Source organism: Euphorbia lathyris, chromosome 10 (genome assembly GCF_963576675.1).
Source record: "Euphorbia lathyris chromosome 10, ddEupLath1.1, whole genome shotgun sequence".
Lineage (NCBI taxonomy): Eukaryota > Viridiplantae > Streptophyta > Magnoliopsida > Malpighiales > Euphorbiaceae > Euphorbia > Euphorbia lathyris.
In genome coordinates, this window is record NC_088919.1 from 9,519,726 (window position 1) to 9,591,814 (window position 72,089).

Below are 72,089 nucleotides of genomic sequence, written 5' to 3' on the forward strand. Positions count from 1 at the left end.
CTACATGTTGCTTTGCACACTGGCGATTCTGAATCAGGTTCAAAATTGGACGGATCGGAGAATTCATCGAACAAAAGTGCCGATGGAAATCGCAACAAGCAGACAAATGAGGACAACTCTGGAAATGACGGAATCAATCTAGGAGGAGATAATCGCAGAGATCGACATGATAATCCAGGTTTGTTGCTTGTTAGTAATCCTTTAAACGGGAAAAACTATATTTCATGGAAGCGATCTATGATGATTGCCCTAAGGGGGCGTTTGGTATAAGCTTCGGAATCGGAAACGGAATGTGGCGGAATCAGAATCGGAATGACTATTTATTTAATATGTTTGGTTTAATCCGGAATCGGAATCTGGTTCATTTTCAAATTGTTTGGTTCTTTAATGAACGGAATCAGAATGAATATAAAATTTATTAAAAATAGTTAAAATAATAATTATTATAATTTCAATCAAAATAAATATAAAAAATATAAATTATCGAGAAAATAAATTTATGGATTGTTAGTGAAATTTTTTTCTTTTATCAAGATAAAATTGTATTATAACCTGATATAATAAACTCATTTGTATATAAAAAAAAACATTTGTCTATATTATATATAAAACTTGTAACATAAGTATAATTTTAATTGTATTAAAACGTTTTATCCACAAAAAAAAATGGTATTGAAACGTGGGTAGTGGTAGGTTATGTTGGCAAAATAAAAATTAATAGGAATGGGAATGAAATTTGATTGAGGTGTGGGGGAGAGGGAATCAATGGTGCTCATAGTTGGAGGAATGGGAATTGCATTCCCAAGCTATATTTGTTTAACCAAACACTAGCAAAGGGAATACTCCATTCCTATTCCCATTCCATAGTCTAATTTTACTTAACCAAACACCCCCTAAGTGCAAAGAGAAAAACAGTTTTTGTGCTAAAAGATACTGAACCTGAGGATAATACCTCAGATGGGTTTCTAAAATGGGAAGAGGATGATAACATGGTTTTTTCATGGATAATCAACTCTTTATCTAAAGATTTAGCAGATGTGTTTTTGTCTGCACCTACTGCACGAGCTTTATGGCTTGAAATTGAGACTCGCTACGGAGAGAGCAACGGTCCTCTCCTCTTTCATCTTAGGAAAGAAATTAGCCAGATCTCACAGGGCAACATGTCCATTATTGAATTTTTCAACAAACTGAAACGTCTGTGGGCTGAACTAACTGCCTTGCGTCCTTTTCCACCCTGCAAGTGTGGTGAGAGTAGAATTTCAGCAAAAACTCTATTCAATGAAGAGCAACTTATGCAGTTTCTTTCTGGATTGAATCCAGAATATGATCATATTTGTGATCAGATCCTCATTATGGATCCTCTACCTACAGCTCTTATACCATAATGGAAACAATTATGTTTCTATTTTCCATTGAACAAAATATCTGTATTACCCAAGTATTTATACATGAATTGATAAACTGGAATCTAATATACTGATCTGCCACATCAGCATATCAGTTAGTAATACAAAAATGCTTAAATTGAACTTTCCAGATTATTTCTTTTTGATCTGCTGTGGCTGCACATTGCTCCTCTTACCATGGTCTTCATCTTGAATTCCAACACATTCTTCTTTATAATTGATGATATTTTTGTTAATTATCCAGATTTCTAAGATGGAAAAGAGTGCAGAAAAGCATGGTGGCTTAGTGAGAAAGTTCAAAAATATTTGGCCACAGCTACAGTCAAAATCGTATCTAAGGTCTCTTGAACTTGAGTTATTTCTGTTTATCTGTACCATGTACCCTGAAGATTGTAGAATACCAATTGAAGATTTAGTTGCATATGGAATGGGCATAAAGTTGTTTCAAGATGTGCATGACATAACAGGAGCAAGAGATAGAGTTCATCACCTCGTTGACATCATTAATTTCCAAACGAAGTTTAAGCTTCAACTCGAGAAAGATGATTACGACAACCAGTACGTAAAAGTGGCTGTTCATTCATATCCATCCAAATTTAAATTTGAGTCTATAAATGAGGATTTTGCAAAGGAAAATAGATATAAAAATTGCTATGGACTTTCAGTTGCCCTTAAAACAATCAGTGAGCACACTGCTGATTGGAATTATCCGAAGCTTACATTGTTACTACTTAAATATAGGGCAAATTCACAAAGTCTTCCAGTTGATTTTTTTAAAGGAATGAAAAACCTTCGAGTTCTATCTTTGGATGTGTCATCATTGCCACAGTCACTTGATATGCTAAGGAATCTTCGAACCTTGCGGCTTAAAGTACTTAAGTTGAAAGATATGTCTTCGATTGGAGGTCTAGTAAATCTAGAATTTCTTACAATTTCTTCCTCATGTTTAATAGATATTCCTAAGGAGATGGGACAACTTGGTAATCTCAGGTCGCTCGATTTAAGAAAAACCAATCTTGCGTACATTTCGCCAGGCGTGTTGTCAAAATTGTTGAAACTAGAAGAGTTGTATTTCCCATTGAGCTTCGGAAGGTGGGGGTGTAGTGTGAGAGAAGAAGCCGATGATTACGATGAATGGGAGACAAGTAAAGACGATGATTCTGGCGATGAAAAGCGAATCAATGCAAGCCTTAACGAGATATCAACTCTTTCACTGAATGCATTACAGATCTGTGTACCGAAAGCTTCAATGATGTGCAATAAGTCACCGATCATCAAAAGCATCCAGCGATTTAAATTTTTTGTACTGAATGAGCTTAAATGTCAACTGTTTGGTGAAAGTTCAAGGAATGAGTTGCAACTCACAGGTGATATATGTGATATTAAAGAGAGTGGCATACACGATTTGATTAGTAAAACTGACAACTTGATTTTGATACGAGTGAGAAATTTGAAGAATATAATGTACCAACTAGAAGATTGTGAGTTTCTACAATTGAAGAAGATGATTATTACAGAATGTGATGAAGTGGAATATTTAGTTGATACATCAGAAAATCGGATTCCAGATAGTCCATTCTTGGAGTTGCGGAGTCTTCACTTGTCCATGTTGTCTAATCTGATAGAAATTTGGAATGGAACAAGTAGAAGCCTACTTTTTCGATGGTTTTTGAACTTGAGAGAGATAAAAATAAGATTTTGTCATAAATTGAAATATGTATTTCCACTGTCAATTGGTAGAGGATTGATACGACTCAGAAGCATAGAGATACTTGATTGCAGTGAAATGGAGGGAATTTTTTATAGAAATGAAGTAGATGATAACACCAATGGGATTTACTTAGTTGAAGAACTATACTTGTTTTCACTACCGAAGTTCGTTGGTTTTCTGGTACAAAGGGGCAGTACATGTGATGAGGATCGTGTTGAAGCCAACCAGTCGTCCACAACTATTCAGGTAAAAACACTGCTTCTGTATTCATAGTATTTATTTTTTTAAAGTAAGATGACAAAAGAAAGAAAAAAAAGTGCATTGTTTCCTATTATTATAATAGTATCTCCTTGGATAGATTGTGTCAAATGGGAAGGAGGGATCAATAAATGAAAGCATATCAAGATTGAATGGAGGTTGCAATAATGAATTCATGTGTCCCGCACGGAAGCTGGAACAAAGTGTTATCCAACAATTTGTTCCCAACAAACAGGTAAATATAACCACTTAAATGATGGATTATTTGTGATTATATAAATTACAAGGATAACACTTTGTTGAATTGCTGATTAGTTCATTTCCATAGCTCGAATTAGCAGATTAATAGATGAGTTTCAGTAGAAAAAATCAGAGCAAATTGATAGATTATTTCTGGAATTTTTAGAATTTATATTTCAATCCGTTATAACCAGATTTCCGAGTTGAATTTCTGATTAGTTGATTTCCTTAGCGTAACCAACCACTCTTTGTATTCCTTTATTAAACTCTCCCGTTAGAGTGGGTTTAATATATTGAGCACTTATCAACCACTCAATTTAGCTTTTGACTATTTATATATATATATATATATGTATGTATGTATTTTTAATTTTTAAATAATATGATAAAGGTTTAATTAATTGGTGGATCACTTATGATTGAGTGCTTATAGAGTTTAACCGTTGGAGTTGATATTAAATGGATCTTACAATAATGATGTAACATGTATATTAAGTGGTTGTGAGTATGAACCATTGGAAATGCTCTTAGCTCGAATTAGCAGATTAATAGTTGAGTTTCAGTAGAAAAAATCAGAGCAAATTGATAGATTTTTTGTGGAATTTTTAGAATTTACTTTTCACACTGTGTTTTCCACGACACTGTATTATAAACGTTTCTATGTTCTCAATCCGTTCTAACCGGATTTCTGAGGGGAATAAAATATACAAGATACTTTCTCTACGTATTTCCCTATTTGAGATAAATCACATCTCCCAGTCCGGTGACTTAGAATAATAAGAATCCCGATTCAAAGTATCTTAAAGAAATTTTGAAGAACTTATGGTATTCTCTTATCATTTTTCTTTTCTTTTTATTTGCTCTAATATTATGTTTCGATAGTACTAGTACTTATTGCAGGCAACACACGACTAATATATATATATATATACCCTTCTTTTGATTTTGGAAGGTTTCAGGTATCAAGGAGAAGGACAAACTTAGCCGTTTGGAGATGCATTCTGCATTTGCACCAGAATTGATGAATGAAAGATTAATAAAGTTGAAAAAACTGAAAATAGCATATTGTGATGCATTAAGAGTTATATTTTACTTTGAGGAAAACCATTCTACTCCTATTGGGGTCCTTAATTCTTTAGAAGAGTTAGAGTTATATGGTCTACGAAATCTGAAGTATATATGGTTTAATATTCCACAAAATATCATAGCCTTTCGGAGATTATGGCATCTAGTTTTATCAGAATGTCACAATTCATATCTTCTCACAATTTCAATGGCCAAACTTTTGGTTCAGCTACAAAAGATACAGATTAGTCGTTGTGTGAAGATGGAAGAAATTATTGCAGCGGAAGATGAACAAGATGTAGATAACACTGTGTTTCCTAGACTAAAAGCTTTGGAACTTCATCATATGCCTAACCTTAAGATATTCTCTAGTGTGATTCATGCTATGGAATTTCCATCTTTAGATTTTTTGAAGGTGAATCAATGCAATATGATGGAAGTTTTCTCTTATGGGTCTTTAGATACACCAATGCTCAACAAAGTACAAATAGATGGAAGCTCATATTCACTTATGGGAGATCTTAATGCAACTTTGACAAGGTGAAATCTCTTTTCTTGTATATATATATTTGCTTAATACACCCCTAATGTCCGTTCAGAAAATTCAATTGTCCTCTTATACTTGGAAAACGTTATATTTATCCATGAATTACTTAAAGTGGCTTATTAGCTCTCTAATATCTACGTGGCAGAGCAAAGAGAGATTTTGGTGAAAGTTCAGGGACTAATAGACCATTGTAAGCAAGTACAGGGGCAAAATGTTACTTTAAGAAAGTTCAGAGAGCTACAAGTCACTTTTAAGGAAGTTAGGGAGTAAATAAGAAGTTAGGATACACCAATGCTCTTATTTGATGCTGAATCAATGCAATATGATGGAAGTTTTCTCTTATGGGTCTTTAGATACACCAATACTCAAGAAAGTACAAATAGATGGAAACTCATATTCACTTATGAGAGATCTTAAAGCAACTTTGACGAGGTGAAATCTCTTTTCTTAATTATACTATTTTTTTTTTTTTGTACTTATTCAGAAAATTCAACTGTCTCCCTATACTTTAAAAACGTCATATTTACTTCCTGAACTTACTTAAAGTGACATAGTGACCACTAAGATCTCTGTGGTAGAGTAAATAGAAATTTTGTTGAAGTTAAAATGCTTATATTTTAAGCAAGTTTCGGAGGCCAAAAGGTTGCTTTAAGAAAATTCGGAGAGGTAACATGTCACTTTAAGCAAGTTGAGATGGTAAATAAGACTTTTTAAATGTTGTATTTTTTTTTTTTTTTTTTGCTCTAGCTATTTTACTTGTTCAGAAAATTCAAGTGTCTCTCTATGCTTTGAAAACGTCATATTTACTTCATGAACTTGCTTTTAAAGTCATGACTTAGTGACCAATAAGATCTACGCGGCAGAGTAAATAGAAATTTTGGTGAAGTTGAAATGCGTACACTTTAAGCAAGTTCCAGAGGCCGAAAGGCTGCCTTGAGAGGTAACATGTCACTTTAAGCAAGTTGACAGGGTAAATAAGACGTTTTAAAAGTATAAGGGATCAATTGATTTTTTTAGATAAATACAAGGGGTTGCAAATGTGTTAGGTCATTTTTTTTATTTTTACATTGATGATGTAGTTTTCATCCGGTCAGTAAGTGAATTTGGCCGGTCACCGTTAAATGTAAACTTATTAGAATTTGAAGGTGGAGATTAAAATCATTCTAAGGCTTTGATTTAATAAAACTAGATCTAATGGTGACTGATCAAATTCAATAATCATTGATGACGATATAGTGTTATTTCAATTGCTTTTGAAATCCATATATTTTAATGATACACATGGATAGCTTGATGTATATGCTGGATTAATTGCCCCGGTACTCAGTAAAGTTTAGAGTTAATTTTAAAAAGGTAACTCAACTTCAGCCATGAAATTTTTCTTTTTATTTTAATAAAGTTATTTCAGTCATTTCAGACAGAAAAAGGTGCTTGAAAAGTGGCATAATAGTCACGTTAGACATGATTAACTTTTGGCAGCCACATGAGGAGAAAAAAAAATTATATTTGCTATTTACTTAATTGAATTGGTTGAAATTGTCACGTTAAATCTAAAAAATACAGTTTTTAATTTTTTTAATTGTCACGTGGTATACACATAGTTGGAATGTGAGTGTTATTACATAAGAAGTTTTTTCAACACTGTTGTCATGTCACTATTCCAATGATTTTTTTTGTCTGAATTAATTGGAATGACTTAATTGAAATAAAAATCAAAGTTCAATGAATTTATTGAACTTATTAAAACAAAATGAAGTTTAATGATATTTTTTAAAGGGTTAATATATTCCCAGTCCCTCCAAGCTGTCTCCATACTGCAACTGACCTTTCGAACTTAGACTTGTGACAACTAACCCTCTCAACTTACTTATTTAGAACAAATAATCCCTCAAATAGGTTAATATTTGTGATTTCGGGAGTTTCTTTTTGCCTTTTAGTTAATGTATCAGTAGATTAGTTAGATTTAGCAACTGATATTTTGGAAATCTTTTATTTCTGATGTAATATTATGTAGAATGTTTTTTGGGTGTAGGAGTTATTTGTTCTAATTGAGCAAGGGGTTATTTGTTTCAAATAAGCAAGTTGAAGGGGTTAGTTATCACAAGTCTAAGTCCGGTGGGTCAATTGCAGTATTGGGACAATTTGGGAGGCTGGGAAGTTATTAAGCCTTTTTAAACTTATCGCAAACTTCACTGATTAATACAATTTACCTTATTTATGCTATACTAATTTCTTTATTTTTATTTTCTAAATCTGTTATATTTGCATAAGCTAATTCATCATTGTAAAACTTGAAATTTGAATTCGTCATACTTGCAATGTTTTTTCCAGGTTGAATGCTGAGGCACTCCAGAAGTAAATTATCAAGATTGCTTGTGCTACGACGGTATAAAACTAATCGGAAAATAAATAAATAATGTTGAGTTGTCATGTATATAAAAGTTGAATGGTTGACCTTTTATATGTCTATTATAGATAAACTAAACTTAATTTAATTGGTAAGTTTCTTGCATTTATTTTAAGGGAAAAGTTAAAGGTTCCAATACCCGTATAAACTCCATTTTATGCACTTCCGATTTATGCTGCATGGAAACTCTTCTTCGTTAGTGTTTTTGTATTTTGTTTCCGTTTCTTTTCTGATTCTATTACCATTTTCTAGCTTATTTTTCTTAAAAATAATGTTTTTTTCGTTCTTCAAGTAGCTAGAGAAATATGTTATTAGAGGGAGGAGTTTGAGCTTGAGTGATTGTTACACACTAATAACGAGACGAGTCCATGTGTTTTTACTGCGTCGGTTTAAAGTTTTGTTAGCCGTAGAGGACTCGAATCTCTTTAAAGAGAGCGAGATATTCGCGTCTATCTCAACTTTATAGCTTCGCATAAACGCCATTGTGCCTCATACATATATATATATATATATACATTTAATTATATTTTATTAGTTAGTTCACCAACAATTTTTAAGAGATTTTGAACAAATAGAGTTTGCACAAGATAAGCCCGCTAGTCAAATTAGTAATATTAATAAACCTTTCAAGTTTCATGGTTTTAATGTCAGGAGATGGAAGGGAAAATAGGTATCTATCTCAATCTACTCAATCTTCTGAATAGTGCTGCGGGTATATATTTTCACACGGTTATTTATGAACAGAAGTGGTAGGCCCAAAGGCCTTCATTTTGGAGCTACATTCGTGTTACCCACGAAGTGCGGGTGCGTTCCTAGTCTGGTGGTACTTCGGTTGCACCACTACACGTGCAGGTTCTCAGATATTCTGCTTGATGGCGTAAGTTCTCGTTCTGAAGCTAAATGAAAAGAAAATTAATTGGAGAGAAGTTCCAGAAATCTTACTGTGAACTGTTTGATTAGATGAGGGTTATTTTTCTAGTTATTTGTTTTAGTTGGGACCTGGGAGTGGTTACTCAAAGAATGTATAATTTTTCTAATTTGATTATGGATAGATAAAGAAAATGTCTTGCTTTCAGAATGTTTGAAGATACGGTTATCCTTTGAGTAAAAAAATGTGTTGCTTTCAGTATGTTTGAATAAAGTTGAAATTGATGCACACAATGTGTCCTAGACTTATTTGAATCAAGGGTCAATATGATTCTAAAGCTTATAAAATTTCAGATATCAACTTAGCCCTGAAATTGATAATGTTTGATATTCTAGCCTCCGATATTACAAATTTTAGGTATTAAAACCGATTGTATTTGTGTAAAACTGATTGTATTTTAGGACTAATTTATCAAATATTTTTATTAAGACTGGGTTGATACTTAAAATTCAATTTGGGGTTCTATTAATTTTAGAGACCATTTTAACCCTGTCATCAAATTAAATTCACATGGAAACAAATCATATTCCATAAAAGGGAAGAAAATAGATACAATCAAACCTTCATAAATTAATACTCGATAAATTAATAACATCTTTAAAATAATAATTTCTTCTGGTCCCGACTTAGGCCAGATCACTAATTTTATACTCGATAAATTAATAACCTTTATAAATTAATAAAATTTCATGGTCCTAACATTATTAATTTATAGAGGTTTTACTGTATTGTCAACGAATTGTCAAAATGAAAATTCTTAAAATTACACTGAGTTTGAAAATATAAACCCTATTGATTGTTTCAAATTTTAAATAAAACCTCCAAAAGCTTTTATAAAGCTTTACTCTTTTGTCTTTTCCAATAACGGAGTCTCTTATGTGAACTGTAAATCATCACTAGCTGCCATCTTATTCACTTTACTTCATCTCTTATTCTTATTTTTAATATTTCTCTGACCTTTTCATTATTCTCTGCGTGATTCTTCTTCACTAATCAGCCATTGCTGAATGGAGATTCCGAGCTTGATTTTTCTGTGCAGTCTAGTGTTTTAGAAGTAGAAAAAAGAAACAAGGCAACGGTAATTTCTAGGTAAAATCCTGATCCCTAATTTGATTGATCAATTAGTAGTTAATTATTAGTATTTTATTCATTTATCTGTCCCTCTCTCTGAATTGAATGTACTTGGAGTTTATTGGTATATATTCTGGAGATATATCATATATCTGTCGAGTTCTTTTTGTAACTAGAATTTGGAAAAGCTAAAAAGAAACAAGGGCCAGGTGAAATCTAAGGATTAGTGGTTAATTAATTATTTGATTAAGAACTGACCATGTGATTTTATATTGTTTGGATGTGGATTTTGATGATTGAGAAGCTTACTATATATATACATATGTTTTGATTATTCTATTTGGGTATAGTTAGTTGGATAGAAATTAACTACCAATCTACCACTAGAACTGGAAAGTATTTCATTATTATGGATAGATTTTGGGTTTATGTACAGGAATATTTCATTGTTCGATAGTTGATTTCTGGGAAATTAGAAATCTTAGATACTAAAATAAAATTTCAAATACTACAAATTGAATATATTTATGGATAATTATTACCATCTTCTTCCCTAGATTCTTTCTCCTTTTCATTCTCTTAGCTATTGTTCTCCAGTTGGCTACTAGATAGAGAGAGGTCTCCAAGAAGCTTAATTCTACAGCATGTTGTGTATTACAAGCTGAAGCTGAAAACTTTAAAAGGTAAAATCTTAAACTATAAATTTGGTTGATTGATAATATATACGTGATTAATTTATTACAGGCAGTTCTGATCGACATTCCGAGCTTGGTTTTTCATAGTAGCCCAGTGTAGTGTAGTAGAAGCAGAAGCTGGAAAGAAACAAGGCAACGGCAATTTCTAGGTCAAATCCTAATCCCTAATTTGATTGATCATCTGGTAGTTAATTATTGGTATTAGATTCCTTCTCTCTCTCTCTCTCTCTCTCTCTAAGTTGAGTGTACTTGGGAGTTGATTGATGTAAATTCCTCATCTTTTAATGATTTTCTTTTTTCAATTTAAACTAAAATTTGGAAGCAGAAACTAAAAAGAAACAAGTGCCACGAAGATTTCTGGGTAAAACCTAACAATTGGTGGTTAATTAATCATTTAATTGAGAACTGACCTTGTGATTTTATATTGTTTGGATGTGGATTTATCTCTATTATACAGAAGTTTCTCTCATTTTTATTGATATATAGAGAAATTGTGGGAATAATTTATTGTTCCAATATTGTTGATTCAGTATAAACTAGAAATCATAGATATTAAGGTAGTATGTAAACTACTGCAGATTGAGTATATGTCAAACAGATGGATTTTCGAGTTCAATCCAAATTCTTTCTCATTTTCATTTTCGAGTTCTCCATTTAGCCACGGGAGGTTTTGAGGAAGCTTAATTCTACTGTGTTTTGTGCATTAGAAGTGGAAGCTGAAAACTAGAAGTTCAACTTCTAGGTAAAATCTTTAACCATAATTTGATTGATTGGTAGGAATTATTAGTATATGTTTGGTTAGTTATGAAGTATAATTGATGACAGGCAGTTCTATTGGCCATCCTGATTTACATCAAATGGGATCATTTAGTGCCCTTGTTAAGGCTTCCAATGCGTTGAGAAAGAAGTTAAATATTATTTTTCCACAGCTGAAGTCAAAATCAAATGATTGGGCGTGTAGCTCAAATTGTATACCTCAGCCTACACCAATTGAAGCCGATGTATCTATACCAAATGAAGTGGACAGATCCATACCAACTGAAGTTGAGTTATGTCTTGTGTTTTGTAGTATGTTTCCTGAAGGCTTTAGATTACCCATTGAAGATTTGGTTATGTATGGGATGGCTCTAAACTTGTTTGAAGATGTGCATAATATGTCTCAAGCAAGATGTAGAGTTGACGGTCTAATTAAGTTCATTAATCATCGACTACCACCCTATTACCTAAATAAACTTTGTTTATGGGAGGGAGAGTACGGTGATCGATATGTCAAAATACTGGATACTGCTTTTGATTTAGCAAAGTCAATTGCCTCAAAATATCAATTAGAATTTTTCCCTGAGTCTGTGAAGAGAACATGGCCAAGCACAAATTGGGAAAAATATTGCTATGGACTTTCACTTGTTCTTAAAACAATCAACCAACGTCCTTTTTATTTTGAGTGTCCAAAGCTTTCTTTCCTACAACTTCAACATAGGGAAGATTCACAAAGCATTCCAGTTGACCTTTTTGAAGGTATAAAAGAGCTCTTAGTTCTGTCTTTGGACGTCCAATCACTGCCACAGTCACTTGATGTCCTAAGTAATCTTAGAATGTTGCGTCTTAAGGTACTTAGATTTGAAGATATGTCTTGCATTGGAGGTCTGATAGATTTGGAATTTCTTTCAATTTCGACCCCAAGTTTAACGGATATTCCTAAAGAGATGGGACAACTTGGTAATCTGAGGTTTCTCGACTTAAGAAAAATGAACATTGCATGGATTCCACCAGGTGTATTGTCGAGAATGTTGAAACTAGAAGAGTTGTACCTACCATTAAGCTTTAGAAGATGGGGATGTAGGGCACAAGAAGAACATGATGGTTATGATGAATGGGGATCATGGGAAGAGGATGATTGCGATGATAAACAGAGAATCAGTGCAAGGATTAATGAGATCAATGGTGGGGAGAGGATGAATGCAAGTATTAGTGAGATAGTATCTTGTTCGCTAAATGCATTAGAAATTGTGGTGCCAAAAGCTTCAATTTTGCCTAAAAGGGCGCCAATTTTCAAGAATATGCAACGGTTTAAAATTCTTGTGCCAAATAATCTGAAATATAGACCACTTGGAAAATATTATTCAATAAATGTGTTGCAACTCACTGGTGATGCATATGATATCAAAGAAAGTGGTATTTGTGATTTGATGAGTAGAACTGAAGAATTGAATTTGACAAGAGTGCGAAATTTGAAGAATGTCATGTTCGAGCTAGAAGACTATGACTTTCCACAGTTACAGAAGATGATTATTTCTGAATGTGATGAGCTAGAATACATAGTTGATACGATAGAAAAGCAAATTCTATCAGAAGATAATTATTTATTCTCGAAGTTGGAGAGTCTACATCTATCAATATTATCTAATCTAAAAGAAATATGGCATGGAAGATGGACAAAGTTACAATGGTTTGAGAATTTAAGTCAGATAAGCATCTGGTTCTGTCATAAATTGAAATATGTGCTTCCGCTATCAATTGTTAAAGGATGCTCACAACTCAAAAGCGTAGAGATACTTGATTGTAATGAAATGGAGGGAATTTTCTTCCAAGACAAGGAGGATGACAACCCCTTTGTGCATTACTTTATTGAAGAACTTGATTTGCATTCACTTCCAAAATTGGTTGGGTTTCTGGTACACAATGATACTTCAATTGATTGGTTTTACGGTGGCACCAATGCATTGACAACTAATGAGGTAAAAACATAGCAATAAATTTCAAGTTTCTTTAATTTTTCATAGGATGGTTATTCTGTTTTACAAATACAAAACATTGATTAATAGTTTAAATGATAAATTAAGATTGTGAGTTTCTCATTGATAGATTGTCTCAAATAGCATGGAAGGATCAAGATTGGACGGAATTTGCGTTGGTGATGAGGAAATCATTTATCCACCACCAACTTCAATAAGAAGAGGGAAACTGCCACAACTTTTTTCCAACATCAGAGGGAAACTGCGACAACTTGTTACCAACAAACAGGTATAAAATTTCTCTTGTATTAGTTGAAAATCATTTAATGATTAGAAGTTGAGTAAATATAAACTTTCAAGTAAATTAAAAAAGAAAAAACTATTACATTATTTCAGACTATTTAATGATTAAAAGATTGAAGATTTGATGGGAGAATTCTTTTTTTACTAAAAATTGCCTTATTTTGAGAATACATGTTGTTGTGGCATTCAACTTATATCTATATCTTTGCGCACTCGCCTGTAAAACAAAGTTTAATATTTACAAATACAAAACATCGATTAATAGTTTTAATGATAAATTAAGATTGTGAGTTTCTCATTGATAGATTGTATCAAATAGCATGGGAGGATCAAGATTGAACGAAATTTGCGTTGATGATGAGGAAATCATTTATCCACCACCAACTTCAATAAGCAGTGGGAAACTGTGACAACTTGTTTCCAACAAACAGGTATAAAATTTCTCTTATATTAGTTGAAAGTCATTTAATGATTAAAAGTTGAGTAAATATAAACTTTCAAATAAATTAAAAAAGAAAAAACTATTATATTATGTAAGAATATTTAATGATTAAAAGATTAAAGATTTGATGGGAGAATTCTTTTTACTAAAAATTGCCTCAGTTTTAGAATACATGTTGTGATGGCATTCAACTTATATCTATATCTTTGCACATTGGCCTGTAAAACAAAAATTCTTTTTTTTTTGTCAACTTATGATTTTTTTTTTTTTTTTATGTGGAAGGTTTCACCTATCAAGAACCATCACATACCTAGCCATATGGAGACGTACAATGCATTTTCATCCAAATTGACGGAAAAATGGTTGCAAAGTTTGAAAAGACTTAAAATAGCATTTTGCGATGAAGTAGAAGTTATATTTCTGTTTGAGGAAAACCATGTTACTACTAGAGCCTTTAATTCTTTGAAAGAGTTAGAGCTTTATGGTCTACGAAACTTAATGCATATATGGTTTTCAGTTCCACTAGAGATTATGGCCTTCCAGAACTTGCAACTTTTAGTTTTATCAGAATGTCAGAACTTATTATATCTTTTCTCGCCTCGAGTAGCCAAACTTTTGGTTCAGCTACAGAAAGTATATATTAATCGTTGTGAGAAGATGGAAATCATTTTAAAAGAGGATGAAAATGAGACAGCAAACAAAATCGTGTTCCCTCACTTAAAGCTTTTGGAACTTCAACATATGCCCAATCTTAGGACTTTCTCAAGTGGGATTTATCCAATTGAATTACGTTCATTGGAAACTTTGAAATTTAATCAATGCAATAAGATGGAATGTTTCTCTTATGGGTCATTGTGGACGCCAATGCTGAAAAGAATACAAATAAATGGAAGCTTATATTTAATATGGGGAGATCTTAATGCAACTATGGAGCGGTAAAATTTCTTTTCTTATACTTTTTATGACATTTATGATCTTGTATATTTTACATGAGCACTTGCTTTCTTTTTAAAGTTCTTATTAGATGATTCAAAATAAATTACTTATTAACGTACTTTGCTAACCTTTTTTTTAATGAAAACAGTTGCATGATGGGAAATTTCTTTGGCATTCCCTCAAATGATGCTAATCCTAGCTCCAGGATGAGCACAAACAGTTCTGGTTCTTCTGCAGCAAGTCCATTGCTTACTGTTGTAAGTGAGGCAAATCCAAATAGTCAAATTTTGAAGGATCCAAATTCTTTGAACTGGTAAAAGTTCTTTTCTTATACTTCTTATTGCATTTATGATATTCTACAAAATGGATAGCTCTAGTATTATATTTCTCTAATTTTTTTTTTTTTTTAGTTTATTATGTTTTCATATCCGAGCATCAATTAAATCTACATTTTGAACTTTTTTCCCTTTTATTATATTGATGATCACTTCAATCATGCTAGTTCCAGCTCTATAATTAGCTCCAGTTGCCCTCCTCCAGTAGGTATTTTTCTCTTTAGCTTGTCTTCGGTGTTTTGCTTTGAATTTTTCTGCTTTTGGAAGCTGATCTACTGTTTTTTTGCTTTTGTGTTAAAAGGATCATCAAATTATACTTACAGCGAACCTTTCATTATTGCAAGTCAAAGCTCTGCTGCTGCAAGTGGAGAGGAAAATCCAAATGGTCAAGTGAAGAGGCAAGTCTTTCTTTTTGTTATACTTTTTCTTTTGTTTTTTATAAATTACAGTTTATATATTGATTACCACTTTAATCATGCTAATCCCAGCTCCACAATCAGCCCCAACAGTCCTACACCAGGTCTTTTTCTCCTCAGCTGTTCTTTTTGTTGTACTATGAATTTCTCTACGACTTTTCGGAAGCTGATTTATTATTTTTGTGCTTGTGTTGAAAGGGTCATCAAATGATAATTACAGCGAACCTTCATCTATTATTTCTATTCCAACAAGTCAGTGCTCTTTTGCTACAAGTGAAGAAAATGAAGAGTCAAATCTATATGGTCATATATTGGAGGGACCAAATTACATGAAAGAATTCACCTTTGCTGATCTGAAGATTGCTACAAAGAATTTCAGTTCAGATAATTTGTTGGGTAAAGGTGGTTTTGGTGAAGTATATAAAGGATGGCTAAAAGAAAATACTTTTTCACCCTCCAAAACTGGCACCGGGATGGCAGTTGCTATCAAGAAATGGAACCAAAGAAGTAGCCAAGGGTTTCAGGAGTGGCAGGTATATGTTCATTTTTGTTTTGATAACATTATGATTTACTGCCATTATTCCTCATGTGAAAGATTATAATGTTTGAAGCATTTATTGATTATTCTATTTTCTTCAAATGTGAGGCCATTAAGAGAGAGGAAGGAAAACAACAAAAAATGTATAATGTCTATGTAAGCCTAGAGATGTAAATGAACTGAGCCGCTCATGAGCGGCTGGGCGTTCGGCTTGATTAAACGAGTCGAGTTTGAGCATGTCAAAGCTCGGCTCGAAAGCTCGCGACGTGGCTCTATTATACGTTGATGAACAAGCTCGATTATAATGTTCATGAACAGACTCGTGAGCAACTTTGGTTCGATTATTTTTTTAAAAAAAAGTATTTCTAAAAAAGCGGAAATGTTAAACTACGTAATTTTGTGTGAAACTACAGTTTTGTAGGTTTCAAAACTATGTAGTTTTGTGTTAAAGAAATTTCAAATGAACATAATTAAAGTACATAATTAACAAGCTACTAGCAAGCAAAAGTTCATGAACAAAATTAAAGAGCTGCTCATGAGCAAAGCTTGTGTACAAATAAACGAGCTGCTTGCGAGTAGCTCATGAGCAGGATGTTGAGCTCGAGCTTATTTTCTGACGAGCCGAGCATGAGCAGGCCAAAGCTTGGCTCAGGCCCATAATAGGCCTTCACATTTATGCTAACTTTATGTTCTATCATTTCTCTCAAAGTTGGTCCTGCCTGGCTTTTTTCTCATAGACTGAAATTTATTTTGATGTGATAATTGATGAAATTAACTATTCATTAACATAATTAGAGGGAGATCCTTAATTGTTTTGATTTATGAGTGTAGACCCTAAATTGGTCTCAAATTTATAGAGATCTCAATCGACCAAATTGACAAGTTGCAGATCCTAAATTGCACAATTATCCTTCTAAATTTATAATGTATGATGTCTATATAAGCCTTTGTATTTATACTAACTATATTTGTTTTTAATTGATAATGCAGACAGAGGTGAAAGCTCTTGAAAGGCAATCACATCCAAACTTGGTTAAAGTTATAGGATATTGTTGGGAGGATAGAGAATTACTCCTTGTGTATGAATTTATGCAGAGGGGAAGCTTGTTTGATCATCTTCACGGAAGTAAGGATTGATATGAACAGTCTAGAGTTGAAAAAGATGAAGGATTGGATGAGCATAGTCGTTACAACTTGTATTGACCATTAGATTGTTTTTTGGTTAGGAAATCCTGGGATTGAACCCTTGTCTTGGGACATGCGGATCAAGATAGCCGTTGGAGCAGCTCGGGGTCTTAATTTTCTTCATACTTCAGGAAAAAAAGTTATTCACAGAGATATCAAGTCTGCAAATATAATTCTTGATAGTGTGAGTTGTTTTAATAAATGGACCTCAATACTAAAATTTATTGATATCTATCTATGATATTTTTTAGTGATGTGAAGCATTCACTTCCTATTCTTTAAATTTCTGTTGTTTGCAGGATTACAATGCAAAAATAACAGATTTTGGCCTGGCCATATGGGACCCTTTGGATGGGGACCCACATATGACAACCATGGTTAAATATGACATTTCACTCTTTTTTTTTTTTTCGAATGTCAAACTTTAGCTTGGCAAGATTGGTGACTTGAGATCAGATCTGGACTTTAGTTTGTATTATTTTTCTGTTGTTTGCAGAGTGACAATGTTAACATATCAGGTCTTGATCCGTTGGAAAGATTGTGGCCTTCAGATGGGTTCTCACATTTGTCAACCAGGGTTATGGGAACATTTGGTTATCTTGATCCCGGCTATTTTAGAACAGGTAATAATATACTTAACATTTTGTTGAATTTCGTAATTAATTGAAGAAATGAAACCATTTCACAATTTAAGGCTTATTTGTCAGTTGAGCTCTTAAGAATTACAAGCTCTACTTTTTTTTAAGCTCAGGCAAACCATATATGAATGAGCTGATGTAATGGTTTTACAATCATATATTAATCAGGTCGTCTATCTGTGGAGAGTGATGTATATAGCTTCGGTGTGGTGCTTTTGGAATTAATGACAGGCTTAAAGGCGATTGACCATAATCGTCCAGAAGAACAACGCAGCCTGGTTGCTTGGTTGAAGCCAATCCTATCAAAGAAAAGTGAGTTGGAAAACTTAATGGACTCAACAATGGAAGGCCAGTACTCACCAATAGCAATGTTAATGACAGCAAAGCTTGCTTCAAGATGTACAAAAGATGATCATAGAAAACGTCCGTCCATCGGAGAAGTTTTGAAGGAATTACAGCAAATAGATGCATTCAAAGAAAAAGAAAACGAGTAGGGAGGGTGTTCATTTCACCCTTTTCCATTTCTTGTTTGCTGTTTCACTCCTAACAGCAATAGAAAACAGCTCCTGGTTGCTGTTTTAGAAGGAAACAGCTGATGTTTCAATCAGCAATAAAGTACTGCTTTTTCTATCCTACTTTACCGTTGGCTTTTTGTGTCCTTCAGTATCCTTTCAAAATTAATGTACCTATGGCTTTTACTGCGGAAAATCGCAGGTTGATGATACAGTGCAAAGTTTGGCAAAAACACCTCACAGAATTGCATGTTGATAATACAGTCTAAAGTTTGGAAAAAACGTACAAGCAACTTCTTCATCTTTTTCTCTAGTTCCTCGAAGACAGGTGTTGTTTTGCTTTTGCACTAATTGTAATCTATTGAAATTTGATTTTTTTGAATTGAATTGTTCGAAGCATCCATCGCTGAGTAGAATTAGGTTAATGAGCTTCTAGCTATTAGCTAAACTTGATATGAATTTGGAAATCACTTGTATCACATATATTCTGTTGATTGTGTGTGGATTTCGGTTAATTCAAAGTCCCATAGTTTATTTTGCAATGTTGTGTGGGCCAGAGGGAGTTACTGGAAGTGATAAAGGTTGAATCTTTGTTAGAATACGAACACTCGTGATTGAATTGGATGCGAGGAATTTAAGATGTGATTCCGAAACGGTCATGCTATGTTTCTCTGCTAAATTCAGTTCATTTCAATGCATGTTATACAATTACATTTCTGTTCTTTTCACCCATTTATATAATGTCATTCTGACTTTATTCAGTGTGAACTCATACTGTTCTGATCTTGGTGTATTTTTTTTTTATATATACATATGCTTTTACTTGAGGGCGAGCCTTGGTGCAACAGTAAACGTTGTTGGTTCGAGTCTTAGGAGCGGCCTCTTGCCCAAAAAAAATTGGCAGGGGAAGGCTTGCCCCCAGTACACCCTTGTGCTGGGACCCCTCCCCGGACCCTCGCTTAAGCGGGGACGCGTAGTGCACCGGGCTGCCCTTTATACATATGCTTTTACTTATATATAGGCCGGTCTTAAACTTTTTACTTTTTGGGGGACTCTGCTAAATTTTTATCAGACCCTTCATATTTAATAGATTTTTGTGTTAAGAAAATATAAAGAGAGATGGATGAATTTGGAAGGGTGTGGATTTTAAATGGTTGAATAACTAACTGACATATGCACTCAATGTAGTGAAAGGGTGGAAATGGATCTTATTACATTATATTAATTTTTTTTTTTCAATTAAGCTAATATATATATATATATATATATATTTAACTAAGCAAGTTTTAAATTTTGAATTTTGGGTTCTGTGCGGAAGGGTTCCTTGCACACCCCCATCTACGACCTGCATATATACTATATAGAGGATTTATATGGAAAATATTGATTTGTGCATTGAGCGAATTAGAAACTGGAGAATTGGATTTTGCTAATAGAATCACTCTCTTTCCATCAACTGATGAATATATGAAATTACATAGTTGAAGTGCCTGCTTAAAATGATGGTTTGATGCTTAAAATTGAATTGTTGATTGAAATGGTGATCAATTTGGGTTAAATCCCAAAAGGGGCCATTTAAGGAAATTATTCCCAACCTGGTAATGGTTGGAAAATAATTCCTTTAGAGGGGCTGTTTTTAACTATGTGCTTAAAAACACTTCCATTATTGTGCAGTGGTAAACGTTGTGGTCGTGTGACTGAGAGATCACGGGTTCGAGTCTTAGGAGCGAGTCTTAGGAGCGGCCTCTTGCCAAAAAATGACAGGGGAAGGCTAGCTCCCAGTACACCCTTGTGGTGGGATCCCTCCCAAGACCATCGCTTAAGTGGGGACGCGTAGTGCACCGGGCTGCCTTTTTTGCCCACAAGGTATAATTACGGCTGTGGACCCGCTGCGATAGAGTTGTTTTTCTACTACATAGTTAAAAACAACCTTTTCAAGAAAATTATTTCTCCAACTATTACCAGATTGAGAATACTTCCCTTCAAGTGACCTTTTTTTGGGATTTAACCCTTCTAATTTAGTATCAGTTTATTGTGTTCCTTTTTGCTACTATGTAGTTATTAGCTTTCAAATAGAATTATAACTTGAGTTATTTTGAATACATGTATTCGGAGTTCAATCCCTTGATTTTTTTAAAAATTATTTAGATTTTCTTTGAGGGCAAGTTGGTGCAACGGTAAACGTTGTTGTGGGACCCCTCCTCGGACCCTCGCTTAAGCGGGGACGCATAGTGCACCGGGCCACCCTTTTTATTTAGATTTTCTTTATTCATTTTGGAATTACATTACATTTTTATATGTATTTGTTAGATTGATTTGAAATACTCATATTATTAGTCCTTTTATATACTAACAAACACAATATATGATCATAATTTTATCGAATACTAATAATTAATCAACAAACAATTGAACCAAACGGGATAAGTGAAATCTTTAAGGTGCATAGCTTGAATCTTTGGATATATTTGTTAACAACATTAATTTGTGTCATTTTGTAGTTAAGGTCTGATAATTGTGTAAACTTCCTTGGCCGGAATCTCTTCCTTTTGAGGTGCCACTAGAATTGGCGGGGGACACTCCGATGCCAAAGTCAGTATATTGTTTAAGAAATATAAGAGTAATTGATAAGAGTTTTAGGAGAATTAGTGAGAAAACCTAGAATACTTGCTATTTATATAGATTTTTGTAACCTTTTGGTATTAATCATGTTATATTCGAACAATAATGTCATTACTTCACTTAATGGCTGTTAATTACCATTTAAGTATATTTATTCCCATTTATGGGTGGTTATAATGACGCCCCTTGGCGTTCTTGGAACTGTCAAGGCGTATGTCCTCTTCTCTTGAGAACAATGGCGGGTCTCTTTCACTCGCTCTCATCATGGCATATCTTTGTTATGGCGCGTCTCATCATGGTCCACGTGGCGTGGTATGATGCTGGAGACTTCTTCCTTTCTTTTATTATTATACATTTGTCTCAAGGATAATATTCGGATGCTATCAAGGTCAAACTATTAGTTTAGCGTTTCATACCTTTATATATACTTAAGTTTCAGTTTTTTACTATAACGTTTTCTACTCAGGCAGTGGGACTGCCAAATTGAGATCCAAATCAACGAAATAGGCAAATATATTTGCAAACTACATGCTGCCCAACATTCTTGCAAAAACATTTTTCAATTTTGCTGATTTGAATTCAATGTGACAGCTCTGGTTGCCAAACAGACTTTACTGAAACTTGAATAGAAATACATGGGTTTTTATTGCCATAGGTTAAAATATTGTGCGAACTCAGAAGTCTGATACTAAATGACGAGATAGTGGATGCCATGTTTAATTAACGTTTTCCATAGCATGATAAGACACGAATTGAAGATATAAGATGCTGTTGTATAGCTTAGAAAATATATATAGAGGCATATGAATCAACTGTCATTGTGTTTTGCCATCATAATTAGGTCATTTATATGTGAAAAGCGATGTATATAGCTTCGGCGTAGTGCTGCTGCAATTGATGACATGATTAAGGTTGTTAGATTGAAGGCGTCCAAGGGGGCAGCAAAACCTGGTTGATTGGTTGAAGCCAATTCTCTCACAGAAGAGAAAGTCGAGAAATATTATAGACGTAAAGATAGAAGTTCAATACTCATTGAAAGCTATCTTACTAGCAGCAGAACTTTAGCCGCCTGTTTATGAAAGAAGTTGTGGATGCACTAGAACAAATAGAAGTAATTGAGGAAAAACGAGTAGAACAAATATAAGCAGTTGAGGAAAAACTTAAAGGATGCTAGCAGGAGAATCGATAGAGAAGGTCTATGTTACCCGGACACGGGTACGGATATGGTATCCGACACGGACACGGACACGGGAAACGTCTTTTCTATAAAACATAGGACACGAAAACATGGGGGAAACGTGTAAATATTACAAATATTGGGGTACATTTATAAATATTAAAAATATATTTTTATATTTGATTTTTTGTAATATAACTAATAAATACATATAAAAGAAATTATAAAACTCTTATCTAACCATAATTATTAGATACATGAAATATAAATGAAATATAAATACATATAAGATTTATTGCTGCACATAAAGATCCACGTACTCCTTTGGATATTCCTGTTCGTTTTCCCTTCAAATAAGGATCGACCATAATTGCTCTGTTTACCTCTGTTTTTTCTGAAATGAAATGCAATCGTTTTTTGTCTGGGAAGACAGATACGGGTATCCAACTTTTGAATATTACGGATACGGTCCCAAAATATGAGTTTATTGGGGATTGAGGAAAATATGGTAGTGGATATGACATAGTGGAGGGAGAGAATTTGTGTCGCTGACACGACTTGATTTCACGGTTTTATATGAGGGTTTATGTTAGCCGACCCCGAATCATTTCGGGACTAAGGCTTTATTGTTGTTGTATTATAGATAGATAAAGAAAATGTCTTGCTTTCAACATGTTAGAAGATATGGTTATCCTTTGAGAAAGTCAAGAAAATAAAGGTAGTATTAGCTTAGTCCTAGTAAACTTCTATTTATTATGTTGGACCCTACAATTGAACCCTTGTCTCTCAAGATTGCCATTGGAGCAGCTCAAGGTCTTTATACTTTAATGGAGGCTTTGAGCTGTAGACGGACCTGATCGAGTTGGTTGAAATTGATGCACAATATGTTGTAGACTTATTCGAATTAAGGGTCAAAATTCTAAAGTTTACAAACATGATTAATTTAACCCGAATTGAATTTTACATACTAACTCAGTCTTGAAATTGAAATTGACGATATTTGTTATATTAGCCTCAGTTATAACAGATTTTAGGTATTAAAACCGATTGCATTGTTGAACTAATTTATAAGATATTGTTACTAAGACTATACTTAAAATTCAATTTTAAAATTCAATTTGGGTTCTATTAACTTTAGAGACGATTTTAACCTTAACTTAAATTAAATTCCACATGAAAACAAATCATATCCATAAAAGGCAGAACATAGATATTGTTACCGAATTGTCAAAAGAAAATTATTAAAATTACGCTGAGTTTGAAAATATAAGTCTTTGATTGTTTCAAATTTTAAATAAAATATCCATAGCTTTTATAAAGCAGGTATGTCCCTTTAATTGCTTTTATAAAGCTTTACCCTTTTGTCTTTCCAATAATGGAGACTAGCTCTGATGTGAACTGTAAATTGTTCCACTCTACTTTATCTATTATTCTTATTCTTTCTCTGGCCTTTTCATTATTCTCTGTGTGATTCTTCTTCACTAATTAGACATTCCTCGATGGAGATTCCGAACTTGATTTTTCTGCGTTTTAGAAGTAGAAGCTGAAAAGAAACAAGGCAACGGCAATTTCTAGGTAAAATCCTAATCCCTAATTTGATTGACTAATTTAGTAGTTAATTATTAGTATTTTATTCATTTACCTGTCCCTCTCTCTGAATTGAGCGTACTTAGAGTTGATTGATATATATTCTGGAGATATACCATATATCTGTTGAGTTTTTATTTTTTCTTCCCCAATTTAAACTAAAATTAGTAAGCAGCAGCTAAAAATAAACAAGGGCCATGGAGATTTCTAGGTAAAATCCAAGAATTAGTGGCTAATTAATTATTTGATTAAGAACTGACTATGAAATTTTATATTGTTTATATGTGGATTTTAATTATTGAGCTTACTATGTAATATATATTCATGTGTTTTGATAATTCTATTTGGGTATAATTAGTTGGATATAAATTAACTACCACTAGAACTGGAAAGTATTTCATTGTTATGGACTCTATTTTGATACTAAAATAAACTTTCAAATACTACAGATTGAATATATTTATGGATAATTATTCTTGCTACCATCTTCTTCCCTGTACTCTTTCTCCTTTTTGTTCGCTTAGTTATTGTTATTGTTCTCCATTTAGGTACTAGATAGAGGTCTCCAAGACGCTTAATTCAACAGCATGTTCTGTATTACAAGCTGAAGCTGAAAACTTTAAAGGTAAAATCTTTAACTATAATTTTGACTGATTGATTGATAATATATATGTAGTTAGTTTATAAGTTGGAAGTTCATTTTTAATACGTAGTTACTTAGTTTATAAGTATAATTTCTGACAGCCAGTTTTGCTAGCCATCCAAATTTGCATCAAATGGCAACACACATTACGGATCAACAAATTGCTTCTGCTGCCAACGAATTGAAAAACAAGTTAAAAGATAATTTGGTTAAGGCTAAAGTCAACATCAAATGATTTGGCAGATTGCATACCTCTACATAGGTACAAGTCTAAATTTATACCACCAGAAGCGGAGTTATGTCTTTTGATCTGTAGCATCTTTCCTGATTATAGAATACCAGTAGAAGATTTGGTCATATATGGGATGGGCTTAGAATTGTTTGAAGATGTGCATGATATGTTTGCAGCAAGATGCAGAGTCCATGACATCATTTCAATGATTAATGATAAAAAGTATCTCTGTAAGAAAAAACTCACGGTTTTATTAGACCGGAAGAAAAAATGGCGACCTAGGGTTTCTCTTGCGATGACCTAATCTCCACCTGCCAGCATCAGACCCTTGCACCGCCGGCCGACCGCGCGCCGCCGACCGCCGACCTAGCGCCGCCGGCGACCTAGCGCCGGCGACCTAGCTCTGCCGTCTTTTTTGTCGCCGTTCTCATCAGATTCACCATGGCTTCTTCTTCCACCGCTGCAACCGAATCAGATGTCGCAATCGCCCATTTATTTGATCGTAGGTCTTACAGCAAACTAAAAACTACAATCAGTAAGGATCCCTCAACTCCCGCACCTTCCTTTGCGTCAATTGTAAAGAAATCAGTCACCACAACGGCGATTCCAGCGCCGTCGCAGCCTTTAATTTCAGAGGAAGGGGGTTTCAAGGCCATTAAAGTCCCACAAGCCATTTATGAGGAACGAGTTAAAGCGTTTCAGCACTCAGTCATTGGGAGGATATCTCTGAATAAGGGAGATCGCCCTTGGAAACATGCCGAATTGAAGCAACGTCTGAATCAGCTTTGGAAGAGAAATATGGATTGGAAGCTTATATCATTGGGTAAGTGTCAGGACTAGAGATCCTGACTGTCAAGCACTAGGGCAGAAATAGAAGTAAAGGGGAGAAAAGAATAAAGTAGAAGACGGACCCAAAGAATTAGGGAAGAAGAGAGCAGGGAGCAGAGAAAATAGGAAGGAAGAAGATAAACTTCATTTGATAATATTTTGATAATAGCAACTTACAAAAGAAAGCCTCTAAATAGGCAAAGCTACTGCTGATGTGGCAGCAGTACAAATTCCTACAGCTGTGAATAGTACAACTGTTACAGTTGTAAAACATTCCTAAATAACAACTATTTAAAGAAATAACAAGTAAATAATAACTCAATTAACCACCTAATTTAATACCTAAATAATTCCTCTTAATTAAACTAATAATCGTGACAATACCCCCTCCTTTAGATCATTCTTGTCCCCAAGAATGTAGAAAAAACAGAGAACTGCCACCAGAATTGTTACCGTCCCTTGAAAATCGTCACCTGTTAACTTGTCCATAGTTGCAACAGCTCTAAAAAATACCATAGTAAGTAGGTAAAGCGCAGAAGTTATAATAGTTGCATCCATACAAACAAAAATCAGCTTGTTCTCTGTGGAAATGGTGCAGTACTCACTATTGACAGCTACAGAACTGACTGTGTGTAAATACCCAGACACATCTTGAAATTGCACTATGGTTCCAGAAATTGGAGAATGAAATCGATTATAATCCTGTGGTGCCAATGGAAATATGACTAAATATCCATCAACACAAATGGTAGAGCTTATTTCCTTTCCCTTCAGGGCTCTAGTAGAAAATTTCCAGCCTTCAATCTGTAATCTTGCACTTTCTTCGACATTTTCAAATTCCATCAGACAACATTGAGATGCACAAACAACAACTTTATCATGTACTATGAAAATAAGTTGTCTCGCACCAAGTGTTAAGTCCTGTATGAAGAACTCCTTGAAAGTCTCAAAATTTCCTAGTGGGAACTTGACTTCAGCCAAATTAATTTGATTCTTAAAAAGTTCAACTACTTGTGGTATTTCCTCTGCGTATTCAGCTGAATTCACGTGCCTTCCCTTCTTTTCTGAAATGCTTTGTAGCAATTGCTTAGCCCTTGTGCTCATAATTTCCATGTTGACATCACCTTTTGAAGACCCATCAATAATGGCTGTCGCAATCCTACTTACAGCGTTGTAATATAACTTACTATTAAACCTTCCTCTTTGGATTATACCCAAGAGGCGCTGCTCATCCACCACTGTTATACGTAAAGCAGATAATTCTACACTGTCATATATTAAACTGTGAGTTCCAATGACCATGGAGATATGTCCATTTTGGAGAGCCTTAATTCGCACTTGTTTCAACAATATTGACCTTGTTAAGAATACAATTGAAGGCTCTAACTGGTCATCATTCATAGTCGTTAGCAACTTAAGCAAGTGCTCATAACGTGGGGTTGCAAGCAATTCAATTGGACCCATGTAGGTTGCTTGATAATCAGAGAAAGCTAGCTCTAAGTTTCCATTTTCGTTGGTAGTAACCTCATGAACTGTAATCAGTTTGACTCCATCAGGAAATGTCCCTTCAACCTCATTTAGAGAAACTAACGAAGAAACCTTAACTATCAAAGGGTCCTTAAGCCCAACAACACCATAAACATTTACACATTGAGAGACTATTGGATTTGTAAACTCATTCTTTGGCAGCAATATATCCTTCGCGAATTCCCCGATTGAAATTAATAGCATATTGCCATAATTAGCATCCTGTCTCTTGTAAGGTGATCCATCTTCATAAATCTTCCTTCCCAGCACTGTTTTCTGGACTCCTCCGTGCTTTGCTTCTTCATTCCTTAGTTTCACCCTCTGTATTCCTCCAACAAACATTCCCAAAGAATGATGCACCATCCCAATTTCTGCAATTGTACTTGCAACCATTGCTTCAGTGTTTGTACCTATTTCATCTACAACTATCATTTGGGACATATGATTTTCAACTACTTCTATCAATACCTCTGTCATGGTGGAGCCTAAGTCTGTTAGGTGTGGGGCAGCATTACTAATTGCAGATTTTACTCCATAATCTACGTCGTCATCAAAAGTTTCTCGAATAAGACCAACCTTCAACCGCTTCTGTAATCTAGATTCGACAAGATGGGATGAAGCTAATTGAGATATGAAATGAAGAACCGCTCCCACATTGTTGGTGGCATCGCCTATATCATAATCAGATATTGCATGAAGAAGGATCCCAGTATCAGCAACTGATTTAACAAGGCATCCAATAACATCAACAGAAAACACATAAGCCAAGAGCCCAAATCTTGAGACGCGGCTATAGGTTGGCTTCAAACTAACAACACCACAAATTGGCACTAGTAGTCTTACGCTTCCACCAGTATAACTTCCAATTGAAACCGCACATTGCCTATCAGGAACAGCTGCAGCAAATTGCCCTGATGACCCTCCTGGAACTTGAGATAAACCCCAAGGTTTTGACGTAACCATAAATGTACCTCCAGTAGTACGCCCCATACCAAATTCATCCAGATTAGTCTTCCCAATCACAATAGCACCCTTCTCCTTTAATTTCTTCACCAATCTAGCATCGTACGACGCTCGAAAGTTCTCCAAAAAACGGGAACCACCAGTAGAAGGCATATCTGGCGTGCATATGTTATCCTTGATAGCAACAAAAAACCCATCAATAGGTCCCTTTATCTTCACCCTAAGAATAGACTCACGTCTTCCAAATGTCCATAGAAGAATATTTCCAACATAAGGATTTATAGTTTGCAGATCACCATCATCAATTGATCCCTTCCCATTTGGACCAAGGTCATATGGTAGTTTATCAAATCTGTCAGGTGGTTTCTCCATTTGAAGCTTCACTACATTAAGAGGCTTCCCTTTCTCTGTCCAATAAGCACCGACCCCCAACTTCAGCTTGTTGGGGCTAGTATCTTTGCATGCAAAAGTAACCCCAAGAATAGGGTCTTCAAGAGCACAAGGCATATGCAAATGCTTAGATTCAATCTTCTGTTTGCACAAAATTTGGTTCACAAGATTCTGACCTTGAATCCTAAACAGATCAAAATCATGTCTGTTTGGGGTGTTTTGGGTCCAAGATGTAGTGATTAATGGGGATCTAAAAGTTGGGTTAGGTTTAAGATTGTTTGGGGTGTAAGATGTAACAGCAGACTGGGGTTCAGGGTTTAAATCAATGACATAACATGGTAGAGAGTAAGACTCGGTAACAGAGGGGCTTACCTTCTCCATTTGATGCTTTAGAGCTTCACCCTGACATTGCGTGACATTTACAGTAGTGGTCTGCTTCGTTAGGCAAGCCTGCTCCAGCACATCTTCTATGTTTCCCAGCACATAGGGATTTGTTAGCTCCATCTTCCTTTTAGGCATTTCATCGAACAGCTGGAAGGTGGTTTGCAAGGTTTCCTCTTCTTTGTTCTCAGACATTACATCAAACAGCTGGGAGGCAACAAAACAAGGATTTGAAACTCCTTGTTTTTCTAGAATCAGTTGAGCCAAGGATATGAGAGATTTGTTGGTTCGTTCAAGAGAGTTTTGTCGCTGCTTACGAAACAGTTCTGCGAGGTTTTGTTGCTCCTTGCAAAGTAGTTCCCATCGTTGAATAGATTCTTCCATGACCGGAGGAAGGAAATCTCTGATACCAATGTCAGGACTAGAGATCCTGACTGTCAAGCACTAGGGCAGAAATAGAAGTAAAGGGGAGAAAAGAATAAAGTAGAAGACGGACCCAAAGAATTAGGGAAGAAAAGAGCAGGGAGCAGAGAAAATAGGAAGGAAGAAGATAAACTTCATTTGATAATATTTTGATAATAGCAACTTACAAAAGAAAGACTCTAAATAGGCAAAGCTACTGCTGATGTGGCAGCAGTACAAATTCCTACAGCTGTGAATAGTACAACTGTTACAGTTGTAAAACATTCCTAAATAACAACTATTTAAAGAAATAACAAGTAAATAATAACTCAATTAACCACCTAATTTAATACCTAAATAATTCCTCTTAATTAAACTAATAATCGTGACAGTAAGGGTTTCTACCAGATTATTATGCCAGACAGGGATGCACTACAGACTATTTGGGGCCTCGGTCCCATTTCACTCAAGCCTGGAATCATTCGGTTTTCACCTTGGACACCGGGATTCAATCCGGACTCACACAAATTCACCTCTGCGCAAGTTTGGGTACGTTTCTACAACTTGCCTTGGGAATTTTGGGACACTAGGATCATTGCGAGTATTGCACGTGTAGTAGGGGTGCCTATTCGTTTGGATCATAATACTGTTAATGGAGAGTTTGGCCACTACGCCAGGGTGTTGATAGATGTTGATTTGTCAAGGGATATTCAGTCGAAGCTCAGAGTGGATACGGATAATCAGAAGTTGTGGGTTTATTTAGAGTATGAAAAGCTCCCGGCTCTTTGTGGCACTTGTTCGTCCATTGGGCATACCACGGCTCAGTGTAGGCGCAACAACAGAGAAGTAAAACCACAAATGCAGAGGCATATGAAGTCAAGTAAGAGTGGAGCGGCACCTACTACACATGAAAATCTGGATGTTCATTCGGAACCAAATGAAGCTCACGCTACTTCTGCCGCGGATGATGCGGAAAAAAACAAAGTAGCAGAAGACACTTTACAAATAATTCTTCATCCCGCCGCCAATCTGGAAGCTCAGGGAAGTGAGGAGGGTTCCAAACGTTGGGGAGACTGCAGTGATGAGGAAGACCACCCAGCAGCAGAGACCGATACTCCTCGTACAGCTGAGCGAGTTGCTGAAGGTAACTTGACGGGTTCCTCAGAACGACCTCAGAATAAAGATATTTACATTCCAAATGTGGATACTGACTGGATAACAACTAGAAAGAAGGATAAGGCCAAGATGTCGGGTACTAATACATATTCTCGCTCTAAGGGGCGGAACAGGCCGATTATCAATTACACATGATTGTGTTGTATTGGAATTGCAGGGGAATTAATAACCCTGGGACTCAACGGGCATTGAAGCTCATTTGTCAAGTAAATCATCCGGATTTGGTTTGTATTTCTGAACCCATGGTTACTTTGGATAAAATTCCTACGTTTTTCTGGAATTCGATTGGCTTACAGTTTGTTGAAAGCAATCCTTGTAATTCTATTTGGCTTTTCTGCAAAATCGGTAATATCAATCTTTGCAACATCATTTTGAATCATGATCAGCACATTACGATTAGATATGGTACTGCAGTGGGTTTTTTCCAATTTACTTTTGTATATGGCAGCAATTATTTTGGTCGACGGCATCTGCTTTGGGATTCTGTCAGTGCTATTGATGATAGCAGAAAAAAAATGGTTATTGGAGATTTCAATGCGATTACAGGGGCTCACGAAAAAACCGGACGCATTCCGTCTGATATTAGCTGCAGGGAGTTCCGTGATTTTATTAACAACAATGAGCTTATCGAAGTGGCTAATGCAGGCTTGCAGTACACTTGGTCAAACGGTCGGTTTGGCACTGAGCATGTTGAAAGTAGACTTGATAGGGCTCTTGTGTCTGAGGATTTTGTTGATTCCTGGAGTACTATCAGTTGTACGGCTCTCTCCCGGTACCAATCAGATCATAGTCCTTTGTTATTAGTTTGCAAAAATGGTATAGTAAGGCATTCCCGGTTTCGGTTCTTTTCCATGTGGACTACCCATATCTCGCTGCGGGAGTTGGTTCTTACGCACTGGCAAGGTACTCATGTCTCTTTACCTCCAACACAACTTTTCTGCTACAAATTGAAATCTTTAAGGGCTAAGCTCCGGGTCTGGAACAGAGAAATCTTTGGCAGAGTTGAGAATAATATAGCAGCTGCAAATTTGCACCTCTCGAGTGTAAAAAAAAGGGCGGCCCGGTCGCATTACGCGTCCCCGCTGAGCGAGGGTCCGGGGAGGGGTCCCACCACAAGGGTGTATTGGGGGCAAGCCTTCCCTTGCCAATTTAATTGGCACCTCTCGAGTGTACAGCAAGTTATTTCTTCTCAGGGTCTGAATGAGGTAAACCGTGTGCAGGAAGTAAAAGCAAAACAAGATTTAGATCTTCAGCTATTCAGACAGGAGCTTCTCCTTCGGGATAAAAGTAGAGAAAAATGGCTTGAAGCGGGGGATCGTAACTCGAGCTACTTCCATCGCGCAGCTAAGGGTAGGAAAACTCATTCCTCTCTTGATACCCTTCTTATTGATGGTGTCATGGTCAACGATGAGAATGTGATCGCACAGCATGTCGTGGATTATTATTCAAGTCTGTTCACAAGCAGCAGGCCTCTAGTCGACCATGCCCCAATCACTGAGGTAATTCCGGTTTGCGTCACATCGATGGATAATGAGGTTTTAACTCGGCAACCTTCGATTGATGAGATTAGGTCTGCAGTCTTTGATCTGAACCGAGATAGCTCTCTGGGACCTGACGGTTTCGGGGGAGTATTCTATCAACAGTATTGGGACATAATTAGCACGGATCTTTGTAAGATGGTTCAGAGTTTTTTTGCTTCGGGCTACATGTTGCCAGGGATGAATTCCAGTATTATGACTCTGCTTCCCAAATCTGCTGATGCTATAGAAATTCAACAGTTTAGGCCAATTGCTATGGGTAATTTCAATTATAAAATTATCTCGAAAATTCTCGCAGACAGGCTGGCCCCTATTGCTTCTCGTATTGTGTCTGACAATCAATTCGGATTCATTTCTGGTCGAAGTATTCATCATTGTATTGCTGCAGCTTCTGAAGGTATTAACATGTTGAATAAAAACTGTTATGGTGGTAACATGGCCTTGAAGATTGATATTAGAAAGGCTTTTGATACACTTGATAGGAACTTCCTCTTGGCTGTTCTGGAAGCATTTGGTTTCTCATTGCAATTTAGAGACTGGATTTTGGAAGTTCTTCGATCAGCTAGAATCTCTATTGCTCTGGGAGGCGGAATTAAGGGGTTTTTTGGCTGTTCTTGTGGTGTGCGACAGGACGATCCTCTTTCCCCGATTCTTTTTGGCATTGCTGAAGACTTTTTTAGCCGATGGCTGACTAAGCTGGTCAGGAACAATCAGTTTCAGACTATGACATATAACAGGCAAGCTTCTTTTCCTTCGCACCTCCTCTATGCAGATGATATGTTGTTGTTTGCCAGGGCTACCCTAAAGAACATGAAGTGCATCAAGGATCTTTTTGATTTCTATGCAGCAATTTCGGGTCAGACGGTTAATTGGGAAAAATCGGAGGTGTTTTTTGGGAATCGGATCAACATTCAGCGCCAAAACAGACTTGTCGGCATATTGGGAATTCGGCGTGTGAGCTTACCTTTCAATTACCTTGGTGTTCCGCTTTTTCAGGGGGCCCCGAAGGCAAGGTTTTTGCAACCTTTAATGGATCGCTTTATTGCTAAATTCAATCTCTGGAAAGGGCAAGCGCTTTCTCTAGCGGGCAGACTCACTCTAATTAAATCTGCTTTAACGGGAGCTTTGATCCACTCATTCATGGTTTACAGATGGCCTGTCTCGCTTATCACAAAAATTGATAAAGCCTTTCGGAACTTTCTTTGGACGGGAAATAGGGATCAGCGGAAACTTTGCACTGTTGCCTGGCGTATCTGTTGTCAACCTTTAGAGTGTGGTCGATTGGGAATTAAAAACATGGGTATGTTTAATTCAGCACTTCTTGGAAAGTTTAGTTGGGAACTTTTAAAGGGCGACGACTTCATCCCTAAGCTTCTTATTACTCGCTTTCACACGCATTCGGGCTTACCAAATCCATACATCTCAAACTCGTCGGTCTGGTCTTCCATGAGGAGGGTATATGAACAAGTTAGAGAGGACATTGTGTGGTGGTTCGGAGACAACTCCCGGCTAAATTTCTGGACCGACTCGTGGATATCCCCGTCTGTCGCTGATCAGCTTGGCATTCCGCCTAAAAATCAGCGCACACTTTTTGAGCCATTGCGAAATTACAGGTTGGATAACTCGTGGAATAACTTGGATCAGCTTCCCGAACAAGTCCAGACTCGTATTCTTCGGGTTCAAGGTAATCGGGATGGAACCGACACCTGCATTTGGAAACATTCCATGTCAGGAGAACTTACGACAAAATCCCTGTACAGCTCGCTCTGCTCTGTTTCGCCGGCGGTTCCCTGGAATCGCTTTATCTGGAATGCATGTCCCTCCCCGACGTTCGTTTGCCTGCTGGCTGGTAATTCATGGGAAAATTTCAGTTCAGGTTAATCTTCAGGTACGCGGCTTCTCTCTTGCTTCGAGATATGCCTTGTGTAATTGCAATATCGAGACTTTGGATCATCTTTTTGTTACGTGTTGGATTGCGAGACGTCTTTGGGCGATGGTCTTTAATAACTTTGCGGTTACTCTCTGCTTTGTGACTACTTTTGAGGCTTTATTTAGCGTTATAAGAGCGGTTGGCTTCCGATCGAAGAAACGCCGCTTGTGGAACTTGGCGACGGTTACTACGGTTTGGTATATTTGGCATATCAGGAACCTGGCTGTGTTTGAAAACGAACTCCCTTCAATCCAAGTTCTTCTAAACCGTCTGTTCTTCCTCTTCCATGAGCCTAAATGGACCTCCTCTTCAACGTCTTGGGTCAGGCCACCTCCGGAACCGGACTTCATTACGGTGCGCTGGTGCCCGCCCCCGACAGGCTGGATTAAGGTTAACACCGACGGGGCTGCTGAGGGTGCTCCTGGCATCGCTGGCGCTGGGGGGATTTTCAGAAACGGAAGAGGTTTTGTAATGGGCTGTTTCGCCTTTCCCATTGCCGATTCTTATGCTCATACGACTGAGCTGATGGCGATCGTCTTTGCTATTGAAGCTGCCTGGGAAAGAGGCTGGCACAATTTGTGGATTGAATCTGACTCGGCATATGCGGTTAAGTTGCTCAGTGAAAAATCTACTGCGGTTCCATGGAGGGTTAAGCAAGAATGGTTAAGCTGCTTCTCACGTTGTTCGTCTATGAACTGCAAAATCACTCATATCTTCAGGGAAGGTAATCAAGCTGCGGATCGTCTTGCCTATTTTGGCAAATCTGCATCAGCGCTCCACTGGTGGCACTTTGCGCCTTATTTTTGCCAATTTCATGTTTTCGATGACCTTTGTAATGTTGCTCATATTCGTTTCCTTTAATTTTCTCCCCCTTTTGTAATTTTCATTTTTTTTATTAATAATATTCAGGGTTGGTTAAGTGCGTTAGGGGTGCCAACCTAGTTGGGATGTCTAACCTCTTAATCGCGTCCCAATCTTTCATTAAAAAAAAAGTATCTCCGTAAAGAAATTGGTGGAAAAATTAGACTTGCTCATGAGAAAGATCAACCCTGCCATCAGTATGTAAAAATGCTAGACGGTGGACGTGATTTAGCAAAGTTGATTGCCTCAAGGTATCCATTGGTATTTCACCGAGAGATTATAATAGAAAAGTGGCCGGAGTCAAATCAGTATGAAGATTGCTATGGACTTTCACTTGTGCTTAAAAAAGTCAGTGAGCACCATGTTCATTTGGAGTGTCCAAAGCTTACTCTGCTACAACTTCAATATAGAGACGATTCACAAAGCATTCCAGTTGATTTCTTTGAAGGTATGAAAGAGCTTCGTGTTCTATCACTGGACGTACCATCACTACCACAATCTCTTAATGTGTTGAGGAATCTTAGAACATTGCGTCTGAAAGTACTTAAGTTTGAAGATATGTCTTGGATCGGTGGTTTGATAAATTTGGAATTTCTTTCAATTTTCGTCTTAAGTTTGACAGATATTCCTAGGGAGATGGGACAACTAGAGAATCTGAGGTTGCTCGACTTAAGGAAAATGAACATTGCATACATTCCAGCAGGTGTATTGTCAAGATTGTTGAAACTAGAAGAGTTGTATTTTCCATTAAGCTTCAGAAGGTGGGGATGCAAGCCAAAAAAATATGATGATTATGATGAATGGGAATCAGGGGAAGAGGATAATTCTGATGATGAAGAGAGAGTCAATGCAAGCTTTACTGAGATAGTATCTCTTTCACTAAAGACATTACAAATTACTGTACGGCCAAAAAAGTCGCCGATATTCAAAAACATTCAAGAGTTTAAAATTCTTGTACCAAATAATGTTAAATATCAACCATTTGGCAAAGGTTCAATAAATCAGTTGCAACTCACAGGTGAAGCATGTGATATCAAAGAAAGTGGTATTTGTGATTTGATGAGTCGTACCGAAGACTTGAGTTTGACAAGAGTGAGAAATTTGAAGAATGTCATCTACCAGCTTGATGTTAATGACTTTTCGCAGTTAAAGAAGATGATTATTTCCGAATGTGATGAACTAGAATACATAGTTGATACAACAAAAAAGCAAATTCTATCAGAAGGTGATTATTTGTTCAAGAAGTTGAAGTGTCTTCATTTATCAATGTTATCTAATTTGAAAGAAATATGTCATGAAAGATGGACATATTTTCGATGGCTTCCGAACTTGAGTCACATAAGCATAAGGTTCTGTCATAAATTGAAATACGTATTTCCATTATCAATTGTCAGAGGATTGATACTGAAAAGCATAGAGATACTTGATTGTAACGAAATGGAGGGAATTTTTTACGAAGATGAGGAGGACGACATCTCCCTTGCACTTTGCACTATTGAAAAACTAGATTTGTATTTGCTTCCAAGGCTGATTCATTTACTGGACCACAATGATAATACGATTAATGGTGTTCACGATGATACCAATGAATCCTTGACAACTAATAAGGTAAGAACATAATTGTTCTCTTGTTCTCATCAGTTTTTTCTATATTGTTATCATTTTTGTCTACAAATATAAATGATGAAAATTTATTTTAATGACAAATAATGATGGTCGGTTCTCATTGACAGATTGTGTCAAATTACATGGAGGGATCCATTAGTACATTTGATGGAAATTCTGAAAGTTGCAATGGTGATAAGGAACTTATTTCCGGCAAACAGGTACACTTACACACATATGTATACACATAATTATTATTATTATTTATTGCATAATTTTATTATATAATAAGGTGAGGGAAATGTTTAAAAATCATCTTCTATGCTAAATTTTATTTATTATTGGAGAGTCTAAAAGTACATATAAGATGGGAATTAAATCTTATATTAATTAAAAATTACTTAATGCCTTAATGGCTATGCAAAACTATTATATGATTTAAGATCATTTAATAATTAAAAGACTATGAAGCACTGAAACTTTTAGGTGGTTAATGTATGTGTCAGGTCATGGGCATGCCAAATCTGTCCCCTTTTTTTTTAATATGGGGGACATATGAGAACACTTTGGAGACACGGATCATTGAGTTAATTATGTAAAATATCGGGTTCTTTTTTAAGCACCATGCTATTCTCTCTATATATATATATTTCTTTCATTAAAACAAAAATCTCTTCATCCTTCTCTATATTTCTTTCTTTGGATTTCTTATCTTTCCCGGCCATACCCATATCCCATATTTTTTCAAAATGTTTTCTTCTGTACTCGTATGAGTATGGTGCTTCATAGTTAAAAGATTTAAGATATAATAATTAGAGAATTCTTTTTAACAGTATAGTCTCATTATGTGTGTCTTTCAATTTATTATTATTATTCATTTTATATTTCTTTTACTTGGAAGGTATCAGTGGTCGGGAACATGGATGTAATTGGCCAGATGAAGATTTACAGTGCATTTCCATCCAAATTGGCGGAAAAATGGTTGCAGAATTTGAAAAGACTTAAAATAGCATTTTGTGGTGCGGTAAAAATAATATTTTTGTTTGAGGAAAACCATGCTACTTCTAAAGCCTTCAATTCTTTGGAAGAGTTAGAGCTGCACGGTCTACGAAACTTAGTTCATATATGGTTTCACATTTCCCCAAAAATTACCTCCTTTCAGAACTTGCAACTTCTTGTTTTATCAGAATGTTCGAATTTATATGTTTTTTCATGTCGAGTAGCTAAACTTTTGGCTCAACTACAAAAAATATATATCAGTCGTTGTGAGAAGATGGAAGAAATTGTTGCAAAAGATGATGAAAATGGGGTAAAAGGCGAAATTCTATTCCCCCAACTGAAGCTTTTAGAACTTCAACATATACCCAATCTTAGGATTTTCTTGGGTGGGATTTATGAAATTGAATTACCTTTGTTGGCATCTTTGAAACTTAACCAATGCAATAAGATGGAATTTTTCTCTTATGGATCGTTGAGGACGCCGCCGGAGAAAATAGAAATAAATGGAAGCTTATATTCATTAAGGGGAGATCTTAATACAACTATGATGAGGTAACATTTCTTTTCTTATGCTTTTAATTACATTATGATACTTGACCACTTGCTTTCTTTTCAGAATCATATTACATTGATTCAAAATAGATCATTAGTACTGCTTTTTTATTTCTAAATTTATTATATTTTCAAAGTCCAATCATCAATTAAGCACTTTCAATTTATAATGTATTATTGACTCTTCTGCAAGCTGCTGCGAGGCAAAACTGCATTGTCAACGTTTCTCCGTTGCTGATCTGAACATTGCTACACAGAATTTTAGACAAGATAATTTGTTGGGTGAAGGAGGTTCTGGTACACTTTATAAAGGATGGATAGACGAAGAGACTTTTGCACCCTCCAAAACCAGCACTGAAATCCCAGTTGCCATCAGGAGATCGAGCTTCAAGTGTCAGCAACAATTCATAGAGGGGATGGTATGCATTCTCATTGAGATTATATTTACCACCACTATTCTTCATGTTTGGAAGAGAAAAATTAGGAGAATGGAATTGTCTCGTTTTAAGAATAGCTTGTTATGTGAGAATGGGAAATAATGCCAAAGAAAATCGATTTTGTGAGAATTAAATTGAGAGTAGTTTCAGACTTTACAACATTTTTCTCTCTCTCTCTCTCTCTTGTCTCTCTGCTAGGGTTTATGGTGAAAAGGGTTAGGGATAGATCTAGGGAGAGGAGGGCGGCGGGTGGAGGTGAGGGGGTGGTGTCGGCTACGGTTTGGGCAGATCGGGAGGAGGAGAGCGCCATGGAGGGGGATTGCGGGCTGGAGGTATGGGGCACTAGGGAAGATGGGGGAAGGGAGGAGCGGGGCCATGAGGGGGTGAGGGGATCGTGGGAGGCGCTGGGCGGCGCGGTAGGCAGGTTGGGGACCGATGGGCAGGGGAGTGTGTGCGATCGGGCGGCTGGGGCAGGGCTGGTTTCTGATGTGGGGGAGAAGGCTCCACCTGGGCAGACCGAGACTGATGCTGATGGCGCTGGGCGGGGCAAGACGAGCGTCGGCAGTGCTGCCGGCGGTTCTGCTGGGCCTTGCGCAGGGGGCGCCGGCGGTTCTGCTGGGCCTTGCGCAGGGGGCGCCGGCGGTTCTGCTGGGCAGTCCAATTTGTGCGCCAACAGGGTGCCGAGCAGGGTGGGGGCTGTGCAGAATGGGGCGGCGGCAGTGGTGTAGGCTGCCTTGGGACATATCCAGGATATAAAAGGGATGTCGGATAGGTTTGGTGATGAGGGTGGGGTTCAGATTCAGGGGAACTCTGTTTCTCCCAAATTGAGGAGGAGCCTTGTATGGCGGAGGTGTTGATGGAAGGGGATTATGAGGATGTGTTCTCTGACTCTGATGAAGAGGATGGTGAACATGACGATCCGCTTTGTCCGGTGATCAGGCTTTCCTCAGCAGAGAAGCGAGAGCTCAGGAAAAAGTGGAAGATCTCTTCAATAGTTACTGTACTTGGGAAGAGAATTAGTTTTAACTACTTCGCCCAGAGGATCCAAGCACAGTGGGCTAAGAAAGGTAAAGTCAGTATTACTGATTTAGAAAATGACTACTATGTCATTAAATTTACTCGTGTTGAAGATTATAATGTTGTGATCAATGGGGGTCCGTATATTATTTCCAACCATGTTCTGGCCTTGAGGCCTTGGGTTCCAAATTTTAATCCTCATGATTGCTCGGTGAGCAGAATTTTGACTTGGGTTAGGTTTCCGGGCATTCCTATAGAGTATTACAGTGAAAGTTTTCTCAATAAAATAGGAGGTCTGGTGGGGAAGGTTCATATTGATGTTGATCTTGCAAAACCCCTGTTATCAAAATTCTGTGTTCAGAACAAGGTGTTCCTTATTGAATATGAAGGGTTACATAATATTTGTTATGATTGTGGTATGTATGGTCATACTAGGGAGGGATGCCCTAAGAGGGAGAAGGTGGTAAAAGTGGAAGCTGAGGGGAATATCGGAAGAACCGAAGGGATCCAAGGTGATGGGGGGAATTTTGGTCCCTGGATGGTCGCGAAGAGGCCTGCTAGACGAATGACTCAGCCTTCAGTTGTTCAAAATCGCCCCCCTGATATTAACCCTAATATAAAGACTATCCTTCCAAATCCTACTGCTAAGCCTAGTATCAAAGAGAAACCTAACCCCAAAGTTAATGGGGATTCTAGGGCTGCGGCAGGTATCACTTCAGGTTCCAGATTTGGGGCCCTGACTATTGAGGAAGTACAGGATTTGGCCAGGTTGACGAGCAAATTGATCAAAGCATGTCAGGATTAGAATCTATAGAACCATCAGCTAAGGTGATTGAAACTGTTAACCCCCTTTTTGTGTCCAAAGGTGAATCCCAGGTGGGATCCCAGACTTTAGCTTATCAAAGGAAGAAAATGATGATTGAGGTTAGTATTCCTAGTCATGGTGACCCTGGTATTGGGAAGACTATGGGAGTTAATAAAACTAGTATGAAAAAGCTAAAAGGGAAGCAAAAAGGTGGCCATAATTCTTTGGTTTTACCAGATAAGAGAGGGCATGCGGGTACCTCGGCAAGGCTCTCAGGAGCCCCTAATAAATACCTGGCTTAGGGTTGTGGGTGCGGTCAGTTATCCTCCTTTCTATGGATTTGTTGTTTTGGAATGTTAGAGGTGCGGCTAGCAAGGCTACCCGTATCCATGTTAATGATCTAATTAAACAATTTAATCCGTCTTGTTTTGCTTTAATGGAAACTAAGATTAGTGGAGATAAAGCAGATGAGGTGGTTAAAAAGTTTAGGAGCTGGAACTGTGTTAGATCGGAGGCTACTGGCCGGGCTAGTGGGATTTGGCTTTTCTGGAAGCCAGATCGGGTTCATTTCGATATTATCAGCATGGATAAGCAGTTTATTCATTGCAAAGTGAGTGTTTCCGGTAATAAATCCTTTTTTATTACCCTGGTGTATGCTGACCCTATTTTGGCAAATCAGAAACGGCTTTGGGAGGTTCTTTACTCTATGAGTATCAGCATATCTGAGCCTTGGTTTGTGGCTATGTGTGATCAGAGAGGGGGTTCGCATCATTATGTTAATCGCTGCCTTCACCACAAGAATAGTACGGATTTATGTGGGCTTTCTGATCTTGGGGCCTCTGGTCATAAGTTCACTTGGAAGCTCAATAGTACCTTTGTTCGTTTGGATAAGGTTTATGCTAATGTTTTAGCTCAAACTACTTTCCCTGAGAGTTCTGTGTTAAATCTCCCGTTCCGTCATTCGGATCACTGTCCTATTTTGTTTAGGCTGATGAGAGGCAATCGTCCTAGGGGTGAGAGACCGTTCCGTTATCAGTTGGCTTGGGAGTCTCATCCTAAGTTTAAGGAATTCGTTCATGATAATTGGAAACCTCACTCGAATGTCCTTCAAGCTGCTGAAGGATTCAGGAATAATGTGCTGGGGTGGAATAAGAATGTCTTTGGGCATATTATTAGGAGAAAGAATAAATTATTGAATAGAATTGAGGGCATTCAGCGTAGGTTGGAGGTTAGGTTTGATCACGGTTTGAATGGCCTTCTCGAAACCCTTCAGAAGGAGCTGGAAGCTGTGCTCAGGCAGGAGGAGCTTCTTTGGTTTCAAAAGTCTAGGAAGTCCTGGATTAGAGATGGGGATCGAATTACCAGGTATTTTCATCTCTCTACCATCATTAGAAGGCAGAGGAATAGAATTGATGCTATTAAGAACTCTAATGGTGATCGGGTGTATGAGGTTGATGATATTCGGAGCTTGGCCCTGGATTTCTATAAGGATCTGTTCAAAGAGGAGCCTGTTCATCTGGAGAGGGCTCATTCTATGGCTACCTTTCCTATGGTTGGAGAGGATGGTATTCTAGATGCCTTCCACCCTATTTCCCTGAAGGAAATTGATCAAGCTATTTTCAGTATTGGGGCTACTAAAGCTCCTGGGATTGATGGCCTGCCTGCTGGTTTTTACCATAAGCACTGGGAGGTTGTGAAGGAAGGTATCTATAACTTTATCATAGGTGTTTTTAATGGTTCTCAGGATATAGGGCTGGTGAATAGAACCCTTCTGGTTCTGATCCCTAAAATTGAGAAGCCTTCTTCCTTTTTGCATATGAGGCCTATCAATCTTTGTAATGTTCTTTATAAGACTGTTACAAAGATTGTGGCTAATAGAATCCGTTGCATTCTTCCTGAGATCATTTGTCAGAATCGGGGAAGTTTTGTTCCTGGTAGACAAATGATGGATAATGTGGTGATTGCCCAGGAGATGGTCCACACTATGAAGATCAGGAAGGGGAAGAAAGGCATTGTGGCTCTTAAGTTGGATCTGGAGAAAGCCTATTATCGCATCAACTGGAGTTTCCTGATGGAGAGTCTGGAGAGAGCTAGGATCCCTGACAGTTGGAGAAGGTTAATAAAGGTTTGCATCTCTTCTCCTGTTTTTCAAGTTATGATTAATGGGGATATGTCGGAGGAATTCTCTCCGGGTAGGGGTATCCGTCAAGGAAATCCAATGAGCCCCTTCCTTTTTGTTATTGCAATGGAGAGGTTGTCTCATCTGATCCAAGATGCTGTTGATAATGGGAGTTTCCACCCAGTGGCTATCAATAGTTTCTGTCCCCAGGTTAATCACTTATTCTTTACGGATGATGTTCTGATCTTTCTGGAAGGTAATGAGGAGCAGTTGAGTATTATTATGGATATTCTTGATTGTTTCTGTTCGGCCTCTGGTCAGAAGCTTAATGTCCAAAAGTCTAGGATGATGTGTTCTAAAAATATGAACCAGAGAGTCTGTAAAAGGTTGAGTGATCTGTAGGGTATTCCTCTGACTAGCTCTCTCGGGAAGTATCTGGGTATCCCCCTCCATAGTGAAAGAGTGTCTAAAGTGTCTTTTAAAGATACCTTGGATAAAGCTAATATGAAGTGTGCCACGTGGAAAGCTAAGACTCTCTCTCTTGCTGGCCGTCTTACGTTAATTCAATCTGTTAATTGTGCGACTTCCAATCACATTATGCAGGCTTGTCATCTTCCTGAACCTGTGCTTAAAGATCTTGATAAAATTAACCGTATGTTCCTATGGGGAGAAGCTGAGGAGGGGAGAAAGATCCACCTTGTTCCTTGGAGTGAGGTTTGTCAGATTAAAGATATAGGAGGTCTGGGCATTAGGAAAGTCAAAGATAATAATAAAGTCTTATTAATGAAACTCCTGTGGCGGATGTGGCAGTTTCCTTCAGCTCTGTGGGTCCAGTTTTTATGCGGTAAGTATCGGAAGGATAAGGTGTTTGGGGGGCCTAAGGATAGAGTGGTTAATTGTTCCTTTCTTTGGAAAGGCATTAGTGCAGTTTTTGCTGAATTTTGTTCTGGCATTGGGTGGAATGTGAGTAATGGCAGGTCCATCAGTTTCTGGAAGGATATTTGGATAGGTAAGAAGCCTTTATTGGAGGTGTGTACTTCCTTGCCTCCGTTGGACATTCAGGACTGGAGGATTGCTGATGTTGTGGATTCTGAGGGTGAGTGGATTTGGGATAAATTTGATTCCTACCTCAGTCTGGAATCGCTCCTAACTATTAGAGGTGTTCAGATTAGTAATCAAATTGAAGACAAGGATAGTTACTGTTGGGCGCTGACTAACAATGGCGCCTATTCGTGTAAATCTGCTTTTCAGGCGTTCTATCAGGGTTTGGATTCTTCTTCCCCTGGGGTGTGGAAAACGATTTGGGCCTTAAAAGTGTCGTTCCGTATTAGGAGCTTCCTGTGGCTTGGGGCTAGGAATAGGTTGCTTACTAATTCGGATAGGAAAAGGAGGCATCTGGTGGATTCTGGAGCCTGTGGCAGATGCAGTGGGTTTGAGGAAACTTTGTGCCATGCTCTCAGGGATTGTGAGAAAAGTAAAGAGGTTTGGAGAAGAATTCTCCCTAGGGATGTGCTATCTTCCTTTTTAGCCCATTCTGAGAATGATTGGTTTGTAGATGGAATTAAAGTGATTCTTCTGCCTGGGAAGCAGGGTGTTCTTCTTTTTGTGGTGGTTTGCCATCAGATTTGGAGATGGCGGAACGAGAAGATCTTTGGAGGAGGAGTGGTTTCTCAGCCAAATGTCCTTGGTTTCTTTTCTAAAAAGATTAGTACCTTGGTTGAGAGTTTTGTTGAAGACCCCTTGGCTAGGGCTGTTCAGAGGAAGGAGGTCAATCTTTTAGGCTGGTGTAGGCCGAGGGAAGGGGTGGTTAAGCTCAACACTGATGGTTCTTGTCTAAGAGACGGGAGAATTGCCGCAGGAGGGGTCCTTAGAGATGATGGTGGCAGATGGGTTTCTGGCTTCTCTCAGAATTTGGGTATTGGTTCTTCTTTTTCTGCAGAGCTTTGGGTGATTTTTTCTGGCCTGAAGCTTGCTAAGGATCTAGGGGTGAAGAAGCTTCTTGTTGAGTCAGATAACCAAGAAGCGGTTAAAATGATTTCTGAGGGCAATGCTATTTGCCGGAATAGCCTGAACATTATTAAAGGCATTAGAAGGATTGGATCCTCCTTTGAGTTTATTAGGTTTGCTCATATTTATAGGGAGCAGAACCGCGTAGCGGACCGTCTTGCGATGAAAGGACACTCTAGTTTGTTGGGTCTTTCGACCTTTTCTTCTCTTCCGGTCTTCATCTCTTCTTTGATCTTGGAGGATGTGGTGGGGGTCAGTTTTCCTAGGCTGATCCCGGGTTAAGCGGTTTTGTTTGTTTGTTTTTTCTTTTCCTTTCCTACCAAAAAAAAAATTGAGAGTAGTTTCTGGAGGATACATTTGCTCCATTAACAATTGAGTTCCTTTATACTAAAAATGTTTTTTGGACATAAAATGATTTGGTAAATTAACTAAGTTGAATTCTAGTAAGGAAATTCAATTATTTTCTTGCATGGAATATATTCCAAAGAAGGGAGTTAGAGTTCATGATCGAACAAATTGACAATATCCAGGTCATAAATTACATATTTAGCCATCTAAATTTATGTTGTATGATGTCTATGATCCTTTGCAGTTATGCTTACTATACTAAGTTTCTAATTTGATAATGCAGTTGGAGTTGAACATTCTTGAAAGGCTATGGCATCCAAACTTGGTTAAATGCATAGGATATTGTTGGGAGGATACAGACTTATTTCTTGTGTATGAATTTATGCAGAGGGGAGGCTTGGACAGTTATCTTTTCAGAAGTAAGAATTAATAACAAAAGAGCAAGAGTGGAAAAAAATTGAGAATATGTAAAGGTTTGGATTTACTTAGTAACTTCTTTGGTTATTGGGTTGGTTTTATGTTGAGGAAATTCTGTGATTGAACCATTGTCTTGGGATATGCGGATAAAGATAGCTATTGGAGCAGCTCGAGGTCTTGACTTTCTTCATACTTCACAAACATATAATGTTATTCACAGAGATATTAAGACTTCAAATATACTGCTTGATGGCGTAAGTTCTCGTTCTGAAGCTAAAATAAAATAAAATTAATTGGAGAGAAGTTCCATAAATCTCACTGTGAATTATGATTTTGTAGCTCTGTTTACCCAAATTTTTTTTCTCCTGTTTACAGAATTATAATGCAAAAATATGTTGGGGACCTTCAGATGGATATTATGGTTATGTTGCTCCCAAGTATATTGCAACAGGTCAAACAACATTTATGCTCGCCTCATTTTGTAGTAAACTGTGAATCTTTGAATATGCTTGTCAACAACTTTAAGTTCTGTCATTTTGGGACCTTCAGATGGAGATTATGGTTATGTTGCTGCCCTACATTCTTGCAAAAGTATTTTTCGTTGATTTATATTGCCAAAGTGGGATATAAATCAACGAAAAAGGAAAATATTTTTGCAAACTACATGCTGCCCAGCGCTCTTGCATAAGTATTTTCCAAATTTGCTGATTTGAGTTCTATGTGATACCTCTGGTTGCCAAGAATAGGAGATCTAAAATGTTGTTGTAGTTTAGAATATATATGTAAAGGCATATGAATTAGCTGACATAGTGTTTTTTTCCATCATAATCGGGTCATTATTTTATAAACTGTGATGTATATAGCTTCGGCGTGGTGCTGCTGGCATTGATGACGGGATTAAGGGTGTTAGATCTAACACAGAAGCAAAACCTGTTTTATTGGTTGAAGCCGATTCACTCACAGAAGAGAGAGTTGAGAAGTATTATAGACAAAAGGTTAGAAGGTCAATACTCATTGAAAGCAATGTTACTAGCAGCACAACTTTCCTTAAAATGTTTAGAATCTGATCCTGAAATCCGTCCATCTATGAAAGAAGTTGTGGATACACTAAAACAAATAGAACAAATAGAAGTGATTGAGGAAAATCGAGCATGACGCTAGTAGGAGAATCAATAGAGAATGTAATTAGATTGAGATTGAAATTGAATCGGACAATTCCGAGATTGTGGATACTCTTAATGGAGATGGCGTTGCTGGTTGTATTGGTCGGAATCTTTTTAAAGGTATTAAGCATCTTATCAGGAATTTTGAATACGTTCGGTTTCGTCATGTTTTCCGGGAACAGAATCGGGTTGCTGATTTTTTGGTTAGTATGACTCATGATTTGACTTTGGAGTCTCTGTTGATGGCCTTTTAGGGGGCGTTTGGTTCACAAGGGGTAAGGGAAAAAGAATCAAGAAAGGGAAACTAAAGGAAATGAAATGAATGAGCATTCATACCCCTATGTGTTTGGATATGTTAAGGAAAGGGAATGCAATTCCACCTCATTCCCTTTGTGGATGTTTGGTTCAAATAGGGAATCCAAACTATTTTTTTTAACTTCATATATAATAAAAAAAAAATCAATTTTTTTACTATAGTTACCATAAAACGTGAAATAACTTCATATATAATCCCAAACAATCCAAAACGTTACTCATTTGCTACCCTTATTTATAATAATATAAAGTTTATAAAAGTTAAAATTAATCAAAGAAAATGCATAAATATTATATTTAAAAAGAAAATAATTATTTTAAAATAATTAAAAATAAATATTAAAACTGAATAATATGATAAAAGAAAAAATTTTGGTCAAAATTATTTTTCAGGGTAAAAAGGTAAAAATAAATAATTATAAGGATCAAAAGTGAAATTAATCTAGTGATAAAAAAAATATAAGGATTAAACAAAAATAAAAAAAAGTAAAATTTAGTCAAAAAACATTTTTTGAGTAAAAAAATTAAAAATATATAGCAAAAATAAAATTAATCCAAAGATAAAGAAATGTAAAAATAAAAAAATATAGATACCAAAATAAAAATAAAAAAATAAAATAGGGAGTAAAGTAAAATTTTATAAGGAGTGTAGGTTAGAAAGAGAGGGGAAAGTGAATAGAAAACCTTAGGGGAAAGTGGGGAATGGGTTAGAGGAGTTAGGGGTAAACCCAAAACTAAAAAAATGTAAAGGGAATGATTGAATTAGCAAAACAAACACCAACAAAGGGAATGAAGCTTTCCCTTTCCCTTACCCTTTCCTGAAACCCCCAAACCAAACGCCCCCTTAGGTGTTAGCTTTTCGAGGATGACTCCGTCTTAGTTTTTTTTTTTTTTTCCTTTCATGTTTACCAAAAAAAAAAAAGAGAATGTAATTATAACTCTATGTTTTATCTCACAAATTCAATGCTCAGGCAGATGGGTTTTTAATATTTCTCTTAACGGCTGAATTAACTATGGTCTTTTTTTATTTCTTATAGTATAGGACACATACGGGTAGTTGGGGGTAAATAACACCCATGGCCACTCAACTTTGTTGTGTTTAACAGTTAAAAATCCAACACAAAAGTTGGATGACTTTTATGTTAGATTTTGAAGTTGAGAGGTCATATAATAGAAGTTAGCAAAAAGTTCAAAAATCGATGACCGAACCGATAATTGAATCGAAATTCTTATTTAGTTTGGCTATTTTAATAATCTGGTTTGGTTTGGTTTGGTTATCAATTTTGTATTGTTTGGTATTTGGTTATCGGTTATTCTGAAAAAAGAAATTGGTTTAACCAAAAACTATAATGAATTTATGTTCAAATAAAAAAATATATAATTTATATTATATATTCTTCATACTTCAATTTGTACCAAAAAAAAAATCCAAAATTTTAGTTGTACCAAAAAAAAAAGAATTCAGAAACCTTAGACCTTAGGCTCTGATACCATGTAACAGACCATGAAAATACAGAGAAATCCATGGGATACCATGTAGATTAAGAGTCTACATGAATATATTAAACTTAAGATGAATACACATATTTATACAAGGTTTTTCCTACAATAAAGAAAACATAGTGGCCCTACTAGCAGCCTATAGCTGTCACAGCAGCCTAAGCATGCTATACATTTATTACATTGACTTTCTGTAGAAAGTCAATGTAATAAATGTATAGCATGCTTAGGCTGCTAGTAGGGTCAGTATGTCTCCTTGACTGTAGGAGTAATATCAGGAGCTATATATATCTGTGTATTGTTCCCAAGTAAAATATATCAATGTAGCATCTTACTTTACATGGTATCAGAGCCTAAGGTCTAAGGTTTCTGATTTTTTTTTTTCTGGTAGTATTTCCAGAGTTGTGTTTCTGCAAGGTTCAATATTTTCTGGATAGTATTTCCTAGGGTTCAATATTTTCTGGGTAGTATTTCCCAGGGTTCCATTTCTGTCAAGAGCCTGGGTCTCTTGAATACTCACTGTTGGGACGTCATTTTATCTCACCACCCCTCTGGTTCATCCTCTCCGCCTCTGATCGGCATTTCCTCACATTCCGGCCACCCTGTATCGTCGTCACTGTAAGAAAAGTCCTCCTTACATGGGATTAGAGCCTTGTTTGGTCTCTGTTTTGGGTTTCTGGATTGAGATTCCAGAATTTGTCTTCGGCTTTATGAGCAGAATTTCTAGGTTTACATTTCTGGGCTGTTTCTTTCAGCATTGTTGTCTGCCTTGTGAGCAGAATTTTTCGGTTCTTCTTCCACCGTCGTCGACTCTTTGTTTCCGATTTGTCTGTCCTGTTAGTTTTCCAGTGAATCTCCTTTTGTGCACTGATGTTGCTGGCAGCCTCTTGCATGTGGCTACAACTGAGATTTGCTTCTCTGTTTCGGAACAAAGCTTGATGTTCTTCCGCTGATTTGTTCTTCTAGGCCGCGTGCCCCGGATTATATTTTATATTCTAAAGTATCTTGAGTGTATTGTTTTTAGGACTATGTTATCTGTATTTGTAGCAAGCTGAGCATGATTAAAATTCATGCTTCAACTTGAGGGGGAGTGTTACAGAAAGTCAATGTAATAAATGTATAGCATGCTTAGGCTGCTGTGACAGCTATAGGCTTCTAGTAGGGCCACTATGTTTTCTTTATTGTAGGGAAAACCTTGTATAAATATGTGTATTCATCTTAAGTTTAATATATTCATGTAGACTCTTAATCTACATGGTATCCCATGGATTTCTCTGTATTTTCATGGTCTGTTACATAATTATTATTGAATTAATTTGTAACATGTGAGGTATTTGGTTAATTGGTTTTGAAATTGCAAACTTCCAAATCAGTAAAGCTCAAATTTCATAATTTATAACATTTTAAATATTTAAATTTGAATAACTATTTTAATTTTTGTGGTGAAGCTCTTAGCCTAGTGGTTGAGAGCTTACCTATGACTAGGGAGGTCATGGGTTTGAATCACATCCGGGTCTGGTGGGGATTTTTCTTTCTTCTTTAATGTAAGCGCATTGTGCGCAAAAAAAAATTTAAAAATATTTAAATTTGAAAATTTTGGTTATTTGGTTTTGGTTGGTAACTGAACTGAATCGAAAAATTTCGATTCGGTCAAATTCGGTTATTATAGCTATTTGGTACGGTTTGATTTTTAAAATTACATAAATATTGGTTTGGTTAGTTGACAATTTGATTTGGTTAGTAATCGAACTGAATTGATGCTCAACCCTTGGTTATAATGTTAATTACTATTCAAATAACCAAGAGAAAATGAATTTATTGGCGCAACGGTAAACGTTGTTGTCGTGTGACTGAGAGGTCACGGGTTCGAGTTTTAGAAACGGCCTCTTACCAAAATACTGGCAGGGGAAGGCTTGCCACCAGTACACCCTTATGGTGTGTCCCTCTTCGAACCCTCAATTAAGCGGGGACGCGTAATGCACCGGGCCAAATGACACATTACTAAATCCAAACACTTTTATGTGTCAATGATTTCTTCTACATGGTTTGTTGCTTTTGTGAAGTTTTAAAGCATCTCTAAGCTCTTAAGTTAAAATTTGAGGAATAAGAATTAAAAATCAATTTCAACAGTCTTTTAGTAGCTCTTCAAATTACTAAAAGTATCATTTATATCATATTAATAGAGAACTTCGATCTACCTTTTAATGTGTTCTTATTCATTTTCTATTATTAATTTATCTTGGAGAGTTACCCTCTTTTCATTATTAATAAACATATAATAAAATCAATTATAAGTCATTTTAATATTTTAAGAATTTTAGTGTAGTTTTTTAGTTTAAATATTAATTTTTTTATATTGATATATATGTTTTTAATATTTTAATGTTTATTTTTTAATAGTGACATGGAAGAATTTTTTTAGTTATCCAATATATTTTTTAATTTTAATTTGTGTGAACGCGGAGGAATTAATGTATTAATGTGGAGGAATTAATAAATAAGGAGTGGATGGTTAGAGGCCTGAGACAGGGTGACCCTGAAAAGAACCTATTTTAAGAACGTAAATCAGGCCTTTTGTAGAGAAAAGCCTCTCCTAAAAATTAGCTAACAAAAAGATAGTTTTTGTTTTTAAAATACAATCAATATCTTTTCTAATCTGTCATATCTCCTAATTTCGTGCATGCTTAGTCATTCCCAACTGTCCAGGTTCATTCTTGATAGAATAAGGGAGAGTCCTGATCAATTCTGGAGTCTGCGATTCCCGAAATTCTTAATCTTGGGCAAGACTAACTCCATTTTCGTTTCCACTCCTCTGAATCAGCTCCAAATTTCTTTTTAGTCCAAATTTGCTTCAATTAAGTCCAATTCTGCTCCTTTTAATCATTTGAGTCCTGTGGAGGCAAATCAAACCAAAACAAGCAATAATACCCAAAATAACACCAATTTAATTAAATAACCTAGCATTAAAGTGGACATTTGAACGTTTGTACACTTATCAAATACCCCACACTTACCCAATGCTTGTCCCCAAGCATATCAGATCATGTCATCAGCGCTTTACTCTTATGATTCCGTGTTAACCAACCTTTCCCAATCCCCCCTCATAATGTGAAGATTATCAGCTATCAACTCTCAAAGCCAAGACATTATTCATGTTTAAACACACAACGTAACTACTTGAAGAATCTCAGCAAACAAGCTTTTGACCATGTACATAAGGTATGAATTAAAATCAACAACACCCTCACGGAAGCCACTCATTGCACTCAAGTGTTTAGGCTATGATTAGTTTTCAAGGAATCACTCAAGTCGCAACCTAGAATGAAATTACCATAAGCTTTCCAATATATCAAATCTCCACCACTTAGTATGAATTCAAGACACTAAATCAAAGGGACTTAAAATAGGGTGTAACATAGGCTAGGATAAATGTTTGGAAAGGAAAGGAGAGAGAAGCGTGATTGATGAGAATGGAAATGGCCAAAATAAAAATCAAACAGACTTATAAACAATGCTCATGAAACATTGAGTAGAAAAACTTCTTTTCTTTTCTACTTCTTTTTCCCCTTTTTTTTTGTTTTATTCTTTTTTTGTTTTCTTTCTTTTTCATTATTTTTTTTTCTTTGCACTAAAATTGCTATTAACAAAGAATAGTTACTGTTTTGTAATCTAATATCCATTGAGACACCTTTGGAAGTACAACCACATATAACTAAAGGACTTATACCAAATCCTCATACTTTGATGAACTTGTGGTCAATTTGAATATGGAAATTGCTCAAAGCAACAACTAAACATAGAAATAAATGAAAGAATGTACAAACTCTGATGGCTAGAACGTCCCTGGCCAAGGGACTCGAACAAAGGTGTGTCAAGAATGGGAAAAGGCTCAAATGTGGCTAACTAAGGGCTGGTACTGTTATTTTTGTTAGTATTGAGCAAGACTAAGGGTTCGAATTTTATTTGAAATGGCTAAGAAAAGAAACCTAATGCCCTTATCATTTTTAATGTTTGAATACATCAGTGTGGTCTCGAAATGCATAACATGGAAAGTTCTAGAATTTCAAACTAGAATTGGACAACTGTCAGAAAGAATAGAACAAAGTGTAATGTTTTTGTTCTTGCATTTAGGCTCAAAAACTTTCCAAAAATTGGGGTAAATTGGTGTTGTTTCATTCAAAACGTCTGTCATGTAATGGGAAATTAATCAAGTGATTCATATGCATGCTCAAGACAATTGTGCAATCCTGACCTTTTGAAATCGACAGCTTTACTCAAAACAAGACTTAGGGGTTTCAATACTAAGTTGGCAACCTAATTTCAACCGAGTGCAAAACTGAGAGCTAGCATTGTTATTTCTAGGGACAAAACAAAGGGTGGACACCCCACACTAGACTCGAGCATATTTTTCGGGTTTTTTTCACTCGAGGTGGACACCTCACACTAATTTAGCACATATTCCATAAAATTAAACCCAGAAAATTGCAACAGTAAAATAAGGAAATTTCAGCAGCAGTAAATTTTCAAAACATTCAGAAGCCCTTCAACAAATTAACCATCACAATCAGCAAATTAACTATGAAATCAAACACTTCTATAGCAAAGATCCCTCCCCCACTTTTCTCCTCGCATTGTCCTCAATGCGGAATTCAAACAATCAGGGGAGAAGGACAGCAAACAAGAGGAAAGTAATAAATTGAAAAAGAAAAATTCACTTACTGCCCTATTTAGAGGAACCTGTCCTTAAGCCCACTTAACAAGAAACTAAAGCTTATTCCACCATTTTCAAGCTCTTTGACACCTGCAAATTAAATCGAAAGGAAACACATGCCTATTGAAGAAGATGATGGCAGTTAAGTCAGTTATTAAAAATAAATAAAACAAAAACAAAACATAAAGGATAACTTGGATCTTTGAGCAAGACCAACTTGGGCTGCCTCCCAATAGCGCCGCTAGTTAACGTCTTTGGCTAGACACTCTTGAACTCTAAAGCTAGTCTCCTGGGTCAAGATATTGAACTTCTCCAGAAACTCCAATTGGGATATTCTTGTAAAATGGCTTGAGTCTGTGGCCATTTACTTTTTCCACTTTCCCATTCTCCAAGCTCTTAATTTCCACAGCACCTTGAGGGTAAATCTTCATGACCATGAAAGGTCCTATCCATTTGGACTTTAATTTTCTAGAAAACAATCTCAATCGATAATGGTGTAAAAATACCTTCTGTCCTATTCGAAATTGTTTCTGGATAATCATATCATCGTGAAATTTCTTGGTTTTCAACTTATTGATTCTCAGGCTTTCGCAAGCTTCATTCTTCAACTCTTCAAGCTCCTGTACTTGTAGCTTCCTAACACTTTCAATTTCGATGCTCTTTTCAACAACCACCTGTAATTCATCTTCCCTATAAAACTCAGAATCATGTTGTGTTATTGGTTCGACAACATCTATACCACAAACGGAAGACACTTCATTAGGAATTTTTATGGCCTTATAAACATCAAATTGAACAATTTTACCATCAAACTCCATAGTCATTGTTCCTTTGTGGACATCAATTTTTGTCCGAGCAGTTGTTAGGAATGGTCTACCTAACAGGATTTCCGATGAATCCGAAGAGCGATCTTCATCTTCCATGTCTACGACATAGAAATCGACTGGAAAAATTAAACCATTAACCTGCACAAGAACATCTTCCAACAAACCTTCGGGATAAACTATAGACCGGTTAGCGAGTTGGATTACTACTCCTGTTTCCTCTAAAGGACCAGCATTTAAAGATGAATAAATTGATTTAGGCATGACATTAATTGACGCTCCTAGATCACACATTGCTCTTTTAATACTAGTATTTCCGATTTGGCAGGAAATAGCAAACATACCTCTGTCCTTGCACTTTTGGGGCATTTTTCCTTGTAGGACAGCAGATACATTCTCACACATTGTTATCTTTTCATATCCAACTTTCTTGGTTTTATTAGCACACAATTCTTTGAGAAATTTTGCATATCGGGGTATTTGTTTTATAGCATTAAGCAAAGGAATATTTACCTCCACCTTGCGGAATGTCTTAAAGATGTCTTTCTCCTCCTTTTCATTCTTTGATTTGGCCAAAATACTAGGGAAAGGTGGTCTAATTACCAAAGGTGTGTCTTGATTTGTGGCTTTTTCTCCAGATGACTTACCAACTGAACCTTCTGTCTCATTTTCATATACCTGATCTTTACTTGCAGATTTCTCTGACACAGGCTGTTCTGATTCGGAAATAGACTTAGTCTTGGGCAAGACTAATGCTTTTTCACTGCAAAGCGAGATTGCACTCACATTCTGTCTCGGATTCGCCTCAGTTTGTGAAGGTAACTTCCCCTGGGATTGTATTGCACTCAGAATGGTTGCTATCTGACTCATTTGCTTCTCTAAATTTTGGAAATTTGCTTGAACATTTACATTGATCTTGCTTTGTTCTTCCTGAAATTTCAACAAGTTAGAAAGAACAGATTGGTCATTAGGATTTGGCAGCATACCTGAATTTGGATCTGTTTGAACAGGTCTATATTGTTGAGGTCTTTGCTGATATTGTTGGGGAATGTTTGGTTGAAGCACATTATTTTGCTGCTTGTAGCTGAGGTTCGGATGATCACGTAATCCGGGATTATATGAATTTGAGTATGGGTCATACTTATGTGGAGGTTGCCCCTGATATTCGAGGACAGCATTAATCTGTTCCGGTGTTCCTTCATGCAATGTGGGACATTCATTTGTGGCATGTCCAGTAACTGTACATATCCCACATGCCTTAACTTGAACTACCTTTCCTACAACCAAATTTTGCACAAGAGATGTCAAAATATTTATTTTTTCTTCAATAGAAGAAGTACTTACCTCATAAGCTTTCCTTGGACCATCTTGCTGCTTCCCAAATTGTTGGGAAGTTTCTGCTATACTTTTGATCAAATCTTTAGCCGCATTTGGTGTTTTATCAATAAGGCTTCCCCCACTAGCAGCATCTATCATCTTTCTTTCCATGCCTAACATTCCCTCATAAAAATATTGAATAAGAGAATGTTCAGTTATCCCATGTTGGGGACAGCTTGCACATAGCCTTTTGAACCTCTCCCAATAGTCATGGAGTGTCTCAATATCTTTTTGCCTTATTCCACTAATCTCCCTACGAATCATTGCTGCACGAGAAGCTGGAAAATACTTCTCTAGGAATGCTTGCGTCATGCCAATCCATGTTGTGATGGATCCAGATGGTAGGTTGAGAAACCAGTCTTTAGCTGCATCCTGCAAAGAAAATGGAAAAGATCTTAATTTCACTTGTTCCTCGGTTATTCCTTGGGGACTCATACCTGAGCAGGCCGCATGAAATTCTTTGAGATGATTATGCGGATTTTCGCTTTCCATTCCATGAAACTTAGGCAAATAATGAATCAGTCCTGATTTAAGTTCAAAAGCCGCATTTAGGACTGGGTATGTGATGCATAAGGGCTGTTGATCAGCCTGAGGTGCATGAAGTTGTCTTAAAGTTCTGGCTGCCATCGTCTCCTCTTCAGATTGTTCACTTTCTTCACTAGAAATTTCTTCTTCTTCACTAGAACTGGAGTTTCAGACCTGGTCATAAATTGCTTTAAATCAAGTTAGAATATTCCCCGGCAATGGTGCCAAAATTTGATGGGTGTCGAATCCACCAAAAATAATTAATACTTTACTTGACCGAAATATGGATTTGTAACAAGGGTAAGCAAAGGTCGAACCCAAGGGAATATTACTGACTCAAAACAATAATGACTTGATAAATAAACAAAGTAAATAAACATGGGGTTTTGATTTGTGAGATTTAACCAATTGAGAATTTCAAATAAAATAAAATTAGCAAGAGTAAATATGATTTGTAAACAACGTTTTGGAGAAATCCGATCAAGGGGGTTCGCATGTAGGTAATTCACTCAGTATCGATCACAGACAGATAAAATAGACTCTTATACACATACCAGATCGGTTTGGAGTATTCTTCCTTAATATTAAATTGGTCAAGCACGCGCGTATAACCAGTTCCTAATCAATAAATAATCCTGCCCTAGCGGTCAAGATTTAATCTATTGACAGCCTGATGAATTAGAAAAACCCGACCTTAGCCAACCGACACTCAGCGTAGACAATTCAGAAACTAAATTACTTGTTCATTCGACTCAAATAAACCTAATTAATTTTGTATTAATGTCACATGAAAGACAATCTCAGGTTGTCAAATCTGAATCTATTCTTTCAAATACAAAACTAACTCAATTTATATTATCGATTGCTACTATGATTGGTTCATTTAGGTAAAACTCTAACTTTACCAATTCAGCCGTATGACAATCCAATTCAAAGAACGATCTGCAGTTATCATTCGAAGATTGTTTAATCAATTGAGAATAAATCCCTAAATACAATGAACAAATAAACGGTAGATTAATAAGAATAATTAAAGCACAACAATCTCACGATAATGAAGAAAAACCTCTTTTGAATTAACCCTTAACCGAATATAGAAGTTTAGCTACGAATAGCCATGGAAGAACACATGTTTCTGTTTCAAAGAGAGAACAAAATAATACTGAAAAATAAAACCTAAAAAGAACCTATTTTAAGAACGTAAATCAGGCCTTTTGTAGAGAAAAGTCTCTCCTAAAAATTAGCTAACAAAAAGATAGTTTTTGTTTTTAAAATACAATCAATATCTTTTCTAATCTGTCATATCTCCTAATTTCGTGCATGCTTAGTCATTCCCAACTGTCCAGGTTCATTCTTGATAGAATAAGGGAGAGTCCTGATCAATTCTGGAGTCTGCGATTCCCGAAATCCTTAGTCTTGGGCAAGACTAACTCCATTTTCATTTCAGCTCCTCTGAATCAGCTCCAAATTTCTTTTTAGTCCAAATTTGCTTCAATTAAGTCCAATTCTGCTCCTTTTAATCATTTGAGTCCTGTGGAGGCAAATCAAACCAAAACAAGCAATAATACCCAAAATAACACCAAATTAATTAAATAACCTAGCATTAAAGTGGACATTTGAACGTTGAATTGTACACTTATCAGACCCTCTTTCTCCGTATCTCTTTATACTGTGCGCTGAAGTCTTATCTAAATTAATCACAAAGGCAGCGGATGAGGGTTCTCTTCACAGTTGCCTTATTGCCAAGGGTGCACCCACTATCACTCACTTGTTCTTTGCAGATGACAGTTTCCTATTTTTCAGGGCTTCTATGAATGAATGTAACAAAGTGGGGATGATCTTGTCCGAGTATGAGGCAGCTTCTAGTCAGGCTATCAACCTGCAGAAATCTGGAATTTTCTTTAGTCCGAATGTCGACCCTGAGCTGCGGAATGAGGTATGCACTTCCCTTCAGGTCTTTCATCCTCGGGATACAGGACGCTATTTGGGCCTCCCATCTCTAATTGGGAAGTCTAAAGTGGCGATTTTTAGCTTTCTCAAGGATAGGCTAAGGAAAAGGCTGAGCGCCTGGTCTTTCAGGGTCCTCTTTGTTGCGGGTAAGGAAGTTCTAATTAAGGTTGTTGCACATGCCATGCCCACCTTCTGCATGAGTGTTTTTAAACTCCCCAAATCCCTTTGTCTGGATTTAAAGAAGATAATGAATTCCTTTTGGTGGGGTATGAAACCAGAAGGTAGGAGATCGATTCATTGGTAGAGTTGGGATCAGCTATATAGGGATAAGAGAGAGGGAGGTTTGGGCTTTAGGAGCCTCCAGAGATTCAATTTAGCCTTATTAGGTAAACAGGCTTGGAAGTTGATGGTTACTCCAAACTCTTTGGTGGGTAGAATGTTCAAAGCTAAATATTTCTCTAGAGACTCATTTATTTCCTCCAAATTGGGCAATAATCCTAGTTTCGTTTGGGGGAGTGTTTGGAGAGCCATTGAGGTGCTGAATTTGGGAGTTCGTTGGAGAGTTGGGAATGGTAAGACCATCTATGTGTGGAAGGACCCGTGGGTAAATACTGTGGCCCCGTTTATGGTTCAGGGGGATGCTGTGATGCAGCATGATGATACCAAAGTTGCAGATTTATTTGTTCAGGGTAGGAAGATCTGGGATAGAGAAAAGGTTGAGGATTTGTTAATCAAGGCAGATGCTCGTCTTGTTTGCAAGATGATTTTGCCGCTTAGAGAGGTAGAAGATGGACCTATGTGGCATTTTACTAAAAATGGTATGTATACAAGCAAATCGGGATATAGATCACTTTGTGATGGTTATGGAGGTGGGGATCAGGATGATGGGTGGACTAGAATTTGGAAGATGCACGTCCCTCCTAAGGTCAGAATGTTTGTATGGAAGTTGGCATCGGGCTGTGTGGCTACTAGACATAGACTGGCAGGGAAGGGGTTGTCAATCCCAACGCATTGTCCTTTTTGCCATACAGATATTGAGCATGATCACCACCTCTTTGTACATTGTATCTACGCCCAGGAATGTTGGAACCTATCTAGGATCAATACGGATGTATTCCTACTTGATTATCTAACGGGTTCTATTTTGCAGGTACTGTTGTCCAATGATCAAGAATTCATAACCAAGGTGGCGATGATGCTTTGGGTGATTTGGAACCAAAGGAATCAAATCGTGTGGGAGAGCAAAGTCCAATTACCAGAAACGGCGATCTCCCTTGCGGTTAATTACCTTGCTGCTTGACGCTAGTCTCAAATGAAGAACCAATCACGTGTTGTTGAGCCATCGATTGTCGTTGATTCTGCCGTCAGACTCAGGGCCGTTGGCCTTAATCGTCGTCGACCTTCTCCTGCTGTTCGCACAACCGGTGCTGGGCCTGCTGTTCATCACAATGTCGCGCCTCATGCTGATCGCCTTGCCGACGATGTTACTGCTGTTCGACTTGATGTTCCGCCAGCCGTGGATCGCCTGGCTGTTGCTACCCTGCTCTCTCGGTAACCTCTTGTTGATCAGTCGAACGCCGCTGATCCTGCTCACACCGTCCAGCCGCTCTTGTGGTCTGCCGCTGGTGCACGCCCGATGCTACAATCCGCCCCTGTGCCCGTTGCCGCAAACAGCAACAGCTCGCATCTGCTACCACAAAATGCAACTGGTGGCCTTGCTGTCCCCCACCAAGTCCAAGCTACGGCAGTGGCACAGCTGCGGAATGTCAGATGGTTCCGATCCCTTTTAGGCTTCGTCAAATGTAATTGTGACGCGGCTTCCTTCAGAGTTGAGTTCCGTAGTGGGGTGGGAGCTTTATTTAGATCTTCCGATGGCTCTTTCATGGCCTGCCATAGCCGCCTAGTCCCTCCGTGATGATCACCCAACAGAACTTCATGATCTGGAGAAGAATCAATATAAGTCTTGAAGAGTCCTTTGTTGTTGCAAACATGAGTAGTTGCACCAGAATCATACCACCAATCATTGCTTATGGTAAGAGATGCCATATGCAATTCTTGGATCATACCAATTTGCAACTCAGAAACCATGGCAATAATTTCATTATTGTCAACATGTTCAACAACATTTGCTTTGTCCTCACTCTCCTTCTTATTCTGATTTTTGCTATCCTTCTTCTTGGGGTTCTTACAGAATCTTTTGATGTGTCCTTTTTCACCACAATTATAACAAACAACATCAGACAAATTCTTCTTAAACTTTTTGTTGTTGTTGGGATTATTCTGATAATTTCCTTTCCTCTTTTTGCCCCCTTCTGATTGTTACTGACATAATTAACTTTAGAACTAGAAGCAACATCATGTTTCTTATCACGAATTCGAGTTTCCTCTTCAATTCGTAAATGCTTCTGAATTTGTTCCAAATTAAAATCCTCAAAAGTGTGCAACAGTTTCTTCCTATAGTTATTCCAACTTGGAGGTAATTTGGCTATGATTGCCCCCACAAGTATTTCTCTAGAATGTCTATAGTAAGATCCTTAAATTTAGAGGTCAAGATAAGAAATTCATGGACTTGGTCAAGTACAGATGCAGAATCATTCATAGTAAATTCAAAAAAATTCATAGTGATAAACTTATCTGCCCCTTGCTTTTCTGAATTATACTTTGTCTCCAGAGATATCCATATATCCTTTGCCTTTTGTACAGGAATGTACAAATCATAAAGACGATCAAAGAGATGGTTCATAATATATCCTCTACATAGCGCCTCTTCTTCTTCTCGCTTCTTACGTTCAGCCACAATTCCATCAGTATCTTTGTCACTCGGTTCTGGAATAGATTGCAAATCAATGTCCAGAATGTAAAAAAAAATTAGAGTGATTAGAAAGAACTTCATAGTCTCCTTCCAACGAGTGAAATTCGTCCCATCAAACCTATGGGCAATATGGTTGGGATTAATATGAATAACTCGGGGTCTTATGGTAACACCTGAATTATCGAAACTTATTTTTTCATGAATATGGGGTAATATTTAAATTAGATTATGATAATTGGATGGGTAAACTCATATTGTCATAAACTAATGGGCAATATGGTTGGGATTAATATGAATAACATATTAGTTACTAATGTGCTTCGTAACCCAATAACCTAGGAATCGCATTGTTGATGTGATTGATTGTATGAATCTACCTAACAAATGAGACTAGCTTGTTGAGTAAACTCAAGGTGAAATTTCAGGAGTTAGGATCCTAGCTCACTAAAGGATTTGTGAAATTCTTCGAATTAATATGGATGGCTATTAATTTGGCAAAATAGTGGGAGCAATTTAAAATGAATTAAAAGACCTATAATTTTTAAATTGATATACTTTAAAGTAAATGAATAAACATACGTCACTCTATCTCACTCTCAAGTTAAAGTAAATACTCAGAATCATCATATCTAAAATGGATCTACATAATAGTTTAACCGATAACAAATTGAATAGTTCAAAATTCACCGACTACTTTGGCAAACTCAAAATTGTTTTGAAGTTCGAAAAGATTGGGCATGCCGATGCCCAATGCCCTAGTAGATGACGCTCCTGTCAAAAACATTGATGTTTGCTGGAAACACCAATCAGATGACGAACGTACAGGATGTATCACACTTGCAGCTATGACACTTTGTGTCAAGACGATTGACTATATCACCGAAGCTTTCTAGTATTAGATTTGAATTAAGTGTCGACTTAGTTCTGCAGATTTATTCATAAGCTCATCATGAATAATCTCAAAGACCTCTATAGAAGAGCTCTTGAATATGCTCAAGTCAGTTGGCTCAAATCTTAAAAAAGTGATGTCAGCACTTGTTATTGAGAGATCTCACGAGAGAAAAGGGAAGTTTCCCAATTCTAAAGATTCTAAGAAGAACAAATGCATTAAACCCAAGTCAATAAAAGCAAAGAAGCCAAAAGGGAATGCCACCAATATGGTAAAGAAAGGAATTGGAACAGAAACTGTAAGAAGTACTTAGGCTTTCTCTAGAAGAAAGGTCAGGATGGTGCTTTTACATTTGGAATTAAAAGATAGATAATTCAACCTACTTGTGAGAATGTCATTTAGCCTATATAAACAAAAAAAAAAACAAATGTTCAAGCTTCATCAAGATGGGCTTGTAGACTCAGTTGATTTTGAATCAATGGACACATGTAAGTCTGGTTTAAAGGAAGGATGACAAAGACACCCTTTAGCAATAAAGGAGAATGTGTATCAGACACTCTAGGACTAGTACATTCAGATGCAGCTAGTCATATGTCAACACAAGCAAGAGAAAGGTTTAGTCACTTCATTAGCTCCATAAGATGATCATACTAGTTATTGATTCATCTCCTTGATGAAGCATAAATCAACAGCTTTTGAGAAAGTGCAAATGCTTCAAGAATGAAGTAAGAAAAACAAACAAGAAAGAATATTATAGTGCTTCGATCACATCGTCGCAGAGAACATCTTTCAAATGATTTCCTGAATTATCTAAATGAATATGGATTCACTCATAATGGACTCCTCCGTATACACCACGATGCATCTGAAAGGAGAAATTGTACTCTATTACACATAGTACGATCCATGATGAGCACAATTTCTCTTCCAAAGATGTTCTAAGGCTACGCCCTAAGAACCGCCTTATTTACCTTGAACCGAGTATCCACAAAACCGCTAGTTCTATTCCTTTTGAATCGTTCATAGGAAAAGAAACCTAGTTTCTCTTACATGAGAATTTAGCAGCATATGTCAAATGCATAAACATCAGATTAAGTTAGACCCTAAATCTGATAAATACTTCTTCATTGGATATCCGAAAGAAAAGTAGGAGATTACTTCTATCATCCAGATGATCAAAAGTAACAGTATCCAAGGACGCTATACTTCTAGAGAAAGAGTTTCTTCTAGAAACACAAATAGAAAGCGTAATTGAACTTGATGAAGTTCAAAAGGAAGGATAGGCTGAAATAGCGGAAGCGATGGTGGAACATGAATCTGTCTCACAAGATGAGACACTGGTGACATTACTAACTCATAGGTCTGGTCAAGCTCATCAAAATCCCTAAGAGATTTGGTTTTTTAGTGGGAGCCGATGAAATCCCAAAGAGATTTGAATTTCTAGTGGGAGACAACGAAGAGGTTCAAGTATTAGACGATGAACCTACATCTTATGAGGAGACTCTTGCAAACTTATACATGTAAACTAGTGCGAGCTCGTATGAGCCTTTACATGTAAACTAGTGGGATCTTGGTCGTTTACTTAGTATGACATTTCGATGATATTCTACTAATGGGAACGACATAGCTACACTGCAATTGGTGAAAATTTTGGTTATCAGATAAAATTCAACATAATAGACTTAGGAGAAGCAGCTTACATCTTAAAGATTAAGATCTAAGATTAAGAAGACTGCTTGACCCCTCCCAGTCTAAATGCATTGACAAAGTGCTCAAAGCGTTTCGCACTAGACCTAACATCATTGTTACTTTAAGCATGACAAAATCGATTATAGGTCAATCCAAGTGATGGTCACTGGATTGTTGTCAAGGACAATCTTAAGTACTTAAGATAAACTATGGACATGTTCCAAGTATATGGAGATGATAAAATTGAAAGTTGGAGACTTTCAGATATAAGTCATCAAACAGATAAAGATGATTTCACAGAATACAAGTTTATTCTGAAAGAGGTATGGTTAGCTGGAATAGGTTCAAGCAAGAAATCGTAGCTGAGCCAAAGTTCAAAATCAGAGTATGTCGCAGCTTTGGAAGCAGCTTATAGGAAGTTTGGAAAGGAAGTTCATTAATGAACTAGGTGTGGTACCTGACATTGTTAATCAGATTAACAATAGAGCTATTGCTCTTGCCAAGGACCCACAGTCTCATAATACGTCCAAACACGACCTCAGTCGTTACTATCTCTACCGAGAGATAACAACAAGAGTATATGTGAGAATCAAAACAGAGTGCCCATAAAAGGACAATCTTATAGATCCATTTAAAGAATGCCTTAAACCCAAAAGGTTCATAATGGTCATGCGAACGCTTTTGGGAATGTTTTTAGAAACAATTGGCTTTAGTCCAAGTGGGAGTATGTTGGGGTTTAGTGTCCTATAGACAATTGTTCTAGGATATGAACCTAATGTAAATGAATTGTTCTTTATGTCATTTGTTTTAATAAGATATGGTTTCATAACCGTATAAAGGCAACCTCTTTTAAAGAACTAAATAAGTCTAATAAAAGGAAATTCCTAAGTTTATTTAAAGTGATTATAAAGTGTTCATACAAGCATGAAGTGAGACGAAACATTATAATAAACTAATAAACTTAAAACCACCTCAAGTCAAGTGATATGTTTTGAATAGGGATTGACATAACACTGTTGAGACTTGCATGTAACAATGTTTTCTGTCGAGATAGAGAGCTGATCTCACAAGCTTCAGATATGCAGATATCTGGACAGTTACATGGATCCAATGAAAGGCTTCATTAGGATTGGGGACCCGACTTGAGATAACAGGATGGGTAGATTTATCCTTGTCACATGTTCATCTCATTCGTATTAATAGGTATAAGTAATCCTAAGACTCAAAAGAATGTTAATTAGTGATTTTGGATTATGGAATGTGATGCTTTGATCCTGTTGTAACACGATCCATAACAGAGATGACTCTGGGGTGTGTACGGCAGACGTTGAGTATCACAGGAAGTAATTGCAGGATAGTTATATATTGGATTGAGCATTTGTCACTCCTGATAAATGGGAGATACGTCTAAGGATCGCTTGTGGAAGACTTAACTCTAAATCCTTGCAAGGTGATAGCTTAAGACTTGAAATGCAGATTTCACTTAACCTATCTAATTGGAGTTAACTCGGCTTGTACAAGTAAAATGAACGTCTCGCTATATGTGACTTGACATTATCCATAGTCATAAGATTCTATTCAAGGATGTAGTTGATGAAGGATCGAATTATACTATAACTAATACAGAAAGGTCAACGACGGAATCAACCTGTCTTCTTATAGCTCTGGGGGAATGTTTCGGATCTGCCAATCACAGTTCGCGTACTCATTCCGTTATACAAAGATTGAATATAATTTTAAGAAATTAATTTAATAGTTGTATACGGCTAGAAGCAATAAGAACCTAATGGGTCACACATAAGACTTGGAACCCAAAAGAAAAACAGATGTTAATTAATTGATGGAAGCCCAACTGAGTCCACTAAGGCCCAATTTGAGGAGGGGGCGATTTTATATGTAGTAAACACATAAATAATTAATTTGATTTTAAACAGTTTTAACTAGATTATAATTGTGGATTAAATTAATTATAGGATAATTAAATTAGAAGGTTTATTGTGAATAAATTACTTCTAATTATTATCCTATTAAATAAGTTAATATTATCTTTATATATATTCAGATATAATTATAGATAATAATGACAAGAGTATTATTCCGAATATAACTCTTAATAGGTAACCTAATTTTATCTAACTAGGGTTTAGATACAAGAGGTTATATATATCCCTCCCATTGCAAATTTCGGCTAACCCTAGTCTCACCCGCAGACTGAGAATTTCGACCCCTATAGTAGAGGACGGAATTCCACCGATTGCTTCCGAATCAATTGATTTCATCTCTTTCTTTTTCTCCTTGATCTTGTGTTGATTAATTAGAGGCAATCTATCTTGATTGCTATTACTTGGTTGAGTTCTAATCGTTTACTTATATGTTTTGTTATGTTCATGAATGTAGAAAAGACATACAAAAGGAGAAATTCATTTTGCTTCTCCTACATCAGGTCAGTTCACAATTTCGCGGATTCCCGGAGATTAGACCGTCGGATCGTCGCGATTTTTGGACAGGAACTTCTAGACATATTTTTCCACGTTTCCACCGTTGGGATTGTCGTTTGGAGGTCTGGAAGGTCTATTCAGGTAGGGGCAGATTGGTAGACAGTTTCCCTCCTTATATGAAATAACGATTAACGGATCTTGGGAAAAGGAAATAGGTAAAAAATTTATATTTCCACTGCCAAACGTTTGCTTATTTTCCTTCACTTAGTGTAATCCTTCAAGAAAAACGAAATTTATGGCGGCTTGCTGCTTTTGAGCCATAATCCCTTTTGTTATACCGGAAGTATTACACACATAACTTCTATATAAATGTACGTTCATAGAAATGGTAGCACTATTATGGCCATGTGCTCATCCTAGACTTCATGGACAGTTATAAAAGTAGACCTTGCTTTCATTAGGAGCGGCACCACTCCTTTTGTCCATATAGGTGAAGTTCAAATACAACACATGAAGCTTCATTAAGAGTCTAAGACTCACCCTAATAATCATATACTATATAATTTATTATTACAGTTAGTATATCAATCAGTTATCAACAACTTGTTTTTACCACATTGAACCTTTACATAGTGATAATACTATACATATGTTGGGTTTCTGTTGTTGCTGATGTAATCATACAGGTCTTAAACCAATGTCTTTGGACATTTTAGATACTATGTCCATTGGAAGTCCTTTTGTGAAAGGATCTGCCAAATTACTACAAGACTTAACATATACAACAGTTATAATCCCGTCTGATATTAACTGTCGTACATATGAATGTCTTAAGCTAATATGTCTATACTTTCCATTATATATCTTATTATAAGCTCTAGACAAAGTAGCTTCACTATCGCAGTTCAAAGAAATGGCTGACATCGGTTGTGGCCACAACTTAATATCTAATAGCATATTCCTCACCCATTCAGCTTCTTTTCCTGCTACTGCTAAGGCCAAAAATTCAGCCTCCATTATGGAATGAGTAAAACAAGTTTGTTTCTTTGAAGCCCAAGAAACAGCTCCTCCACCAAGCATAAAAACCCAACACTTGTGGACTTACTATCACCGATACTATTTATCCAACTAGCATTTGAATAACCCTCAAGAACTGCTGGAAATTTATTATAATATAATCCAAGGTTTTTGGTTCTTTTTAAGTAACCTAAACCCCTACCAATTGCTTTCCAATGTTCACAACTCGGATTACTTGTAAATCTAGAAAGTTTACAAACAGCAAATGCAATATCTGGTCTAGTACTATGTGATGCATACATCATACTTCCTATCGCACTTGCATACTCAAGTTGAGCAACACCTCTTCCTTCATTTTTACTAAGTTTACAAGATGAATCATAAGGGGATTTAGCCTCTTTAAACTTTAAGTGCTCAAATTTATTAAGCACTTTTTCAATATAATGAGATTGACTCAACGCAAAACCCCCACTATGTTTTATAGCCTTGATACCTAAGATAGTATCAACTTCATTTAAATCTTTCATTTTAAAACATGAACTCAAATAGTTCTTGGTCTCATCAATTCCTTTCATATTGGTTCCAAAGATTAACATGTCATCAACATATAAACATATGATGACACCATAATCTTTTGTAAATTTAGAGTAAATGCGCCAATCTACTGAGTTATAAGTAAAACCATGTGACAAAATAACAGAATCAAATTTTTCGTGCCATTGTTTAGGCGCTTGTTTTAATCCATACAAGGATTTAACCAATTTGCAAACTTTATTTTCATTTCCAGGGAGAACAAAACCCTTAGGTTGTTTCATGTACACTTCTTCTTCTAAATCCCCATTTAGAAAAGTCGTCTTCACATCCATTTGATGTACGTATAGACCAAAAATAGAAGCTAAAGCTATAAGTACTCTAATGGATGTAATTCTAGCCACGAGTGCATAAGTGTCAAAATAATCTACTCCTTCTTTTTTAGTAAAGCCTTGTGCAACCAATCTAGCTTTGAAAGAATTTATAGATCCATCTGTATTATACTTAATCCTAAATACCCATTTGCATCCAGCAGTTTTGGACCCCAGAGGCAAGTCCATAATATACCAAGTATTGTTTGATATCAATGAATCCATTTCATCATTAATTGCCTCTTTCCAAAAAGCTGAATTTCTAGAAGCCATTGCTTCTTGAAAAGTTTTGGGATCATCTTCTACGGTAAGTATAATTGGTATTTTATTAGTAACATCATTTCTATTTCCCTCCACAAGAAAGAGAATAGCTTGAGAATTAATAAAATATGGACCTAAATTCTTCTCTTTTCTAGTTCTTTCACTTCTTCTAGGTTCATTAAAAGAATCAGACACAATTCTTTTCCCATTTGAGTTTGAAGAAATTTGTGACACATCTTTAGTCCTTCTTAAGTACTTAAGAATGTTCTTGACGGCATTCTAGTGCTCGTCTCCCGGATTACCTTGGTAACGACTCGTTATACTTAACACAAACGCTACGTCAGGTCTAGTGCAAAGCATAGCATACATAATCGAACCGATTGCGCTGGCGTACGGGATTATAGCCATGCGCTTCTTATCATCTTCGGTTTTAGGACATTGATGATTGTTTAACTTTACTCCATGTATCATGGGTAAGTTATCTCGTTTCGATTCAAGCATGCTAAACCGCTTTAGCACCTTTTCGATGTATGTAGCCTGTGAAAGACCAAGCAGTCTTCTTGATCTATCTCTGTAGATCTTTATACCAAGTATATAAGCTGCTTCACCAAGGTCTTTCATGGAGAAGTTACCTAATAACCAAAATTTTACCGACTGTAGCAGAGCTATATCATTTCCCATTAATAATATATCGTCCACATATAATATTAGAAATGCAACAGAGCTCCCACTTGCTTTCTTGTAAATGCATGCTTCTTCGCAATTTTGTTCGAAACCAAATTGTTTTATGGTTTCGTCAAAACGCTTGTTCCAGCTTCTTGATACTTGCTTGAGTCCATAAATGGATCTCTGTAGTTTGCAAACCTTGTTTGCATCCTTTGATATGAAACCTTCAGGCTGCATCATATATACATCCTCAAGCAGGTTTCCATTTAGGAAAGCTGTTTTCACATCCATTTGCCAAATCTCGTAATCGTAGTGAGTGGCAATAGCGAGCATTATTCTGATTGATTTGGACATAGCCACAGGAGAGAAAGTTTCGTCATAATCAATTCTTTGTTTCTGACGATATCCTTTCGCTACTAACCTAGCTTTGTAGGTGCTAACCTTTCCATCCATGTCAGTCTTCTTTTTGAAGATCCACCTGCACCCAATGGGTTTTATCCCTTCGGGTGGATCAACCAAAGTCCACACTTGGTTGGTGTATATGGAATCCATTTCAGAATCCATGGCCTCGAGCCATGCTTTAGAATCTGGACTGTCAAGAGCCTCTTCGTAGTTTTTGGGTTCGTCGTCTAATACGGGAACCTCATCATCATCTCCCACTAGAAAACCATATCTTATTGGGAGTTCACGAACTCTTTGTGATCTACGAATGGGTGGCACTTGAGTCTCATCCAATGGGACTGCTTCGGGTTCCTCAACTGCCTCTGTTGTTTCAGTCGGTGTTTCTTCTTCTTGAACTTCATCAAGTTCAATCATGCTTCCCTTTTCTGTTTCTTCGAGAAACTCTTTCTCCAAGAAGGTTGCGTGCTTGGATACTATTACTTTCTTATCATCTGGATGATAGAAGTAATACCCTACAGTTTCCTTAGGATATCCAATGAAGAAACATTTATTAGATTTAGAATCTAGTTTGTCTGACGCTACGCGTTTGACAAATGCTGAACAACCCCATACTCTCATGAATGAGAATGTGGGTTTCCTACCAACGAACAATTCATATGGTGTGGAACTAGCAGATTTAGTTGGTACTCGATTTAGGGTGAAGAAGGCAGTTTCTAAGGCATAGCCCCAGAATGTCTTTGGAAGTAATGCTATACTCATCATAGATCGTACCATATCTAGTAAGGTACGGTTCCTCCTTTCGGATACACCATTGTGTTGTGGTGTATAGGGAGGTGTCCATTGTGAGCATATCCCACATTCAGTTAGATAATTCAGAAAATCATCTGAAAGATATTCGGCACCTCGATCGGATCGAAGTATCTTTATTTTCTTTCCTAATTGATTTTCTACTTCATTCTTAAAGCATTTGAATTTCTCAAAAGCTTCAGACTTGTGCTTCATCAAGTAAATATAACCATATCTGGTATGGTCGTCTATGAAGCTTATGAAGTATCTGAATCCTCCTCTTGCTTGGACTGACATAGGACCGCATACATCTGAATGCTAGAGTGTCTGACACACGCTCACCTTTATTGCTAAAGGGTGTCTTTGTCATTTTACCTTTTAAACATGCTTCGCATGCTTCCAATGATTCAGAATCAATTGAATCTATAAGCCCATCTTGATGTAGCTTAAGCATGCGTCTTCCAGATTAATTCGTTTGTATGCATTGTCCAAGAAACCAGTGATTGTGCTACTTTTAACACTTCCATCTTCTAAAAGGTACATTTTTAAAGAATAATTATAAATTAGTAATATTGTTTTCAATATATATAGAAAATAAAACACCATTCATATTATGTCACACCTTCTTGCTGCAAAACATCATTGATTTTTCGTTTTCCTCGCATCTTATTTTGTCTATTCATCCTTGCTTCGTGACATTGCAAATGTCAGTTCTCCTTTATATTAAAATTTATCATCGGTAGTTTTTATACATAAATCAATTAGTATCGTGATATGAGGAAGGCAAAATGAGTAAAAATATATAAAGATGGCTACATATTAAGTGTATGAGACAATTAGGAAGACAACATTAGTAAACAAATATATTTTTTAATTTTTATAAATATTATTATGTATTTTTATTTGTCCAGACGTGAAAATTCCTTTCCCTTTGTCATCAACACCTGCAAATGAGTTTTAGATCACATTACCATAGATGCGAAAGCTTGTCTGTAATTACTATGTGAAGCTAAATAGAAGGCAAAAAAACATCTTATGACTCCTGAACTTTTAGTTATTGTATTAAGCCCTTAATTTTTTATTTAGACACATTAAGCTTCTAATTATTTTTTATTAATTGTCTAATGCTATAATATTATATAAAAAATGTGCTGGAAAATAATAATGTTTCTTTACAACTTTGTATGATTTGAAATTTTCTATTTTTTAAAGGATTTGAAATTATATACTCTTACTTAAATAATGAGATTGTATGTTTTCTATATTCTTACATCTTATAATATTTTTTGGTCAAAAGCTCACATCTTTCATTATGTTCATGTTGGTTGCTGCTAAAATGAAACCTCCATATATTAATAAAGTTATGTTCAAATTAATGCGAATTTTCTATATTTTAAAATTAAGACAGACGAAATATTGCAATTGAAAGGCTTGAACAATTTTATGTATAAGAAATACTTAATAATAAAAATAAAATAAAATTATAGCACATTCTAATTTTTTTTTTAAGGGAAGCACATTATAATTATATTGATTTTTTTTGTTTTATTTATTACATTAGTTCTAACCTTTTTAGATTGTTGAAATAAATAAAAAATATATATTAGTAAAATCGAAAAAATAATAAATTGTTGGCTTTATATTCATTTTGGTCCTTAAACTAAAACTTCAAAGTCAATTAAGATCTTGAACTATCAAAATCATCAATTAGGTCCCTGAACTAAGCAAAAATCATCAATTGAGTCTCTATCCTATCCTAAAATCGTAAATTGTGTATATTTGATATAGACTATAATAATATCTGTGTTGGTTCAAAATGATTTTGGGAAGAGGGTCTGAAACGGCTCAATCGAATGATTTTCGATAAGACCCCAACTGATGATTTTTGTTTAGAATGGGAACTCGGTTGATGATTTTTGGTTAGTTTAGGAATCTGATTGACGATTTTGATAGTTTAAGGTTTGAAACTTTATTTCAGGCACCCAAATGGGTATTATACCTAAATTATTATACTTATATATCTAAGTTTATATATTTTACGTATAATATAAAACAGTAATGACGGAGCTGAGGTGGCAATTCCACCTTTTTTACGGATTATTTTTTTTCATATCTATCTATCTTTTAATTATGAGATATTATTTTATCATATTTTGTAAATAATTAATTTCTTCTTCTCAGATTATTTCACAACATATTTATTTTGTTTGCTAAAAATTACTATTATTTACGGTTTCAGGTGATTACGTTATCTATAACTATTATTTGACATGTAGAAATTTCTGCAAAGCTTCTCCCATATTTATCTCAACTGTTTCTGTCCCTAATCCTAAACTACTATGCTTTTTTTTAGGTTTATGGTGCAAAAATATCGCTGACGTTTTAGGTCATGAGCAATTTTATCACTAATGTTTAAAATAGTGCAACTTTACCCCTAACATTGGTAGCCAGGAGCAATTTTACACTTAACGTTGATAATTTGGATCAATTCAGACACAATTATAAAACACAGATATTTTGTTTTTTATTCTGCATTAATTACATATCAATTAGTTCTAAAACAAAAAGATTCATGACCGAGAAGACAATTTGATGAATTATTTTTCAAATTGACCCAATTTATCAACATTAGGGGTAAAATTGCTATTGGCTTCCAACGTTAGGATAAAATTGCACCATTTTAGACGTTAGGAGTAAAATTAGTTCTGATCTAAAACCTTAGGGATATTTTTACACCTTAACCATTTTCTTTTATAGTGTTTCGATTTATGATTTTCAGTATAATTTATTTGCGATGATTTTGTCAGATGCCTAATAAACTCTTTATTTTTTTTATCAATTCTATAACTCTTATTATTTTGTTTTTTTATTGTCTCTTTTTATCATTTGGAATTTTGTTATTTATGGCTCATGTAAACACATGAATAAAATAGA

General features: G+C 36.3%; 3 protein-coding genes across 38 annotated transcripts in view; all 3 read left to right on the top strand.

Moving 5' to 3' along the window:
• Positions 1–165, top strand: part of LOC136208585 (uncharacterized) — a 14,421-nt gene extending 14,256 nt beyond the window's left edge. For 20 of the 21 annotated variants that reach the window (XM_065999608.1, XM_065999627.1, XM_065999629.1 and 17 more), the window contains one exon: positions 1–165. This exon is cut by the window's left edge and continues 7 nt beyond it. The gene's annotated coding sequence lies outside the window, so the exon portion shown is untranslated. The other variant, XM_065999620.1, reaches the window with a different exon arrangement.
• Positions 166–5,429: 5,264 nt separating this feature from the next.
• On the top strand, positions 5,430–18,907 carry LOC136208584 (uncharacterized). 12 transcript variants are annotated; one of them, XM_065999603.1, is made up of 20 exons: positions 5,430–5,659; positions 7,559–7,613; positions 8,286–9,651; positions 10,231–10,477; positions 10,907–11,070; positions 11,154–13,063; positions 13,191–13,349; positions 14,088–14,740; positions 14,890–15,054; positions 15,244–15,284; positions 15,378–15,474; positions 15,565–15,596; positions 15,691–16,025; positions 17,021–17,156; positions 17,257–17,399; positions 17,515–17,592; positions 17,712–17,838; positions 18,022–18,165; positions 18,235–18,468; positions 18,568–18,907. In XM_065999603.1, the coding sequence occupies exons 6-19, from the start codon at positions 11,186–11,188 to the stop codon at positions 18,345–18,347; spliced, it is 4,101 nt and encodes a 1,366-aa protein (XP_065855675.1). In that variant the 5' UTR covers positions 5,430–5,659; positions 7,559–7,613; positions 8,286–9,651; positions 10,231–10,477; positions 10,907–11,070; positions 11,154–11,185; the 3' UTR covers positions 18,348–18,468; positions 18,568–18,907. The 12 variants fall into 12 exon arrangements, with proteins under 12 accessions (XP_065855675.1, XP_065855677.1, XP_065855668.1 ...); XM_065999605.1 differs by having other exon boundaries at positions 18,085–18,165; XM_065999596.1 differs by having other exon boundaries at positions 10,231–10,316; positions 10,378–10,477; positions 18,022–18,468.
• A 14,848-nt stretch (positions 18,908–33,755) lies between these two features.
• On the top strand, positions 33,756–46,242 carry LOC136208485 (uncharacterized). 5 transcript variants are annotated; one of them, XR_010677177.1, is made up of 6 exons: positions 33,757–36,230; positions 36,356–36,448; positions 37,129–37,778; positions 37,972–38,197; positions 44,900–45,182; positions 45,304–46,242. XR_010677177.1 is itself a non-coding variant. In XM_065999398.1 (5 exons), the coding sequence occupies exons 1-5, from the start codon at positions 34,830–34,832 to the stop codon at positions 44,939–44,941; spliced, it is 2,517 nt and encodes an 838-aa protein (XP_065855470.1). In that variant the 5' UTR covers positions 33,762–34,829; the 3' UTR covers positions 44,942–46,242. The 5 variants fall into 5 exon arrangements, 2 of the variants coding, with proteins under 2 accessions (XP_065855471.1, XP_065855470.1); XR_010677176.1 differs by having other exon boundaries at positions 33,762–36,230; positions 44,795–45,182; XR_010677178.1 differs by lacking the exon at positions 37,972–38,197 and having other exon boundaries at positions 33,756–36,230.
• Positions 46,243–72,089: the final 25,847 nt, after the last annotated feature.

Bases quoted from the DNA above. Each gene is read 5' to 3' on its own strand.
- LOC136208584 (XM_065999594.1), top strand. From the start codon at position 11,186: ATGGGATCATTTAGTGCCCTTGTTAAGGCTTCCAATGCGTTGAGAAAG. The intron at 17,157-17,256 runs GTAAGGATTGAT...TTTTTTGGTTAG, and splicing joins GTTTGATCATCTTCACGGAA to GAAATCCTGGGATTGAACCC. The intron at 17,400-17,514 runs GTGAGTTGTTTT...TGTTGTTTGCAG, and splicing joins CAAATATAATTCTTGATAGT to GATTACAATGCAAAAATAAC.
- LOC136208485 (XM_065999398.1), top strand. From the start codon at position 34,830: ATGCTAGACGGTGGACGTGATTTAGCAAAGTTGATTGCCTCAAGGTAT. The intron at 36,231-36,355 runs GTAAGAACATAA...TCTCATTGACAG, and splicing joins AATCCTTGACAACTAATAAG to ATTGTGTCAAATTACATGGA. The intron at 38,198-44,794 runs GTATGCATTCTC...TTGATAATGCAG, and splicing joins AACAATTCATAGAGGGGATG to TTGGAGTTGAACATTCTTGA.